General features: G+C 42.9%; 4 protein-coding genes and 1 pseudogene across 12 annotated transcripts; 3 read left to right on the forward strand and 2 right to left on the reverse strand.

Moving 5' to 3' along the window:
* Positions 1 to 23,918: 23,918 nt before the first annotated feature.
* LOC127292401 (large ribosomal subunit protein uL4z) lies at positions 23,919 to 26,927 on the forward strand. Its single transcript, XM_051321786.2, has 2 exons — positions 23,919 to 25,082; positions 26,619 to 26,927. The coding sequence occupies exons 1-2, from the start codon at positions 23,982 to 23,984 to the stop codon at positions 26,730 to 26,732; spliced, it is 1,215 nt and encodes a 404-aa protein (XP_051177746.1). The 5' UTR covers positions 23,919 to 23,981; the 3' UTR covers positions 26,733 to 26,927.
* A 4,524-nt stretch (positions 26,928 to 31,451) lies between these two features.
* Positions 31,452 to 35,039, forward strand: LOC127292402 (uncharacterized). 2 transcript variants are annotated; one of them, XM_051321789.2, is made up of 4 exons: positions 31,452 to 31,621; positions 31,761 to 31,970; positions 32,999 to 33,340; positions 34,173 to 35,039. In XM_051321789.2, the coding sequence occupies exons 3-4, from the start codon at positions 33,014 to 33,016 to the stop codon at positions 34,692 to 34,694; spliced, it is 849 nt and encodes a 282-aa protein (XP_051177749.1). In that variant the 5' UTR covers positions 31,452 to 31,621; positions 31,761 to 31,970; positions 32,999 to 33,013; the 3' UTR covers positions 34,695 to 35,039. The 2 variants fall into 2 exon arrangements, with proteins under 2 accessions (XP_051177749.1, XP_051177747.1); XM_051321787.2 differs by having other exon boundaries at positions 31,454 to 31,621; positions 33,007 to 33,340.
* Positions 35,040 to 40,645: 5,606 nt separating this feature from the next.
* Positions 40,646 to 45,165, forward strand: LOC139838928 (uncharacterized; annotated as a pseudogene).
* Positions 45,166 to 47,723: 2,558 nt separating this feature from the next.
* LOC127292403 (uncharacterized) lies at positions 47,724 to 56,961 on the reverse strand. Of its 8 annotated transcripts, none has more exons than XM_071818591.1 (6): positions 56,136 to 56,961; positions 55,187 to 55,296; positions 53,623 to 53,717; positions 52,841 to 52,927; positions 49,543 to 49,642; positions 47,724 to 48,708 (listed from the first exon to the last, which is right to left on the reverse strand). In XM_071818591.1, the coding sequence occupies exons 1-3, from the start codon at positions 56,453 to 56,455 to the stop codon at positions 53,713 to 53,715; spliced, it is 435 nt and encodes a 144-aa protein (XP_071674692.1). In that variant the 5' UTR covers positions 56,456 to 56,961; the 3' UTR covers positions 47,724 to 48,708; positions 49,543 to 49,642; positions 52,841 to 52,927; positions 53,623 to 53,712. The 8 variants fall into 8 exon arrangements, 7 of the variants coding, with proteins under 7 accessions (XP_071674692.1, XP_071674691.1, XP_071674689.1 ...); XM_071818590.1 differs by having other exon boundaries at positions 47,724 to 48,208; positions 49,543 to 49,672; XM_071818588.1 differs by having other exon boundaries at positions 49,543 to 49,672.
* Positions 56,962 to 57,308: 347 nt separating this feature from the next.
* LOC139838929 (uncharacterized) lies at positions 57,309 to 57,722 on the reverse strand. Its single transcript, XM_071828944.1, has one exon. It carries the CDS (start codon positions 57,720 to 57,722, stop codon positions 57,309 to 57,311), a length of 414 nt encoding a protein of 137 aa, XP_071685045.1.
* Positions 57,723 to 72,089: the final 14,367 nt, after the last annotated feature.

Genomic DNA, 72,089 nt, shown 5'->3' on the forward strand with positions numbered 1-72,089 from the left:
CGGGAGCCAGAAGTCTCCGTTCTGGCACTCCGCCGGGACGGGGAATTGGAGGAGATCATCGCCATCGTCATCGCCAACGCCTCTACATCAACCAGCCATGTTTCCCCCATCCATGTGTGAGTAATTCCCCCGCTGTAGGCCGAAGGGGATGGTAGGGATTGGATGAGATTGGTCATGTAATAGCATAAGATTGTTAGGGCATAGTGCCTAGTGTCCGTAATTGGTACTTTGATGATATTGTTGCAACTTGTTATGCTTAATGCTTGTCACTAGGGCCCGAGTGCCATGATCTCAGATCTGAACATGTTATTGTTTCATCAAGATATTCATTGTTTATGGTCTTACCTATAAGTTGTATACACATGTCGCTGTCCGGAACCAATGGCCCCGAAGTGACAAGAATTGGGACAACCGGAGGGGATGGTAGTGATGTGAGGATCACGTGTGTTCACGGAGTGTTAATGCTTTGCTCCGGTACTATATTAAAAGGAGTACCTTAATATCCAGTAGTTTCCCTTGAGGCCCGGCTGCCACCGGCTGGTAGGACAAAAGATGTTGTGCAAGTTTCTCATTGCGAGCACGCACGACTATATATGGAACACATGCCTATTGATTGCTTTGTACTTGGACACCGTTTTATTATTATCTGCAAATGCCCTGCTATGATTGTTACATGAGTTTCTCTCATCCATGCAACGCCCGTCATCCGTCCCCGTGCCTACAGTATTTTAATCCTGCTGTTTACTAAAATCACTACCGCTGTCTTTGTTACTCACGTTGTTATTTCACTACCGCTACCGCTATAAAACTGTTACTATCGATAAACTCTTGCGAGCAAGTCTGTTTCAGTGCAGCTGAATTGACAACTCCGCCGTTAAGGCTTCCAAGTGTTCTTTGTCTCCCCTTGTGTCGAATCAATAAATTGGGTTTTACTTCCCTCGAAGACTGTTGCGATCCCCTATACTTGTGGGTCATCAAGACTATTTTCTGGCGCCGTTGCCGGGGAGCATAGCTTTATTTGGAAGTTCACTTGGATTAATATTGTTCGCTGCAAATTCTCCATCATGGGTAAACCTCGCGATACTAAGGTCGCCATATTACCATCCACTACAAGAAAAGGTACAATTCTGAATACCTCCGCTACACTTGATTCACCATCTGTGATTGATAAACTTGTTTCACCGCCACATGCTTCACATGCGGGTACTTCTGCTGAATCTGAAAACTCTCATAATATTGATAATATTTCTGCTGTGCTTGATGATAGTGGTTCTTTGGGATCCTTTCTAGATGCTACGATTGCTAGGTCTAGACAAATTGAAAATACTGAAACTCCTAATGCTACTACACCTGTTAATTCACCTGAACTTGATTATTTTAGTGATGATCCTGATGAAGATTATGTGGAGCTTAATGATGATTTTATTGAAAAATGCAATGCTACTACTGATGCAAGAAAAATTAAAAAGTTGCTTGCAGAACATGCTGTTAGATATAAACTGTCTCCTGATCCTAAGTTTGCCACATCTCCTATAAACATTAAGGATAAAGATTATGATTTTTCTCTAGATTTATCTCATATAGCTATTGTTGAGAAAACACCCTTTCGTGGTACTGAAAAAGAAAGTGTTGTTGAACACATGATTGAGTTATCTACTCTAAGTAGCTTGTTTTCCGATGATGTCAAGATGCGTACTTACTTTGTTGCTAAAATCTTTCCATTCTCATTAAAGGATGACGCTAAAACTTGGTATAATAGTTTGCCACCTAATTCTATTAAAAGTCCAAAAGAACTGCTTGATGTTTTCTTCCGTAAATACTTTCCTGCTAGTGCTCAACATATTGCTTTGCAGAGAATTTATAATTTTGATCAGGAAGATGGAGAGAAATTGCCTGAGGATTGGGCGAGATTTTGCTCTCTTATTAGAGCTCGGCCTGATCATGATTTGGAAAAGCATGATTTACTTGATATATTTTATAGTGGACTAACCATTGAGTCTAGGGCATACCTGGATAGTTGTGCTGGTTGTGTTTTCAGGAAAAGAACTCCAGACGACACTGAAGAATTATTGGCTAAAATAGGCCGGAATCATGATGATTGGACTACGCCTGAACCAACTCCGACGCCAATATTAAAGAAGAGGGGTTTAATTAAATTGAATGATGAAGATATGAGGGAAGCCAAGAAGTCTCTCAAGGAGAAAGGTATTAAACCTGAAGATGTGAAGAATCTTCCTCCCATAGAAGATATATGTGAGATAATTCCCCCTTCATCCATGATTGAGGTAAACTCCCTTCAACGCTTTACTAGGGAAGATATTCCGTATTCGAAACCTCCTGCACAATGCTTAGATGAGTTTGATAATTATATTGTTAAGCAAGAAAATTTTAATATGAGAGTAGAGAATCATTTAATGGAAAATTCTCGAGCTATTAGTGAATTGCATGATATTGTAGAGAGAACCTCCAATGATGTTAAGATGCCTGTTAAACATTTTCATATGGTTCAAACTCAAATAGATCAACTCACTAAAGTGCAAAATGACTTGTTAGGGAATAATTCTAAAGAGAAACATGCTTATGAAGTAACAACTAGAGTTGGTGTCTCTACCCAGGATCCTCTATATCCTGAAGGGCATCCCAAAAGAATTGAACAAGATTCTCAACACATTGAACCTAGTGCTCCTTCTAAGAAGAAAAAGAAGAAGAAACATAAAAATGTTGTAGAATCCTCTGAACCTGCTAATGATCCTAATAGAATTTCTATTTCCGATGCTGAAACTGAAAGTGGTAATGAACATGATAATGATAATGATAATGATAATGATAAGAATGATGCTCCTGATAAAGAAGAGGTTGAAGAAGAACCTGAAAAGCATGCTAAAAATAAAAAGTACACTAAAGAAGATTTTATTGCCGAGAAACATGGTAATGAAAGAGAACCTTGGGTGCAAAAGCAAATGCCTTTTCCTGCTAAGAAACTAAAATCAAAGGAAGAAGAACACTATAATAAATTTTGTGATTGGATGAAACCTTTATTCTTGCAAATCCCTTTGACTGATGCTATTAAATTGCCTCCTTATTCAAAGTATATGAAAGATATTGTTACTAACAAAAGGAAAATCCCCAATGAGGAAATTTCCACTATGCTTGCTAATTACTCTTTCAATGGCAAAGTGCCAAAGAAGCTGGGCGACCCAGGTATACCTACTATTCCTTGTTCTATTAAGAATAATTATGTTAAAACTGCTCTATGTGACTTGGGAGCCGGTGTTAGTGTTATGCCTTTTTCTCTTTATAAGAGACTTTATTTAGATAAGTTGATACCTACTGATATATCTTTGCAAATGGCTGATAAATCTACTGCTATTCCTGTTGGTATATGTGAGGATGTTCCTGTTCAAGTTACTACTAACTGCTTGATACTAACTGATTTTGTTGTGTTGGAAATGCCTGAAGATGATAATATGTCTATTATTCTTGGGAGACCTTTTCTTAACACTGCAGGGGCTGTTATTGATTGCAATAAAGGAAAGGTTACTTTTAATGTTGATGATAAGGAGCATACCGTCTATTTCCCCAAGAAGATTGATAAAGTATGTGGAGACTATTTTTAATGTGAGAACTATCAAAGTGGGAACTATTGATTGTCCTATATATGAGCCTAAGGAAGAATATCAAACTCTCGTGATTGGATCCATATCAATACAATTCAAGGTAACATGATTGATTTGAGGTTTATTTCTTCTTATGCTATGTAAAATTTATTTGGTGGCAAGACTTGATCAACCTTGTTAACAAATACTTTTTATATGCATAGAGGAGGTAAACAACATCTCTTTCTTCCTCCACTTGCTCTAGTTGATGTAGCACTTTTAATTTGCAAAGTTCCTTAGTTAATTGGAGATTTCAAAAAATTTCCTGGCCAGTAATAATAAACTAAATACCCAGAAATGTGCATTTTTCGAAGTTTTCAAAAATTCACAAAAATTATACCGTTGGTCCTATTTTTCGACGAGGCACCTGGGAGCACCAGAGGATGACCTGTGGGGCACCAGAGGGTGCCACACCACAGGCCGGCGCGGCCAAGGAGGTGGGCGCGCCACCCTGTGGTGTGGGCCCCTCCTTGCCCCACTACTTCATCTCTTTCTCCCAGCATCTTCTCTCTCCCGAAAAAACTCGCACCAGGTTCCTCTCACTCGAGTTTTTGCTCAAGAGCTCCAGATTTCTCGATCTCTTTGCTCAGCCCAGATTTCTTGCTGAAATTTGGCACATTTGCTCCTTGGTATGTGACTCCTCCGCCTATCCAAGTAGAATTTTGTTTGGTTGAGTATATCTTGAATACTTTGCTGCTGTAGGTAACATGTTTAGTGAGCTTGCATGCTTGTTCTAAGTTGTATAAACTAGTTTTGATGCATGATTAGTACTCTAGCAAGTTCCTATAGTAGTTCCCCTTGATTATATGTCACCAAATCAAATTTTTATATTGTTTGTTGAAAATTTCAGAAAATGGAGTGGAATAGATATCAATTGAACCAACAAGAATTGGAAGTCCAACAAGTTATGAGAGTGAATCGTGAAGAGGGAGTATACCCCTCTTACTACCCGTGCGCGGATTTCATGAGAAGCTCGGGAATATTTGAAGATGTTCAAAGTCTAATTTCTCGTGCAGGGCTGAGTGACTTTGTTGAAGGAGAGCCAAGACAATATGCAAAATTAACTATGTCTTTTGTGCAGGACTTTAAGTTCAATTGGTCGCGATCTAACCCCACGGTCCAGTATAAAATTTACAATAAAGCTGTCAACTTGCCATTCAGTGATTTTTGTGCAGCAATTAGAGTACCGCAATGGGGATCATGCGAGAAGATAAGGGGATCGCCGCAAGAACTCTTAAACCTCTTCAAGATGATTTGCTATGGAAGGAGTTTCTCTTAAGATAGTGGTAAAATCACTAGCATTCAGCTCCCGGCTATCCGCTACTTTGCCTATTTTATTACTAAATGCGTTCTTGCTAAAAAGATTGGTGGTAAACTTTCTATCCCGGATTTAGCTTTTCTAGCTGCGGCACTGCAAAGTAGTAGGACTTATAATTTGGGGGCATTGATAGCTTATAGACTTGCTACTAACCGTGAGAAAGGTGGAATTTGTGGAGGTCTCATCGCCTCTCGTTTACTAGCTTTTCATAATGTAGAACCTCATCATTTTGATATTCCATTCCCCATAGAAAAACTTGACATAGCCTCTATGATTAAACATGAATTTGTTTCTGATTCCTCCAACTTGGGTAACCTATTTTACAAGATGACATTTTATAAGAAAGTCTGGAGAATAACTAAGAAAACTGAGAAACTAGTAAAATTGCCTGCGCCTGTTTTGTCTAACCTTGATTCCAGGGGAGATTGGTCGGTCACAGAAGGTGCACTGGATGCACACATAGAGGGAGGAGGCCAACATGCAAGAGACGACAGGGAGGTCGAGGAGCACCTCGACTCATCATCCGATGCAGCAAGTTCCTCGCATCAACATGTTGGACATGTGGAGCCTCCACGCTTTTCTTCTGCACAGGAACTTTACTATGACTACTCCATGAATTATCCACCGGCGAGAAACAGCGATCCTCGTTGGGGTTGAACTCCACTTAGGCCAAAAGCCTAAGCTTGGGGGGAGGTATACCGGCATCACTCATTCTTTGCACATTATGGTTGCTGGATACTTGTACATATTTGTTTTGTTCATTTGAGTGGTTTTCTAATGAGAGGAAGATGATATTTGGGGAAGTGCTGCCTGAAAACAGATTCTGGACTGTTACTAGAAAAATTCGTGCACACAGCCAGAACGTTATTTTGAGCTGCCAATTTTTGTGCAGGTTCCCCAGGTTGTTATCTAATTTTCATTAGTTGAACACTTTTCGAGCTGAGCAACGTAAGATTTTTGTAAAAATCGATTTCTGTACTGCTGTCAGGTTTTGGCAGATTTCTGCCATCTCGCTTTTCTGTGTTTCTTTTAGTTTGCTATTTTTTTATGTTTTTGCTTTGTTTCCTTTCCAAAACACAAAAAGACCAAAAATATTTCTGTTGTTTCTCTTCACCATTTGTTTGCTTTGGTTTCTTGCAATTGTTTCGCTTTATTTGCTATTGCCAGTTTGCTATAAGAAAACCCAAAAAGATTTTGCTTTGTTTGCTTGTTTCCTTTTGTTCTTGTTTCTAATTCGAAAACACCAAAAATATTTGCTGTTCTTCTTTGGTTTTGTAAAGTTCATCTTGAGTTCAATGGTCTTCGGTGGCTGGAGCGTGGTTTTCATTTCATATTATCCAAGCTACACAAGTGAAAAGGCAATAATGACGATCTACGACAATCTGATTGTGGTGAGAGGCTGGTATGAACTCTATTTGTTTTCATTTTTGTACATATACTCATCCATGTGAGCATGCTTAGTTGGTTCATGTGAGGTATATGTTATTTGAGAAAGTCTAGTAGTTTATGATCTCTCATGTTTAGCTCCAATCTATTAATATGAGTAGCATGTCATGGATGTTTGCTTGCATTGTTTTATTCATAAGTAAGTATGGCATTGTGGTATCCTCCTCTGAATAATTCATTTATATCGACTTGGCACATGCTCACGCATGCATATGACTGAACAAAAAGTCAATTAAGCCTCGATGATTTATATTGCTTCAGAGTTCTTGTATCACTTTTATGCCTCCGTTAATTTATTTTGCCGCAAGCATGATTATGACAATTCTTTGCTCTCTTGATTTGTCGCTCCCTAATCTATTGCTAGCCTTCACTTGTACTGAGCGGGAACGCTGCTCGTGCTTCCAAACACCTGAAAACCAAGTTGTTCCAAAGTGTCCACCATAAATACCTATGCATGGCATTTCAAACCATTCCAAGTAAATTCTCATGCGCTACCTTTAAAACCTTCAAAATGCTTCTCAATTTGTGTTTATGTTTCATAGCTCATGAGGAAGTATGTGGTGTTTAGCTTTCAACCTTGTCATTTACTTTTGACGGACTCTCATATGGACTAGTGGCACATCCGCTTATCCAATAATTTTGCAAAAAGAGCTAGCAATGGGATTCCCAGTCCCGAATTAATTAACTTAAATAGACACTCCTCCATGGTTTGTGATTGTTGGACGGCACCCGAAGGATTCGGTTAGCCATGGCTTGTGTAAGCAAAGGTTGGGGGGAGTGTCATCATCATAATAAAATTAAAATAAAAAAAGGGGCACTCCTTCATGGTATGAGATTGTTGGCAGGCACCCGAGGATTCGGTTAGCCATGGTTTGTGTAAGAAAGGTTGGAAGGAGTGCCAAATAAATATGCAATAATTCATGGGAGCCGCTCTTGGGAGTCCGGTTGGCGAGGTAGTTGGTGTACCCATTACCATTCGTTGACAACAACAAACACCTCTCAAAATAATTTTACTCCTGTCTTTATAAAAATGAAAAGCTCTAGCGCATGTTAATCCCCTCGCTTCCTCTCTGCGAAGGGTCAATCTTTTACTTCTATGTTGTGTCTCCATTATTTCTTTGAGCACTATCTTGAGAGCACAACTGTCATTCTTAGTATAATATGCTTGTCTCAAAATATGATTGATTGTGGTATAACTTTGATGCTTTTATCTTTGACAATCACTACTTCTAGTCTTTCTATGAACTCCAGAGGTGCCCGGGCATTTATGTTTTGCCAATCAAATACAGGCAAGCGAGATACCACTTTATCATGCTCTCTTATGAACATTGCAATCCTGCTTATATACATGATTCATGATGCTTATTATTAATTGTTGGTACCTCTCCATGATTGGCATAGCAGTTAGATGATCTTATTTGCATGTATCTCATTATGAACTGCTTAAGTATTAGCCATAGCATGAGAATATATACATCATATGAGCAAATGCGTTCGTGAAAGTTCTTTTATCGCTCAGTTGTTAACTGAATTGCTTGAGGACAAGCAATAAGCTAAGCTTGGGGGGAGTTGATACGTCCAAAACGTATCTACTTTCCCGAACACTTTTGCTATTGTTTTGCCTCTAATTTGTGTATTTTGGATGCAACTAACACGGACTAACGCTGTTTTCAGCAGAACTGTTCTGGTGTCTCGTTTTTGTGCAGAAATCCAACTTTCGGGAAAATCCTCGGAATTTATGCAGAAGGCCCTATTTTCCCATAGAACTGACGGAGCCAGAAGGACAAACCAGGTGGAGGCCCGAGGGCCCCACACCATAGGGCGGCGCGGCCCAGGGGGGCCCGCGCGGCCATGTGGTGTGGCCCCCTCGGCCGGCCTCCGACGCCCTCCTTCGGACTATTTATCGGCCTCGACCTAAAAACGCACAGGGAGAAGTCGAAGTCGCCAGAAAGCCTCCAGAACGCCGCCACATCGCGAAACTCCGTCTCGGGAGCCAGAAGTCTCCGTTCTGGTACTCCGCCGGTACGGGGAATTGGAGGAGATCATCGCCATCATCATCGCCAACGCCTCTACATCAACCAGCCATGTTTCCCCCATCCATGTGTGAGTAATTCCCCCGCTGTAGGCCGAAGGGGATGGTAGGGATTGGATGAGATTGGTCATGTAATAGCATAAGATTGTTAGGGCATAGTGCCTAGTGTCCGTAATTGGTACTTTGATGATATTGTTGCAACTTGTTATGCTTAATGCTCGTCACTAGGGCCCGAGTGCCATGATCTCAGATCTGAACATGTTATTGTTTCATCAAGATATTGATTGTTTATGGTCTTACCTATAAGTTGTATACACATGTCGCTGTCCGGAACCAATGGCCCCGAAGTGACAAGAATTGGGACAACCGGAGGGGATGGTAGTGATGTGAGGATCACGTGTGTTCACGGAGTGTTAATGCTTTGCTCCGGTACTCTATTAAAAGGAGTACCTTAATATCCAGTAGTTTCCCTTGAGGCCCGGCTGCCACCGGCTGGTAGGACAAAAGATGTTGTGCAAGTTTCTCATTGCGAGCACGCACGACTATATATGGAACACATGCCTATTGATTGCTTTGTACTTGGACACCGTTTTATTATTATCTGCAAATGCCCTGCTATGATTGTTACATGAGTTTCTCTCATCCATGCAACGCCCGTCATCCGTCCCCGTGCCTACAGTATTTTAATCCTGCTGTTTACTAAAATCACTACTGTTGTCTTTGTTACTCGTCATTGTTATTTCACTACTCGCTATCGCTATAAATCGTTACTATCGATAAACTCTTGCGAGCAAGTCTGTTTCCAGGTGCAGCTGAATTGACAACTCCGCTGTTAAGGCTTCCAAGTGTTCTTTGTCTCCCCTTGTGTCGAATCAATAAATTGGGTTTTACTTCCCTCGAAGACTGTTGCGATCCCCTATACTTGTGGGTCATCACCCACTTGCAGGACACGGGGCTTGCCCCCCGAGTCCATTCAGCCACTGCTATCTCTTGATCTCCCGCAGAGCCTTCATCTTCATCTGCCTCAACCAGGACTACCGCACGCTTGAATTTGTCCTGGTACAAGTCTGGGTGGCGCTGTTCATATAATGACAGTTTCTGAACCATATGCGCCAGCGAAAGGTAGTCTGCTTGGGAAGCCATATCCTTGATCGGCGATGAGAGACCCACTACCGCCAACTCGACTACTTCTTTTTCAGTCAAACGAGCCGAATAGCATCGGTTCCTAACGGTCCTGAAGCGCTGGATGTACTCTGACACTGTTTCTCCGCGCTTCTGACGTACTTGTGCTAGATCGGCAATGCCAGCCTCGGAAGCCTCTGAGTGATACTGCATGTGGAACTGCTCTTCCATCTGCTTCCAAGTCCGGATTGAATCTGGTGGCAGCGAGGTGTACCACCCGAAAGCCGATCCTGTGAGGGACTGTGCGAAGAACCTCACACGTAGCTCATCTGATGCTGAGATCGTGCCCAGCTGCGCCAAATATCGGCTCACATGCTCGATTGAACTGGAGCCATCTGACCCACTAAACTTGGAGAATTCAGGGAGCCGATATTTGGGTGGTAGTGGGATCAAATCGTACTCGTTGGGGTACGGCTTGGAATAGCCGATTGCCCTCCTTTTCGGCACCATGCCGAACTGGTCTCTCAAGATTGTACTGATCTGATCCGCGGTGCTGGCTGCAGGAGTCGAGCTCTGAAGATTCGCTGGAGTGGCGTACTTAGCCAGCCACGCTTGCTTCTCAAGCTCTGAGCTAGCTGCAGGAGTTGAGATTTGGAGGTTTGTTGGCGTGGCATACTTAGCTAGCCACGTCTGCTTCTCACGATCTGAGCCAGAAGCTCCTCCTGCTGTTCCGGAAGTCCCTGCTGTTGTAGTCTGGTTCATGAGTGCCCAGGTACTGCAGTCTGGCACGTATGTGCACGTGTACCCGTGAGGGATCTCCTTGGGCGCCTCATACAAGAACTGGTAATCACTAGGGTCACCACCGATCTTGTGGACGATGAATGCCGGTGAACTCGGCACCTCTGGTGCTGCCAACGCGAACGGCAGCGGTGGCCGGGACTGGAGTGGTATCTCTCCTTGGTGAGTCCCTAGAGCAGGTCGTGACGGAGAGTACTGATGCCTCATGATTTCCTGGATCACCCGAAGGGCGACACGCTCCAACGTGTTCACCAGGTTCTCAGAATGGCGGTGTAGCGAATGCGCTACCATGAAATTAATCTCCTGACGCAGAGACCTGGTGCGTTCTTCTGAAGGGGTAGACAGGTCCACTCCATCGAGCGCGCCTTCAGGCGAGAACCATTTCCACCTGATGCCGTGTGAGCGGGTCCTCTGGAAAGAGCCGATGAGGTCGGCTTCGAGGATAGCTTTGACCTCGTCAGACTTCTTCTTGAGCTCCTCGGTCAGATCCTCGTACGTGACTGGAGTACCTTCCGCCATCTCAGATGTAGATGGCGATGCAGTTGATGTCGAAGACTGTCCCACCGGGCGTGCCAGAATGTGTTGGCGTCCGAAACCCACCGGCGAGCAACGGCTGGCAACACGAAGAGCCGGGAACAACTCAGAGCTGTGGCTGGCCCTGGTCCCTCGAGCGACGGCCCGCAAAGCCTCGGCACGCACGTCCGATGCTGGTACAAGGGCGTGCCACCTGATCTATACCTGATCAGGAAGGCGATGGATTTGCTTCGCTTAGTTTCCTGCATGGCATACACGTAAACATTAAATACGAGCCTCGATCGGCTCTCAGGTTGTCCTGTGAATCGGCTCAAGGAGCCGATCCACCCATGGTTCGTATGAGGTCTACGATCACATGGTGGTCCTGCTTGATCGATATATAGCTAAAACGACCTACGACGATTTAGGGTTTTCACCGCATAATCGGAACATCCTACGCGTGATTGAGCCTGGCAGCCACGCACGGTGATAATAAACCAACCCTAGACAAGGCCTAAAAACCAACATGAAGTTGATCCCCGGAACATCTTATCTAGGGCTAGCAAACTACACCCTACGTGCCACTGGATCCTTCAACCCGTTTGCAAGGCCTAACTATGCAGATATTAAACTAATCCTTGAAGAACAAGGAGCAATCATAACGGATCGGATCTACTAAATAATGATCAAGCAAGGTGCCGCCCTTACACCTAAGATAGGTGTAAGGGCGGCTAGACGTCTAAGGGTTGCATGGACGAAAGCATGTATCGTGGTAAAACAATGCTAACCCTAACACATCTATGATAACTACGTTGCTCGCCATCAACAAGGCTTCAGCACGAGCAACGCATGAACAACGAATAAACGTATACTGCCTAGATCGCAAGATGCGATCTAGGCAGCATGATGCTTACCCGGAAGAAACCCTCGAAACAAAGGGGTTGGCGATGCGCCTAGATTGGTTTGTGATGAACGTGATTATTGTTTTTCTTGATAACCCTAGATACATATTTATAGTCCGTAGACTTTCTAACGTGGGAATAATCCCAACCGTGCACGAGCCAAATTCTATCTAACCGACACGTATCCTACTATATTTACAGATACAAGGGCAAACTAGCCCAAACTTCGTGTACAAGGCCGGTTCACGTATTTCTTCCATGTATATTCTTCAAGCCCATCTTAATTACGGCCCACCTCTGATCCGGTCAAATTCTGGTGATAACAGCATCTCTCGGCCCTTAGGGACCTTCCCGGTTCGAAAACAAGCTAAAAAGCTCCTTCTCTTCTTCTGTTAATTTATTTTGTTTTCCTTTTTTCCCTACTCCTTCCTCATGTATGAACCGAACAACTCCGTCGTTCTCGCCTCCTACTCTGGCCACTCCGCCCTGCACCTTTTCATCTCCATCCTCCACACCCCTCCCTCCTTCACCCGTCATGCCCTCCAACTTTGTCCACGTTAGTCGTAGTCTTGGTGCTCCTGCACCTTGAATCTGTGGGTGGAATCGACCATGGATGATGTTGTGCTGATGATGAGTTTGGGAGGCTCTGTAGCTGAAAATTCCCTCCCTCCAATTGTTTAGTTTTTTATATTAGATTGAACTGAAAATTTTGCCCACGGTGGTGGGAATATGAGGCACGTGAGGCTCGCTTTTAGGTTTAATGTAGGAAATTATGTGTTAACGTTAAAATACTCCGTCCGTCCATCAATAAGTGACTCAACTTTATCTATTTACGAATATATCGACATACATTTTAGTTATAGATACTACCATATCCAAAAAAAAGTTGAGTCGCTTGTTTTAGGAGGAGACTTGATATGTTTTCGTCCGAGACCACAAAATAACGGTTTTCCTTGGTGTTGTTTGCTAGTGAGATGCTCTAATTCCTTGTCCCGTTCTAACTTCTACCATACCAGTCAACAGATTTTCAACTACTAGATTTAGATGTGCGCCTTGGCGCACGACCCCGTGGAACTCGTGCCGATGTTTAGTTTGCATAATGATGATGAAAATTAACTTTTAATATGATAATATATTTGTTAGGCTTTACAAAGTAACTTCTATGAACTATAGTATCTTATAGTAATTTGATGCGTCCTTAAAATAAAAACATGCACCAAGTCGATGGGGCACCGAGGAGTTTGTCTTTTCAACAAAAATCCCTTCTGGAGGGAAGGAATAATATCTCCAACATATAAGCAAAAGGCCAAAATTCAGTGGTCAAGTTTACTTTGTTTCAAGCTTAATAAAAAAAATCACATGTCTTTGCAATATCAAATAAAGAACCATACTAAACCTAGTTCTCCTGTTACATGGGAGATTATATTAGAGAATAATACATTTTTATCTTCTAATTAATTTCAACACAATCAATGAATGGAAAATTGACCACATAGTATATCAAGCACTAACACCTATAGATAACCTAAGAAATAAACAATCAAACACTTTAAAGAACAAATATTAGCTTTACCGTTAATTGGTCACGTCGAGAAGAAAACGTAGCTTAATTCTTATCTACTGACTTCAGGATTCCATGGCGGAGGAACATTGGGCATGTATGTCAGCTAGGAGAGGAGACGAGCAGGGTGTGGGACACCAGCAACCATATGCGACGGCAACAGGGGAGCGCAGCGCAGGCAAGCTGCTACAGCGTCTCCTCTCTAAAGTATTGAAGTTATACCTCAGTCTGCAATGTCTCTGCTAGAGAATCAAGTGCGAATGAGGAAATTATCGTAAATTCTGATGTAAAGCCGTTGTATTTTGACATGGTCGTGTGAATTGGCTGCTGTAATTTTTGAATGTCATGAGACAAAAAAAATTTGAATACATCGCATGTTTGCTGAGTACATCGTCTCGCCTCTGAATTTGGCAAGCTATTTTCCTGTATTAAAAGTGAGAGCAATAGAGCATGATTGCTTGAGTATTTTACATATTTGCTTTCAGAAACTGGTACGATGCATGGTACAAAACAGAGTTGACATTTTGATAGACACTGTTTTGGGCTTTATGCATCTTGCAAAGACATTATTCTGGGCTTCAGGCATCTTGCAAAGACCTGGAACAAAACAAAATGCATATATTATTTAATTGTTTGGCAAGAGAGACATGTCAGAGTAAATTATTTACTGCAATTTTAAAGAATTGTAAAAGAATGCCAATTGTTCACTGCCGACTGAGCCGCCCATAATTTGGAATGGAGCATATGGTAAGGCCTTGTGAAATAAATGTCCATGCTGGATCTGGAACAATGGCAACCAAATTGCCATCACAAAGTTCACCACAACATTCGTTGGTTGCTTGTATAGACTGGTAGCAAAGGAACATTATACCTAGATTCAGATAAATGCTCATGTGAGAAAAAAATGGAAAAGGGAATGTACATTCATAGACCACAGATGAGAGACATGCCTAGGTCCTACCGAGGACAACCCCAACAGAAGCAAATGTTCTGAGAGCTCAAGAAGAAAAAATGAAGAAATCTTCTCCTAGCCTAAATTACGCACAAACAATGGCATGTATATGAGTGTATTTCATGATTTGACAGTAGCACCAACATACCTGATGCTCAAATACACAATGCTAAGCTATTTGAGTATCCAGAAGATACAAAAGAAATCATCACTCTGATTGTTAGTATGATTTAATTGTCAGACTTGAGAAATAATGACCGAACACACATTGCTTGATCACCTTTGATCTGAACCACCATCCTTTGATCCTGGTATTGGGAAATTCTCTTCAGAAGCCACTAATGCACAAACCAAAATCAGATACTACTACAGTACATATAATTATAGCTGATCTGAAATAAAACAATTTATAACTAATATAACTGGTAAGATGCTCTTTGGGTCTAAATAAAAATCATGGAGACTTTGAACATCAATGTAGTGATAAAATATATGAACATTAGGTCATACCTTCTACGAATTGCACGATATCAAACATCAGGCTAGCAAGCCTGCGTACATCCATTATTGTGTACGACGTTTCATTAGTCTCCTAGCTTAAATGAAAGTTGGCATTTGTATAAAATTCAAGTTGCTGCTTAACATGGAGCATCCTGATGGGCGAAGTGGCAAAAGCAAGTGGTAAAAACTATTATATTTTGTATATTTTCTTATTAAGGCCAACATATAAGAATTAACACAACTCTATTTTTTTGGTAATACAAAATCTCCAAAATTTCTAAACAACCTAGCAAGCACATGAATCTATGCTATACATAATATTTCTTATACAGGACGACCATAAAGATGCAAGTCTAAGTTTTTTGCCCAATGCACTTTTAAATGTTAGGTAGCTTCTACTCATCCATGCACCAAAATGTAGAAACAAAGAAAAGACATTCAGTTGTAGGTTTCAGAAATCACACTTGCTAACTCAAAATACAAAAAATCAAAGAGAAATAAAGGGAAGAGAAGATTAATAGTACCAGTTGGTCAATGGCAATGACATATACATTATGTCTTGATCATTGTTCTTATAGACTCGTGAAACACACACAATATTATTCCATTGAGATCCCCAAGATGACAGATCTTTCACCAAGGCTTTTTACGTTGCTGCTCTGTTATATTTGTTTTCTTTTACCAGATGCTCAGTTATATTTCTAGCAACATAGTATCTTGAATAAGCACTGGTAGACACAAACAACTGTAAAACTTTCAAAGAGTGCATGGATTAGGTGTGAATAGACAAATCGGAATGACTACCGCAAGAAGGATTAACTTAAATCAATGCGAAGAACACAGGCGAAAAAATAACTTGCAGAACTATGTACGAATTTCCCTAGGAAAGCACATCCTCTAGTACCAATCCTTTTCCGTCTAAATCTCCTGTCGCAACAAAGCATAAAGCCAAATGTTAAAGTCTGCAACTCAGTTAAGTATGTACCCACAAATCTGTATAACCAAAAAATCAATAAACTATGGAACTATCTCAAAACTGAAAGGAAACCAAGGAGAAAAGTCCCGACATCCTATTTTGTTATTGGTTCGAAAGATATCAAAAATTGAAGCATTCGCAAAGTTTACATTGGTAATAACAAACCCAAAGTACTTGCCGAAAGGAATAGAATATGCTGCTACTCCAGAAATAGAGAACAACAGACGTACTTCAAGACGATGCGTTCATCCCCTTTCTTGAGAAAATCTACATTTTCTTGTATAAAACATAAGATGTAGAGGTGCGCCTTGGCGCACGATTCCGTAAAATTTGCACAGAGTTACAATTTGTAAAACAAAGATGAATTAGATAGGAAAAGGCACGGCTATGGTGTAGATGGCCAAGTGTTCTTAGTGCCGGCTTTGTCCTTAAGAGCGCTCAGTCTACACGCCACCACATATGGGTATGCATACACCATGACCTGATGGGATGATAGGCCAGAGCACGTAACAGGAATTTGGCTAGCTAAACTTATGTACTTATATACTTATAATGCCGGAATCTCCCCTCCCACTAATTGGAATCTCCCCAAGCCGCAAATACAGTGTATGCACCATCAGCTAGACGACTTGTTCGGTCGATATTTTTGTAGATCAGAAGTCTAACCTTCAGCGATTGATGCAATAAATAGCAAATAATTTTAATTTTAATAAGCTCAAATATGAATACTTCTATCAGTTGGGTACAATGGCACAGCCTGATTTCTCTCTGGGTCCACCTAGGATTATACACGATCTCTCCCTATGACTCATTGCATATCATTTGCTGCAAGAGAAAACTTAACTTAAAAGAGATGATATTCTGAATCTTACTCCAACTTTTTTTGGTAACTATTCCTTGGAACAAACAATTTTTTTCTTGCCAACAATCACATAGTATGTTTTACACATTTACTTTCATGGTACCAAGTGAAAATCCAGCAACCTCATAGCAAATAAACTGCTTGAAAAGCACGATACACATCAGTGCATTTCTAGCAGAGAAATGAAATTATGTTTTTACAGCAATATGTTTTACTTATTAGGTTAGCAGATCAGTAACATCGTTATAAGGGCATATGCATAACGTCCTTGTTCATGCAATAAATGCATCATCAATGTAAAGAAACGCTGGAAAAAATAACAGAAATTAAAGCAACAACCACTGACCTGCAGCAAGATGAGCATTGTACTCGGAAGTGCAGATATACAAAGGATCAGCAATACTCTTGCAGTAAAAACGAAAAGGCCAATAGCAATATTATTCTGAGGCTTCAAACACTAAAACAAAGACATAGAGGGAATTAGTCAATTTCATTCGGAAGTAGCACTCACTGTTGACAAACCTGAACTAAATTTGAATTGAAGATATTAATAATAGGACGAACAGATTGACAAACACACAATAGTTCTGTAAATTATTAAATTTATGAACAGTGGAATAAGGAGAGGACGGTAGAAATAAATTCTAACCGACAACCAGACTGTATAGAAACAGTACTATCGGTGACAGCTTACAAACACCATATTAGTGTCTTAGTCCAGCAGTAAAACATTGATGATACATGTGTAGGAAAATACCATAGATCAGCAGCTCTAGACTAAATAATAACATGTCAAATGTCAAATTCCTTCCCTGAACAAAATTTTCAGGATTGAAAACCCAAGTGAACCTCCCAAACCTTACTTTTCAGCTACATACAAAATGCATAATAGTACTCTACATCTACAAATGGTAATCAACTTTGATCCCACCTAGGCTTATGCGGAGGAAACTCCTTCAAGAATAGAGACAAAAATACATAGTGAGTACCGCATAAACGAACCTTTAAATATCTGTTGGCAATGTAAACCAACATATTTGAAGGGTGGCAGCGTGAAAGTGAATCATATTACAATGTAGAATGACCTACACAGAATTAAGAAGAGATGACAGTGGTACCTAATCTCTGTAACTGATCCATATGTATTTCATTTTGTCACCAGACTGCATATGAGAATTAATCACACAAAAAACTGTCCTAACCTGATATGAATTCCATAGTAGAAAGACATTCAGTTTCAAAAATATTTGAGGCACTCCAATCATTCCGGGTGAAGGCTATCGTGGATGCGCAGCCAGGGCTCCGTGAGGGGCCACAACACTATCATATCAACATGGATAAGAAAATGGTGATAAGTAGATAATGGGAGTGAACCAGGAATTTACATATTTCATGCTCCTGAGCATGCCATGGTGAGCTAGAACAAACTACATACTAAAGAAACTAAGCAGAAGAGCAAGCTGGCAACCAAATTAACACAAAATTTCGTCAAAGCCTAAAGCTTACGAAGGATGGATCCAGAATGACCAAGAATTAGAGGACACTAACCTTAATGAGAATATGTAAGCTCTGATCCCCTCAAGTAAAACCCCAAATCTCCAGGTACCAAGGCATTCCTAAACATTAGTGATGCTTATGAAATCGAGAAGCTGAGAGACTTACCTACAGGTCATGAATTCTCACTGCCTCCAGATCCTATATACAAAGAGTGGTCACAGATTTGCATGGGAGAGGCATCAAGATGAAACACCGGTCTTCTTCATCCTAATAGTAGATATCCATGAAATTTCCAAAAAGGAATGTATACGCTGCCCTTTTCTCCCATTGACCTTACATTACCATGTCACTGCCATCGACCACAAAGACGAAGAATCCGAGCACAATAACTCATGATAGTCACTCACTTTCTTCACATTATGGACCAAAGGGATTCGTACATTTTAGAAATCATTTCTTCAGATAAAATGTGGAACCAACAAAATTATTGGCCGAATATATATCTTTGAGGTCGTTGTCTTTCATCTAACTCAATGCAGTCATATCATCCTGAACACACAGTAAATACAAAGAAAAATAGTGAATTTAGTAATCCAGTAACCTTACATGGTAGAACAATGTCAGACAACTCCAGAGAAAATGTTAATTACGGAATGCATAACCAGAAGCCTTGTATATGATTAGATATAAGCAAACAATCAATGTGAGCATGTACCTGAAAATTATTTAATCTCTGATTGCACCCATGATTCCCAATTTGGAGTAATGAGAAGAACACACATTTTATCAGTTTTGTATCAAAAGATAACCCCCTTATTTATCTAGACGCGAAGAGAGGCAATTTAAGCATGAACGAGCTGCTTTTCAACTCCGATGAAGATCCATCAACCGGTGAGTGAGAGAAACATTCCACTCAAAAGAAGAACTCAGATCTCATCAATAAAACAGGTGCCTTCCATATAATGAAATACCTGATGCAAAACAACAGAATTATTAAAATGATATATAGCAGATTAGAAGAACATTTTATGTATATTGGTGAATAAAACCATGAACCTTTACTTGAATCGGACCTTTAAGGTTAAATAGAGTATACCCATGCCAAGTACCCATCATAGAGTATACCTTTAAGGTTAAATAGAGTATACCCATCATGATCCTTTAATGGAAATCTCGCATTGCATTTTAAGAGTAAAATATCTAATTACTGGGAAGTGCATATACTATTGGGCAATTATGATTTTAAGAGAAGTAAATATTTGTGGACATCACGAAAAGAACATCTGAGACTATAGACAATATGAGATGCTTTGCATATGTAATAGTGTACCAACTATCTCTAGATAGTGCAAGACGTTTTTCCCGAGGCCATGGATAATAACATGAATATAGACCTCCAGAACCCATTGCATCTTCTTAAGCACAAATCTGTTCTGAAACACATATCTAGACCAGCCAAATCTTTTCAGAAACACACATTCATATTACTTAAGAACCCACAAGCAAGACCAATCAAATTAGCAATCTTTGCACTCGATCAAGGGGCATATTCCACCAACTTTGGTGATCATATGATCGAAAGAACACCAAATCACTTACCCAGAAGTATAATGCAACACTCTAACACGTTCATAAATTCTATTATAACCTGCATATCAAGAAATCCATCTCCAAACATCAAAATCTTGCAAAAAAGGTACAAAGAACATATATGACAGCAACTAAAGCAATACCATATCATGTATTCCATGCATTGGCCCACATATCTGATCCAACAGTAATTTATATGGATTCCTTTATGTTCTAGCATACCTAGAAAAACACCAAATTTGAACCAGGTTGCTCTTGGGCTTGTTCTTGCTCACCAGCCCAGTCCTCAAGTCCCTGTCGATTTCCATAGGAAAAGCAACCAATTAAACACAACAATCTAGGTAATATCTAAGAAAAATTCATCATTAGAACCTAAATAAAAGGCAACACATTATTACCAAGAAAACCACCTCAGTAGTCCTACTTCCTAAGCTGCTGCATCAAGATGGGGATCCCGTGAGAGAGAGAGAAGAGGAGGCAGGGGAAAGTGAGAGGAGGGCAAACCTGCAGGTCCCTTCAAATAAGAGGTGAAGGAGGGTATTTTCCTACGATGGTGGTCATCGTCCTTGGCGACGGTGAAAGGCAGAGCGAGCTCCTCCACCACCGCTGCCGAGGTACTCTAGGCCGTCTCTCCGCCACCGGCTGCGCAATGCCAAGCTCGGCCTCCACGTCCCCCCGCGACCTATCGCCCTCCGCCCTGGCTGCCTCCTGCGTGCCCGTCGCCGGATCCTCCCTGAGCGCCCTGTCCGCGCAACCTCCTCCCGCGCCGCACCTCATCTCCCTCCGCCCCGGCCATCCGCTCGAGCCCGGCCGCGCGCTGGTCCGCCGGGCGACGCCCCTATGCCACCCATGCCATGGAGAAGGAGAGACGCGCGGCAGCGGGGACGAGAAGGGGAGAGCGCCGGCGCGGACGAGGAGAGAAGTGTGGCGGCGGCGATTGGAGGGCGCGAGGGGAGAGGAGAAGGCCAGAGGCGAGACTGGATAGGGTTTGGCTGGTCGTGGCTGCCTTTTCCTCTCTTCTCCTGATATTTCTCTCTTCCTTTTACGGATCCAATCACAACGCGGCACGTGGCCCAATCAGTGAGGCGGAGCGGGACGAGCGCCCTTTCCTCGCGCGACTGGTGACCTGTCGTGGATGGCCTGGGAAGGCTCCATGAGCTTGCGGCAATTATACCTTTAGATGCTACGCACGTACAAGAATTAGCCCTGCCGATTCAGAACATGAGAACGTGCTGTTGGAACAAAATAAAGCCCGAGCAAGCTTGTTATGGTAACCTTACTGCGTGCCGAAAGAACTTGTGCACGCATCGATTATGGTAACCGCAGCGTTGAGTGAATGCTTTGCGTGCGTTGCGTCTCCAAGCTCCCATTGGGCCGGAGAAGAACCTTTCGCATGATGCACATGATGCACACCGCAAGAACCTGTTGATCATGAGTCGTGCTTCTTCAGTCTTTCTGTCTGCTCTCTCCATATTTTCCCCTGCAACATTCAGCAAGAAGCATGGCGACCGTGATCAGGCGAACAACCAACGGGCGGACTCGTCGTTGTCATGTGACCCCAGAAGAGGTTAACCACGGTAGCTGTTACGGTGCTGTGGAAGCATCGGATATATTACGTCCGCCGTGACGTCAATTACGAGCTTGATCGATCGGACTGGGACAGTCCGACTGTCTGCCTTGCATTCTCGTGACTGGATGACTGATCGTGACCGAGCCCGGCCAGGTTAGCCGCGCCGTGGCCCGTGGCCCGTCGGGGCTGTGGTCGCGCGACGCCGTGGCCACCACCGATGCGTGCCAGTGGCCACGGCACGGCATTGCGCCGCGTCGGCGTCTCTGGCTGGCTCGAGAGCGACTTCCGTGTGCCCGACCTGCAGTGTAATGCAGTGCAAGAGCATCTCCAAAAACTCGTAGAGTACTTCGAAAGTTGTTTACGGTTATTTTGCATATGCTGGGGTTGGAATGGGCTGATGCATCTTCGCCCATCCAAGTTTGAATCTCCGTATTTGTAATTTGATGTTTTATACATAATTTCTTTAGTAAAATCACGACTCTTTGTATTTCTCCTTCTTATAAATCTAAATATTTAAAAGTTGTTTGCAATAAACCTTAAAATGTTCCGCCGTACGGAAAATGGCCTAGCAAAATAGATATGTAGGAAGCTATGAAATCTTCATGCAGCCCACTGTTTTATCTTTGTATTCCCAAGCTTTCTTCCCATCATATTCTGCTCGCACAAACCTCTATCCGCCCACCCACACGAACTAGTTGCCCGCTTGCCACCAACTTGCCCACGAGCAAAGGTCGCTCTGCTCCTCCTTGCTCCTGGCAAGGCCACCGTCCCATTCTCCATGTGTGGCCCCGTCGCCCCTAGTACGCTTGAGGTTGGTCAACCGCCTTATCCTGCCGTTGGCCCTGGCCTTCCGCCATAGCAAGAGCAGGAAGCTCCATGGCGAGGCTACACATGCCATGCACGAGCAAAATCACTCTTAAGGGCCCGATTCGCTGGATTTTAGTTGGGTTCACCAGAATTTGGTGGACTTAGATATACGATCGATAGGGATAGAAGGGAACCCACTACCGTTAATTTCCCTCCTTTCGAGCCTTTTTAAGTTACCGCAAAAGTTGGTCACGAATAAGGATGGCAATATGTAGGGTAGGGACAAGGTAAAGCAATATCATACCCGTACCCATATAGTTAATGGGTAGAAAATTCAAAATTCTACCTATACCCGTATAGTTAACGGGTAGAAAATTCAAAATTCTACCCATACCCGTACCCACCGATATAAAAGTCTACCCATACCTATTGAGAATCCAACGGATAGATCATGTAGTACACAAACTATTCACAGGTTCGCATTCAACACATTTGATAAAAATCAACTCGACAACACATAGTTGAGTATATGACAATTATCAAAATTCAAAATTCACGATCACATACTCCCAACTCATAAGTCAACAAGATTAGACGAGTCACACAACGTATTGATAATTGATGACAACTTAACACGGAAATTCAATTCGGCTCCCGGGTGCGTATGCTCCCTATATCAAAAAATTATATTTTAAGTCGTCAAAAAATTTTGACAAAAAATTCTACATGTACATCAACATAATATATGTGCATTCGTCAAGTTTCACGAAAAATCAATATTTTTTGTGGTCTATGTAAAAAAGAGAAAATTTATCTTGTAAAAGCATTATTTTTTAGCACTTAGTTTTGTCTTTTTTACAGACATCACATGACAAGTCCTTTTTTTATGAAACAACTTTGTGAGCGTGCAGCACGTGAAGATGTACGTGCGAATTTTTCATTTCAATTTTTTTGAAATTCAAAATATGTATAATATGAATTTCAAAATAGTGGGAGCATATGCTCCCATGTTCCAAAACATCACTCCCAACTTAACATATGTTCACAAACTTAATAACTTGGCTATTTAGATGCATATATCCACATATAAGTATAAGTGGGCATGGTATGGGTATATCCATGGGTAGTTGGGTATAAGGCTATATCCATGCCCTAACCGTGACATAACTGGTAGTGTATGAGTACTACCAATGTGTGTATAAAAGTGTGCAATACCCTATGGGTACAATATCGTATCCGTATCCATGGGTAAAATTGCAATTTCTAGTCCTAGAAGTGGGTAAGTGGAGTTTGTAGAGTTCGATACGCAAGGAATTGAAAAATGTTTTATTGTTTTATTGGTATTGTGGTATCTACTATCAAATATTTTTTGCTAAAAAACTAAATATTAGCAATTATTTTGTCACCATTGGTGTATCTTCTATAGATGCTCTAGGCGAGAGAAGGCCGTGAAATAAGGTTCCACGCAAAAAAAAAAATCACACCAGTGGCTGGCATGCATCGGGGCCGTGAAATACAGCATCTGCAGTTTTGGACCCAAACTATAGGCAGGCCTAGAAAGACCGTGGAAAGACTATTAGGCCCCAGGACTCCATTTACAGCCGTTCATGTTATAGCAGGCTTCATTTTTGTGTGATTGTGCTGCGCTTCATTCTGCGAATACTGGACAGGCCGTATTGCGTGAGTTCGGATAGGCCCATTCAGTCCAACTACCAGACCTAGCCCAGTTTCCCAAAGGCCCGCCGAGCCCATCTTCGGCACCAAACCCTAACCCCTGAAGCGAAGCACCGATATAAACTCGTACCATCCTCCTCCATCTCCAGCCCTTTCCCCCGCCGCCGCCAACCCCCCTACCCTCCCTCCCTCCGCGCCGCCGCCATGGCCACCTCCGCGCGCCCGCTGGTCTCCGTCAAGGCCCTGGACGGCGACATGGCCACGGACTCCGCCGGCATCCCGATGCCGCACGTCCTCCGCGCGCCGATCCGCCCCGACGTGGTCCGCTTCACCCACAAGCTCCTCTCCTGCAACAAGCGCCAGCCCTACGCCGTCTCCACCAAGGCCGGCCACCAGACCTCGGCCGAGTCCTGGGGCACCGGGCGCGCCGTCTCGCGTATCCCGCGCGTCGGCGGCGGCGGCACCCACCGCGCCGGCCAGGGAGCCTTCGGCAACATGTGCCGCGGCGGCCGCATGTTCGCGCCCACCAAGATCTGGCGCAAGTGGCACAAGCGCGTCAACGTGCGCATGCGCCGCGTCGCCGTCGCCTCGGCGCTCGCCGCCACCGCCGTGCCCTCCCTCGTCCTCGCCCGCGGCCACCGCATCGAGGCCGTCCCCGAGTTCCCGCTCGTCGTCTCCGACTCGGCCGAGGGCGTCGAGAAGACCGCCCAGGCCATCAAGGTCCTCAAGCAGCTCGGCGCCTACGCCGACGCCGAGAAGGCCAAGGACTCCGTCGGCATCCGCCCCGGCGTCGGAAAGATGCGCAACCGCAGGTACATCAACCGCAAGGGGCCCCTCATCGTCTACGGCACCGAGGGCTCCAAGATCGCCAAGGCCTTCCGCAACCTCACTGGTGTTGATGTCGCCAATGTCGAGCGCCTCAACCTGCTCGACCTGGCTCCTGGTGGCCACCTTGGCCGGTTCGTCATCTGGACCGAGTCTGCTTTCAAGAAGCTCGATGAGGTGTACGGTTCCCTGGAGACGCCCTCACTGAAGAAGAAGGGCTTCGTGCTCCCCAGGCCCAAGATGACCAACGCTGACCTGGGCAGGCTTATCAACTCTGATGAGGTCCAGTCTGTGGTCAAGCCCATCAACAAGGAGGTCAAGCGCAGGGAGGCTAGGAAGAACCCGCTCAAGAATGCGGCTGCTGTGCTCAAGCTCAACCCCTACTTCGGGACTGCACGCAGGATGGCAGTTCTTGCTGAGGCGGCACGTGTCAAGGCCAGGAAGGACAAGATTAACTCCAAGAGGACCAAGCTCAGCGCGGTATGCTATTCCTCCCCCTTTTTATTTTCTGCTTAGTATCTTGCTATATTTACAGATTACATATATACATAACATGAGTTCAGCAATGCTCTGTATTGTCCATAGCGATTGCATTTTAACATGGTAGCTGGTATAGACAGTGTCATGTCTACTGTTGTATGGAGCAGTACCTGATTGTTTGTTCATTATTACGTCGACTTGTAGTGTATTTATGTACTTGTAGTGTATATCTGTGAACTTATATTCTCAGCTACAATTTTTATTCTTATGTATATCTGATGTGGTGACTTGTGGCTTAATTAGTTAGTGTGGCAATGCTCTGAATTGCCTGCTTGCATTTTATCATGTTAGCTGGTATATGCAGTGTCATGTCTACTGTTGTATGGAGCAACAACTGCTTATGTGTTTATTACAGGGACTTGTAGTGTATTTATGTACTTGTAGTACACATAGCATTGTAGTGTAGTATGATCTTGGTGGTGTATTTCCGTGAACTTGTGTTGTCAGCTACAGGTTTAATTCTTGTATATATCAAATGTGATGACTTGTGGCTTAGTTTCTTTACGTATGTCCTGTTACTAGTTTGAATAGTTAATTATGTTGGTTTGTGTATGTGTTTCCTATGTTGCTTTCCCGTACATTTTAGTAATAGACCAGCACAGGTAATTTCTATATCAGTTTGATATGTTGTCCTATTTATTTGCCACCTGTTTCTGGCTTATTACACTGCCAATTTGATTTATTTACAATGAAATGTCTATGCATACTTACTGTTATTTGCTAGTTCCATGCCTAAAATGTTTCTTAATCTTTATATATCTTCTTACCATGATTGCATTTCATGTGTCCTGTTACTTCAACACTGAAATATCTGCAACTACGCATTGATTTTGTTGCATGCCTGAATTGTGTCTTAATCTTGATATACCTTCTAACCGTGATTCCTTTTCATGTATCAACTTACTTAAATCTCTGCAAGTATGCAAGTTGATTGTTTTTAGCTAATTGCATACCTAAAATCTGGCGTCATCTTCGTAGTCGTTGTAACTGGGACTGCATCCCATTTTTCCTGATACGTTGTGTCTTAATCTTGATATACCTTCTAACTGTGATTCCTTTTCATGTATCCACTTACTTAAATCTGTGCAAGTATGTAAGTTGATTGTATTTGATAATTGCATGCCTAAAATCTGGCGTCATCTTGATTGTTGTTGTAACCACGACTGCATCTGTATTTTCTTGATACGTTAGCTTCTAAAATTTCTAGAAGTAGTAGTATGTGAGCTGGCTGCTTGAGCTTGTGGCATAATATAGATTAGCAGATATATTGCATGTCTCAGTTAACCTGTCCTGTTCGCATTAGCATGGATTTTGTTGTTTGCAAATGTTGTAGTTGGTCCATTTATTTGGCTGCTTGAAGAAAATTTTATTTTATGTTGTTCATTTTGGCAGATCTCTGATTTCAGTTGATTCAGCCTTGTAGTATGCATATTATTGCCAACATTCTAATCTGAAGATCATCTCTTGTTTTTATAGGAGGAGGCTTCTAAGATCAAGGCTGCTGGAAAGGCGTGGTACCAGACCATGATCTCTGACAGCGACTACACGGAGTTTGACGTCTTCTCCAAGTGGCTCGGCGTTAGCCAGTGATCTTCTGGCTGGAGTAGTAGCAAGTTTATCATCTTACCTTAAGATCCAGAAATCATGATTTATGTTACTATTGTGATATGGTATCTGTTATCTGGAGTTTCAGACATTGTATGCTGTTTTGGTAGTTCTTTATCGGGAGTGTTTTACCTATGGACACATCTGGAGACATAGTATATGGTCATGCTTTTCTGTCAACTTTGCTTTTCATTATGGTTCGTATTGGCTACTTCCTATTTTGATTGATGTCTAGTCTTATGCAAGGAATTTAATCTAGGGATTCCTTCTATTAGGTAATTTACTTCAGTCTCATGGTTATCATCTTTTATAGGAATATATAGGTGATATAAAGCTGTAGGTTCGTATGCTGGCTAAATAAAAATCAGTTGGTATATCTATACACCAGTGCAATGTGAAACTAGTAGTAGAACACTGAAACAGACAAGGATCCCTTATGTCTGCCAGGTTCAAATGTAGATGATAGGATGAGATCCTTAAGATTCCAGTTGAGGTTTCTGAATGCTGTTCAACACTTAGAATTCGTTCCTCTGGATGAAGACCAATGCTGAAACAGTACAGTACCATTTATGTCAGCCAAGTTCAAATGTATGAACTGAGGAGGGAATTTCTTAAAGCTGTTGGTCTCTTTTAATACGTTCCTCTGGATGAATAGGTTCTATACTGTTGTGTTAGCCATCACAATGTCACAACAGCCATCTTTTCGTGAGAAAGAACACATCAATGTATAAGCACATAATATAGAAATTACTAACCATCTTGTACGTATGAGCACATAATATAGAAATTACTAACCATCTTGTTTGTGCTTATATAGCTGCAATATCTTATAGTTGCATGCTGGCCCTCAACAAGCGGAAATGCTACAAGTGCGTGCATGTTAAACAAAACTAGCTGTGTGGTAATGTTTTACTGAATTAGAGATACATCCGGACGGCGTTATTCGGCCTAGCTGCGTTTCCGGCTCCTCGTTTTTCCTCGGGATTTAACCTTTAATCCATCCAAAGAGCCCAGGCCATCCCTATCTCCTCAGGGTGTGCTTGGGGACTTTGGACGAGAGAAAATCTGGGATGGGCTCTGTCTGCGAGAGAACACACGAACCCCACCATTTTCTCGACGTAAATCCCCCTCCTCTCTCGTTGCTCTGTCGCATGATGATATGGTGGAGCATATATGGATGCTTCGAGGCAACACCAACTAGTTTCTATTTGATTTGTTTGAAAATTTAACAATTTATTTGTTTGTTTTGTTGAACTGTAACGTTTATTTGTAAAATTAAGCCAAATGTTGATAAAATTGGTCGAATTTGCCGAACTGTTCTGAATATTTGGCAGCCACGGATTTTTTTCTTTCTAAAAAACGCTAAACACCGGGCGTTTACCGGAAAGACGGTTAAAACTTCGGCGCTCTTCGAACGAAAGTTTCATCCAATCTGATGCTATTTAGCGCTGAATTTAATGGTGGGAAGCGCCAAGGGGTGTAGATGTTCTTAGGCCCTGGACATGATGTCTTCGTGAAGTTATCGATCATTTCCAACCAGAGTGACTGCGTGGGCATTGTAGCTCTGTATTTGAGTTGAGTGGCCGTTCTCCCTCAAAAAAGGAAAAAAAAATGAGTGGCCAACTCCACGGAGGGTCGGAGGGGTCAATAGCCTAGGTACCCCGCAGCCCTTTTTTTATCCGGACGGCGAAAATGGCTCAGCCGCATCTCCAGTTTCTCGTTTTTGTTCGGATTTGAGCTTTCATCCATCCGGCGAGCCCATGTCATCCTCGGCCTTCCGGGAGCGCTCGGGAGTCCGGAGTAAACGAAATCGCGGGAAACATCGAGAAAACTTCCCGCGCGGCTGGTGGCCCTGACTTGTCGGCGAAAAAGGCCGATCGTCGTCCTCATCACATCGTCTTCCGCGCGCTGTAAAAGCCTGCCGCCGGGCGGTCTTTGCCGAACGCGTCGCTTCAACGCGACGAGCAAATGCCGTCGCCTCGAATTCACGCATGGTTCCCTTATTTATCGCGAAACTGCCGCGTCTGGCCACATTCACCACCCTCGTCTCCCTACTCTCCCCAACCCAAACTTCTCTCCCCAATCTCCTCGAGCGAGCAATGGCGGACTACGGCGACGGCGCGGCGAATAGCGGCTTCAACCGGTGGTCTCTGCACCAATGGGAGGGGAGGCTGCTGCACGCGGCGTGCTACCCAGTGCCGCCGGACTTCCGCGCGCCCGGTGGCTGGCGCCTGAGCGCGGGGGGCGTCCCGATCCCACCACCGCCAATAGGACGCGACGCCCTCAACGCGGAGATTGACGCGGTGCTCGTCACCCTCAGCGACGAGCAGCGCTGAGCCGCGCTTCTTCCCCGAAAACTACGACGCGTGGACCGACTTATTTCGGCGAAGATACGAGCGAGAACTCGTCGCCTACGACGACCCTCCCCCTCCTCCCGCGCGCAACAACGCCGCCGGCCGCCGCTGCTGGTGGAGCGCGTCGGGCCGCACCCTCGAGAACGTGCTCGCACACGTCCAGGGCGGCAACTACCCCGTACTGGGGATGCCCCCGCCGGCGGCGCCTTCCGTGTCACGCCAGCACGGAAGCTCGTGGATGCCACGACGGATGGCGCCGTCGTCGTCGTCGTCTGGGTCGGCGTCGAGGTCGGCATTGTGCTCCTGCGGGTCGGCTCCTCCACCAGCGACGCCGAGGGCCGTCAAGAAGGAGCCGACATCGCCAGCGCCGACCAGAGGGCGCAGCAGCGGCTCTGTCGTCATCCGCGAGGGGGGCTCCCGTCGTCGTCTCCATCGCGCGGTCGCAAGAGGAAGACGGCCAAGAAGGAGGCCGCAGGGCCGCAACTGCGTCCCAGCTCGCCGAAGAGGAGGTCGCGCGGGCCGAGGACGCGTCTATGCGCGAGGCCATTGCGAGGTCGCTGACCGACCTCGTCCCCGCCGACAACGCCCTCCCGATGGACGCGGCGCTCTCCTGGTCCAGGCAGGACTGGGAGAGGGAGGAGGCGGAGCAGCAGCGACGTCTGCTGGACCTTGCGGCCGCGCTGCCCACGCCACTCCCACCGCACTCGTGCCGCTGATCAAGCTGGAGGAGAGCAGCGAGGATGAGTGGTATCAGCCGACGCCGCCACACGGCGACCCTGGTCTGGTACGTAGACGCCGGCCAGAGCAGCCAGCAGGCGCCGCCGCCCGAGGACGCCGACCACTCCAGCGACGACGATGGCGACTACACGGGATTTCGGCATGTAGAACGCCGTCCTTTTAATTAGTTTATATTGCCTCTCGCCGAATTCAAATGTATTACGAATTCGGCCTATATTTGTACGAACTCGCCTATATATATTATATATCTCTAAATTTCGTCTATGTTTGAACGTATTTCGTCTAGTTATGTTTGAATTCGCCTATATTTGTTCATTCCCCTGGGCTTGTCGCTGGAAAAATGGGATTCCCGGGCCAAATTTACATCCATCCGGCCCTAAATAGCGCCGGATTTCGGCCTGAGAAGCCCCAACGGCTGAGAGATGCTCTAACAACCAAAAACACCTGGTAAATACTTTGAAACGTAAGCAAAATATTCATTGTGCTACCCTGTAGGCTTGCGTTTTTCTGAGCACCGACTGCTTAACATGTTCAGTTGTGATAGTTACACAGAATTTGCGGATCTGTTTATGCTGTCGCAATTTTCTTTTTTTTTTCCTTTTTCTTTTTGGGCGAGCTTTGCCTGTACTCACTTTCTAGGATGAAAAGGAACTTTATGGACCTGTGATGGGGATATATCACTTATATCGTCTCTACCCGCGCAAGTGCCAATCAGCATGTCGTGCTACCCGTCAAACATTATCTACACGTATGCTAGTTTGTCATTAGCTAACCAATCAAGCCTTATCAAGATGCAATGTGCGCTTCAGTTTAAAACATCATGGTTTTAAAATTGGCCAAATGTGTTGTGAGATTTCAGATTTGGGGGTGGATCTGGCAGTGGAGGATGGGACTTTGGGTAGTGGAGTAGGAAAGAAGAACCCACTAGTTGATCTTAGTAGATCCGAAGGCTAGATAGAATTGTCAAATTTGTAGATTTTGTCCCGTGTTTGCACAACCAGACAGCTTCTTTTACAAGAGGCTAAACCAGCCTGGTATTTTCACAACTCAGACTCACTTGTTGTCTTGTCTTAAATTAACCAAGTGGAAGATGCGCTGACAGATAGGAGGAGACAATATTAGCATAAGCAAAAGCTGTCACACCATTGGCACAGCAGAAAGCAACTATCCTCGCGAACGAGACGCATTGTTCCCGTCGCCTAATTTCCTCACATGAGAACGTGAAAAATACAAGCAAATAATAGTAGTAGCGTGCACACAAATGAAAAAAATCTTATGTGTTAATTGGCACATTTCGTAGGCGACTGCTCCTTCTGATTAGAGCACGAGCTATTTGGGTTAGTCTGTGAATTATATCACTTCTGTATTCTTTGAAACGATACAGTACGGAGTATTTGTCTAGTTTCCCTCGTAAATACAGCCAATTCTAGTGTTAATGAATTCAGAACTTTTGAGGTTTCTCAAATGAAGAAGTTAGGCGTCTCGACTTGCTCACCCAAGACAGTTCCATTGGGGAGCGGCTCAGATTAAAAACATTTTAATTACCAGGTGTCTCCAAGTCATAAAATAAACTAATTCAACAAGGTGGCAATGTACAAAGAAAAAAAAAGAGAGCCAAGAACAACTGAACGAAGGAACAGCCCCTGTATCTGTATGTATCTGAAGCAGAAGAGCACGCCACTTCCAAGGTTCCGGCCCTCCATCCCTCCAAACTCAGGCGTCCGTCCCGATCGCGCCGTAACCGCCTGATTTATCTTCCGCTCCTCTCTGCCTCCCTCGCAGGTTGGTCGCCGATCAGTCTCCAATTTTCTCTCCATTAATTTTTTTCTCCAATTTCCACTTCCTATTCTTGGAGTTCGGTGGTGGTGATTTTTCCAAGCTTGTTTTTCCATTTCCTTTTTTCTTTCCTTTCTTTTACCAGGAGAACTGCTGTCCTGTCTGTCTCCCCCCGGCTTCCGCCTCGCGGCTTAATCCCAATTGGGTTGGCTTGGAGGAGCAACCCAATTGGGGATTAATTAGAGGATCGGGTGGTTAACTCCCAGGTGGCCTGCTCCTCTGCGTCCTGTTCCTGTTCCTGGGATTGGCGACGCGGAATCAATCGACTGCTCTGCCTCTTTCTGCCTCTATACAGGTTGGTGACGAGTGGAAATCCACCCCTCCCTCAGCTCTTGTATTTTGGATTATTATTACTTTCGCGTTCAATCTATGTAGATTGTGTTGTAAAGATCGGGATCCTTTGCACTTGTTTGATCCCAATTCCAGCTGCTGCTCTGTGTATCCAGTTCGGTATTTCAATCTGGTTCCTCCCGAGTGTTCTTGTTTTTGCAGCCATTTCCTTTCGATGGCTCTGGATCGGTATCGCCCAATGTTTGAGTTTCCGTAGGCTCCAACTACTCGTACTTTCCTACCATGGAATGCTCTGTCCTTTTTTCCATGTTATGCTTTGTGGTTTTTTAGCTGGATTTCTCGATCGAGTATTCGGGTAATGACGACTGAAACCAAGTCAAGTTGGTAACTGCTGAATGTTTCTCCCTCATGAAAAAGCGATCACCTTTTTTTGTAATGAGGACTTCGTTTATTGGGTTGGTTGTCTTCCGTTAACATTTTCATTCCTGTACGCAACAGCATGGTCCAACATGGATGGATCTCTTGTGTTCCTTGATTGGGATGGGCTCATGGGTATGCCTTTGGATCTTGATGGGGAGATTGGTTTATCCTGTAGTTGATTTTTTCACTTCTGCTCTGTCTTTATTTGGTTCTTTTTCCTAGGCTGAAACTTCTGAATTTGAGGAGATGTTTTTGGTCTGAACTCGTAAATGGAGACAGATCTGAAATTCCTAATAGGTGTTTTCTTGGGAGGGATCTGAATTGGTGTTGACTATTCGTTTCAAGCCATTTTAGCTGCACATGTCGATAAACATTGAGGATTCTTCTGTACATCTTTGCCGATGGTTTCTCATGCTGAAATTGGATGGCAGTGGTAGTCCTCTTTTGATATATTCAGACAACAGACATTTTACATACGATCAGTTGTAACTCTTCTGCTTTTGGTTGGATCCACTATGGAGAGCAACAGTAGATTATAATGTTATATCTACTGTTGATATATTTTCTTTCCAGTGCTGCTAGAGTATATTTTGATGTTCTGACCACTTCCAGTTGTTCAGGAGTAGGATGATGAAGCCGAAAAACAGCGCATCGGGAATGTTTAGGGAGACCGGTCCGATCTTGGCGCAAAGGGACTACGGTGCCAGGCCAAATAAACCAGACATTGTTCAGACAAGATGCAGATGGATCATTGGAGATGTAACTGAGGTGTTGGATCATAACACATGGAAGCTTGGCAAAATTGCAAAGATTGTAGAGAACAACTACTTCGTCATCAGGCTCGCGGACTGCATCCAGCTGAAAGAGTTCCACATTTCCAGCTTGAGAGTTCCAGTTCCACAGGATCCTCCTACAGCAACTGTTCACTGCAAGCAGTTTCCTGCAGCTGACAAGGTAAACACCAAGCAGTTTCTGTAGCATGTAAACGTTGATTTCGTTTCTCAAGTCAAATGGGTCGCTCAACAGTTGCTTTGTACTAGCATAGATTCAGACTCTGAGCATGATTGTTTGCGATTGACCTGGCCAAATTACTAGTGATACATTGTTTATGTGAACTATTGTTTTCCTGCTAGCTTACTACACATGAATAAATCTTTGCATTGCTTGTTATTCTAAGAACAAGATTTAGGTATATTAGAAGTAGAGCAGGGGTACTAGGTGGTAGACATCAGCTTATAGCTTGGGCTGAAATAGCCATGTCCTAGAATAGAAAAGGCTCGTCAGAGTTCAGTGGTTTCCTTGAAAATGGTTTATATTGCTATACTCTGAGATGAAGCACCTTGTCCAGCATCAGAACTTCAGAAGTATGACATGTCATGCTATGCTTCAAGCTATAATGTTCTGATTTTAGTACTTTGAGCCATGAAAGTCTTCCTACGTACCGCTACTACTTTCGACTTTCAATACAAATGTAGCTACAAATCAGCTGAAACATCTACATCAGGAAGAAAGAGAAGTTCAGTTGAAAGCATTTCAACTTGTGGAGCTTCCTGACATTCCAAGAAAAGTATGCACATGCTGACTAGAATTACAACATATTACCACCGTGAACTGTACAATCCCACAATCTGATCTCCAGTGTGTTATTTCTTTCGGGTGTCGAATTTGCTTGCTACTAACTTGTTTATGAAATAAAGCGTTGCACTGTCTTTTGACTTTTTGCTGCAGTTGTGCAATTATCGAACTTCTCCAAGGACACTTTTAACCATTTGTGCATCATTTCCAGGCAAATCGAAGAGGCAAACAGCTACCTGCTGATGTGCTCAGAAGATCAGGCAAGAAAAGGAAATCATCCGCAGTTCTTGACTCTCCTCCTCAGCCAAGGCAGAGAAGATTCATGTCACAGCATCAGAACGCACCAGGAGCTGAACAGCACAGGTATGCACATGCCAGAGAAGAGACCGCCGAGTGCTCGGTGGCCAGCTGCAGCGCGAACGATGACGTCGCCTATGGCGGCGTTGGCAGTAGTCGGCATCGGTGCTGCTCCGTCGGGCGCGGCGACGCCATGTCCGTCGTGGCCGCCCCGTGCACGTCGTCGTCCTCGGACGATGACGGCGTGCTGAGCGACGGGCCGGCGATGGACGTGCACGAGCTGGAGCTGGAGGCGTACCGGTCGACGGTGCGGGCACTCCACGCGTCGGGGCCGCTGACATGGGAGCAGGAGTCGCTGCTCACCAACCTCCGCCTCTCCCTCAACATCTCCAACGAGGAGCATCTGCTCCAGCTCCGGCACCTCCTCTCTTCATGACTTCTCCTGCGCTGGCGCCGGCGATAGATCACTCGAGGCGACTCTCACAACACGGGATGTCGCGAAATAATTTAATGTGGCGATCCATTCTTTTTTCTTCTTTACTGGAAGAGATTTTGTTCCTCTTGCGTGGTGTAGTCGATGTAGGAGCAGCTGCTTGGTCGGCTACTCGGCTGATAAGTGACTGCCGACGTAGGAACAGAGCACTGCTGCGACTTCGTCTTCCACGTCCAGCCTCGCCTGTCCTGAATTTATTTCTTCTATGTAAATGCTCCCAATGTAGCACATTATTTACACCTCCATCCTATCTCGGTAAATATATGGCAACTTTGAATCTTTTACTGAGTGTTCAGACTGTTGATTCAGTGATCCTGTCACTGTTAAAAAAACTATTCGACCCAACTCCCTCACCAGCTCCCCAATCCCCATACAGCTCGGTATCTCAAACTGGCTTCTCCAGTTTTTGGCTTTTTGCAGCCATTATCTTTGATGGCTTTGATCGCTAATGCCCAAGATTCTGAATTTTGTTAGGCTGGAAGTGCTCATAGTTCCCATGGATTGCTATTCTGTTCCACGTTCTGCTTTGTCTTTTTGCTAGAAATCTCGATCGAGTATTCCGGTAATGAGGACTGAAACCAAGTCAAGTTGGTAATTGCTGAATGTTTCTCCTTCGTGAAAAGTGATCACTTTTTTGTTTTTGTTTGGACTTCGTTTATTGGGTTTTCTTACGGTACACAAGTCATTCTTGTACGCAATAGCATGGTCCAAGATGGATGGATCTCTTTTGTTCCTGATTGTGATGGGCTTTTTGGATCTTGATAGGGAGATTGGTTTATCCTGTATGTATATATTTTTAACTTTTGGGTTGCCTTTGTGTTGGGTGTTCTTTATTTGGTTCATTTGCTGCGTTGAAACTTCTGAATTTGACCAGATGCTTCCGAGCTCGTAAATGGAGACGGATCTGAAAATTACAATAGTAGATGTTTTCTTGCGAGGGATCTGAAGTGGCGTTGACTGTTCGTTTGATGTCATTTTAAGTGTACATGTCGATAACAATGAGAATTCTTCTGTACATCACTGGTGATCATTTCTCATGCCGAAATTGAATGGTAGTGGATTAGTCCATATTAGCTGGGATATATTCAGAAAGAAAGATATTTGCACACGATCACACGCGACTTCTCTCTTTTTGGTTAGATCCAATATGGAGAACAACAGTAGATTGTACTGTTATCAACTGTTGGTATCTTTTGTTTCCCACTGCTACTAGTGCGTATTATGATTTTCATACTATCTCCAATTGTTCAGGAGCACAATCATGAAGCTGAAGAACAGCGCATCCGGGATATATAGGGAGACCGGTGTGACTGCGGTGCAAATGGACTATGGTTTCAAGCCAAATAAACGAGATATAGTTCAAGCAAGATGTCATTAGAGATGTAACTGAGGTGTTGGATCATAACACATGGAAGCTTGGCAAAATTTCAAAGATTGTAGTGTTGGATATTTTGGTGATCTAGGCTGCTCTCCTAGGTCAGATCTTTTTGAGGTGCTACAGTAGGGCGGTGCTACAGTAAATGGCCACCTATCCTTATGTGTTGTCTTGATCGGAGACATCGATTTTGATCCAACGGTGCTGGTTCCCCTAGTGCATAGTGCTAAACATATATAAAGGGGTCAAATGACCCTAGAAGAGTGGAGGAACACGGCTGCTCTCAGTTCTCTCTCTCACTCTCTCTCTCACACAAATTAAGCCACCGATCAGGCTAGCACTAAAGCACTGGGAAGAATCAAGCACAAGTTGCTCCATTTTGGTGTGAGCAATTAAACAAGAGGAGACATGGCATCATCTTCAGATCAAGGTATTTCTGATCTTATTCTTTTGTGGCTCAAACTAGAGCTAGTTGATCCTGCTGGATCCAACAATGGTATCAGAGCATCTAGCTCTTAAGTTTGAGCCCTCTTATGTTAAGATTCATGCTTGATTTATCAAGCCAAAATCAAGATCAGGGGCATATGCACATACCCATGTGTTTATATGTTGTCACCAAGTCAAGACATATGCCCAAGTTGCTTCTGTGAAAGAATTTTATGCTTATGTTTAAAGGCTGTTCTTCCTGGTTATCAATTATGTTTTAAGTTTAAGCCCTGTCTTCTTAAAGTAACAGCCCTAAAAGTTCTAAAGTGAATCTAGGGTTTTTCTCGGTTTTAAGCATATATGAAGGGGATTAAGGCAGATTCTTGCAAATCTTCAAATTCCCCAATTCCTAGAAACCCTAGAGTTAAAATCCCTTATGATTCTCCTCTGAAATCAAGTTGTGGTTTCGGCTTAAGCATGATTCTTTAAAGGGGAATGAATAAATAATGATGAATTTAAGCACTCCTTCCCAATTCCGAAACCCTAGATTACGAAATTCCCCAAATTTGAAGGAACCCTAACCCTAATTCAAGATCAAGATCAAGGCGGACTTTACCTTATGGGCCTCGTCGTCGTCGCTGGCCACGGCGGCATCGGAGCCATCTTCTTATGTTGGAAGGTGTGCTCGGACTCGAACCCGAGCAGCCTTGCTGTCCGCTGAACCGAGTGGCTGCTGCTCTCCCCGCGCGCTCGACGCCGTTGGAGACCAGCTGCTGTGCCGGTTCCTGGCGAAGGAAGCTGTCGCCGTCGCGGGGACGCCCACACGCGCACGCTTGCCTCGCACAGGGGCGCCGCCCAGAGCCGCTCGACGGAGCTGCGCGCTGGCCAAAGCTGCACGCAACTCCGGCGAGAGGGCCTGGTTGACGCCGAAGCCTTTTCCCCGTCGCGCGGTGCTCGCCGTCTTCGCTATTGCAGCGGCGTCGCCACTGCTGTCGGGAGAGGAGAGCAGGAAAGAAAGGTAAATGGGCTAGGGTTTCGTGGGGAGCCGGGCGGCGACGACGCGCTGGTTTTGATCCAGCTGGGTCGTTCTGGCCATCGGATTGCATCCGACGGCTCGGGTGGTCCTGGCGTTGCAAATGGGCTGTGGCCCAAGAGGGGATCGGGGAGCAAATCTGGCCGGGCCAATTTTGGCCCAGTTCAGCAGGATTATTATGCTAATAATAAAAAAAAAAAAATTTATGGCTGAAATAAATATCTTTTCAGGGCTATTTTTTCTGGATGAATTGATTATGCTTATTATGTTTATTTTAGGCCACATTTTTAATTGTCATGCTTAGTTTATTTACATGTTGATATTACTTTTATTATTTAGTTTATTTATGATTAATGAATTATGGTGATATTTATCACTATAATTATTATGTGATAATGCTTCCGCTGCAAAATAAAGTTTATGGATCCTCAAATAAAGTGTGGTTTTATGCCTTGTCATTCTGACCAAAGTTGTTTGACGGGCATTTTAACTGCAAAATTCTTTTATTGGTCTGTTTCACTTCTGGCCAAAGCTGATGTGAACCGGGTCGGTAAAAGAAAATAATGAATGAGGATCATTAATGTGTGGCTTCTATTTATCAATTTGGCCAAAGCTAATTGATGAATATTTGTCCACAAAATTTTGTTGTTCATTTTCATCTCTGGCCAAAGCTGATTTGAATTTGATCAATAAAATTTAATGATGATTATGATGATGCTTACTAAAGCATTTTGAATTTTTTCTTTTGCAGCAACTAATGTCTCTAATATTGCTGGAATGCTAAATGGCATCGAACAGCTAAATGGCAGCAATTATGTCACGTGGAAGGAGAAGCTTGAGATCACTATGGCCTTACTCAATATTGATTATGCTCTCCTTAATGATCCTCCTGAGGTGCCTAAAGAAAATAATGAAAATTATGAAGCCCTCAAGAAGGAATATGACATTATTAAGACTAAGTGGGATGACTCTAATCGCAAGTGCCTTATGATGATAAAGGGCTCCATTACACAGTATGAGGGGAGCCCTTCTGATTGTGAGACAAAGAAAAGGGTACTTTGCAAAAATTGAGCATCAATTTAAAGGGTCTTCTAAAGTTTATGCAACAAGTCTTATCGTAAGGCTAATTGATGAAAAATATGATCCCACTGGAAGTCTTCGAGAGCATATTATGAAAAAGTGCAACATGGCCGCCAAACTAAAGTCAATGGAGATGGAAATCTCTAATGGTTTCCTCGTCCATTTTATTATGTCATCTTTGCCTCCCCAATTTGATCCATTTATGATCAACTATAATGCAATGGATGTTAAATGGGAGATTGATGAAATGATGGCGCGATGTGTGCAAGAAGAAGAAAGGCTTAAGGCTGACAGAATTGATCATGTTAATCAGTTTGGTCATTCACAAAAGAAGAAGTATAGAAAATTTGTGAATGAATATGTGAAGCCCAAGCCTTATAAGTTCAAGGAAAAAGGCCAATCCTCAAAAGGATCACAGCAAAAGAAGCCTGAAAAAGCGCCTAATGCTGAAGGAAATAATTCCAATGCTTGCCACTTTTGTGGAAAAGGTGGGCATAGGCGAAAGGATTGTTTTGGCTTCAAGAGATGGCTCAAAGAAAGAGGTACCGACACTATTACTGTTGTTGAAGAATCCCTTTATGTTAATTATGCCACCAATACTTGGTGGATTGATTCAGGTGCAACAATTCATGTTGTAAATTCGTTGCAGGGATTCAATATGAGGAAGACCCTAAAAAGAGGGGAAAGAACAATTAGAGTTGCTAATGGTGTTGAAGCTTATGCAGAGGCGATTGGAGACTTCACTCTTACACTTCATGGCGGTTTTAAGCTTCAGCTAAATAATGTTCTCTATGTACCCTCGATGAAACGGAATTTAGTTTCCGTCTCATGTTTAGATGATGATAGTTATGAGTGTCACTTTGGGAATAAGCAGTGTATAATTATGTATGACAATAATAATGTTGGTCTTGCCTGTCGACAAGACAAACTTTATGTAATTTCCCTTTGTGATGATATAAATAATGTGGGTTCTACCTCAAATATAAATGTCGGCACCAAACGCAAACGTAATGATAATGAGACTTCTTCGAAATTATGGCACTATCGTTTAGGCCATATTTCGAGGGGGAGGATTGAGCGTCTCATTAAAGATCAAGTTCTTCCTTCTCTTGATTTTTCGGATGCAGATGTTGATCATTGTATCGACTGCATCAAAGGAAAATATGCCAAGAAAATTAAGAAAGGTGCAAACCGAAGCACGGGAGTTTTGGAATTAATTCATACGGATATATGTGGTCCGTTTAATGTGAGATCGGTGGACGGTTATAATTCATTCATAACGTTCACTGATGATTTCTCCCGTTATGGATATATTTATCAAATCAAAGAAAAATCAGAGGCATTAGACAAGTTCAAGATTTTCAAAGCTGAGGTTGAAAATCAATGTAATAAAAGAATTAAAGTTGTAAGATCTGATCGTGGTGGTGAATACTACGGCAGACATGCAACTTATGGTCAAATTCCTGGACCATTTGCAAAATTCTTACAGGAAAATGGCATTGCCGCCAAGACTCAGGCCGGGTGAACCTCAGCAAAACGGGGTGGCTGAAAGGAGAAACCGCACACTTATGGATATGGTGCGGAGTATGTTAAGCCACTCCACTTTACCGGTGAATTTATGGATGGAAGCTCTTAAAACAGCAGCACATATTCTTAACAGGATTCCCAGTAAATCGGTGCCCAAAACACCGTATGAATTATGGACTGGGAAAAAGTCAACCCTGAATTATTTTCATGTATGGGGCTGTCCTGCTGAAGCAAGGATTTTTAATCCGGTTATGGGAAAATTAGACCCCAAGACAGTCGATTTGCCATTTTATTGGTTATCCCGACAAATCTAAAGCATATCGATTTTATTGTCCAAATCGGACAACGAAATTTGTTGAAACAAGACACGCTGTGTTCTTGGAAAGTGATATGATGAGGGGGAGCATGACTCCCAGAGAAATAGTCTTGGAGGAAAAACAGGAATATGTCCCGATGCCTGTAATCCAAGAGCCAGTGTTTCCAGTACATACTGATATTGCACCTCAAGTTTCAGCTCCTGTAGCTGATGGTGCTCACATAACTGGACAACAAAAGGACCAAGGACAGCAATTACGAGTATATTCAAGAAGGCAACGTGCTGCTAATGCAACACCTGCTGATACACCGGCGATCGTTCCAGTATGTCACATCTAATGATGCTCTTATTGAAAATAATCAGCAGTCTCAAACTGTTATTAATGTGCCGAATAATGAGCCTCTTAGAAGGTCACAGCGGGCTAGAAAGCCTGCTATTCCTGATGATTATCTCACCTACATGAGTGAGGATACAAATGAGCCAGTGTTGGATAATGATCCCACCTCATTTAAGGAGGCTATGGAAAGTGAATATTCGTCTAAATGGCTCGATGCTATGAAAGATGAAATGAAGTCCATGAGCACTAATGATGTATGGGACTTAGTAGAAATCCCTGAAGGAGCCAAAACAGTTGGATGCAAATGGGTCTATAAGACCAAACGTGACTCCAAGGGTGATATCGAAAGGTTTAAAGCAAGGCTTGTGGCAAAAGGATTCACTCAAAGAGAAGGGATTGATTATAACGAAACTTTTTCACCCGTCTCTTCGAAGGATTCATTCAGAATAATTATGGCACTCGTAGCTCATTATGATTTAGAGCTACATCAGATGGATGTCAAAACGGCATTTCTAAATGGTGACTTACGCGAAGATGTTTACATGGCACAACCGGAAGGTTTTGTTATGGAAGAAAATAAACATTTAGGATGTCATCTGAAGAAATCCATCTATGGTTTGAAACAAGCATCAAGAGAGTGGTATCTCAAATTTGATCAAGTCATAAAGAAATTTGGTTTTAAGGAAAATAAGAAGGACAATTGTGTTTATGTTAAGTTCAAGGGGAGTAATTATATCTTCCTGATATTATATGTTGATGACATACTCTTGGCCAGCAGTGATAAAAATATGTTGATGGAGACCAAGAGATTCCTGTCTTCAAAGTTCGATATGAAAGATCTCGGTGAAGCAACTTATGTTTTAGGAATTGAAATTCACCGGGATAGATCCGAGAGGATCTTGGGGCTATCTCGTAGAGCATATATTGAAAAGGTACTGAAAAAGTACAATATGTATAAGTGCTCAGCCTACTTTGCTCCTATTGTTAAGGGCGATAAATTTGGGACTTTCCAAAGGCCCAAGAAATAATTATGAATCTGCGCAGATGAAGTCAATTCCTTATGCCTCAATTGTTGGGAGTATTATGTATGCACAAGTGTGCACTCGCCTGATTTAGCTTTTGTGACCGGGATGCTTGGCGGATATCACCCAATCCAGTCCGGATCACTGGAAGGCTGCTAAAAGGTCTTGCGTTATTTGCAAGGTACTAAAGGCCTCATGCTTACTTATGAGAAATCTGATAATCTCGAAATAGTGGGTTATTCAGATGCTGATTTTGCGGGGTGTGTTGATACTAAGAAATCCACATCAGGTTATATCTTCACCCTTGCAAAAGGAGCTATATCATGGAAAAGCTCGAAGCAAACTGTTACTGCATCGTCGACAATGCAGGCAGAATTTGTAGCATGTTATGAGGCAACCGGGCAGGCGGTATGGTTGAAGAATTTTATCCCGGCACTAAGAGTGATTGACAGCATTTCCAGGCCTCTCACTCTATACTGCGATAATCAACCCGCAGTGATCTATGCGAGTAACAACAAGTCAAGTGCAGCTGGCAAATTTATTGACCTTAAGTATCTTGTTGTGAAAGATAGAATCCAGGATCAAACAATAGATATCAAGTACATTAGTACTAAATTTATGTTAGCGGATCCGCTCACGAAAGGCTTACCACCCAGCGTATTTAGAGAGCATGTTGCCGGCATGGGTTTGGTTGAAAGCTTTTAATCCTGGAGAAGTTGGAACTATTATGGCACCATCTCCCCAAAAAAGGGGCTCATTTTGAGATCGGATGGGAACCATAGTCACTTGGTTTAGCAGTACTTAATTGACTGTTGTAACCTATTGTCTTGGTGTACCATTTTATCAAAAGATGAGTCTGTAATGTTTATGATGTTTATGTAAAGAATTATGTAAATTAAGTTAATATATGATGTGAATAAAGTTTATGGAGCTCATAAATTAAAGAGGTTCATTTTGATATGAAGTAATGTGCTATAGTCACTAGATTAAATGGTACCTAACAGACCATTATAATCTTTTCGTCCTAGTGCATTATTTTGTTAAAAAAAATGAGCTTATAATGATCAGCCTTACGATCAAGGGGGAGAATGTTGGATATTTTGGTGATCTAGGCTGCTCTCCTAGGTCAGATCTTTTTGAGGTGCTACAGTAGGGCGGTGCTACAGTAAATGGCCACCTATCCTTATGTGTTGTCTTGATCGGAGACATCGATTTTGATCCAACGGTGCTGGTTCCCCTAGTGCATAGTGCTAAACATATATAAAGGGGTCAAATGACCCTAGAAGAGTGGAGGAACACGGCTGCTCTCAGTTCTCTCTCTCACTCTCTCTCTCACACAAATTAAGCCACCGATCAGGCTAGCACTAAAGCACTGGGAAGAATCAAGCACAAGTTGCTCCATTTTGGTGTGAGCAATTAAACAAGAGGAGACATGGCATCATCTTCAGATCAAGGTATTTCTGATCTTATTCTTTTGTGGCTCAAACTAGAGCTAGTTGATCCTGCTGGATCCAACATGTAGAGGACAAGTACTTTATCATCAGGCTCGCTGACTGCATCCATCTGAAAGAGTTCCACATTTCTAGCTTGAGAGTTCCAGTTCCACAGGATCCTCCTACAGCAGCTCCTCATTGCAAGCAGTTTCCTGCAGCTGACAACGTAAGCATCAACCAGTTCCTCGAGGATGTAAATGCTGATTTTCAGTTCTCTAGTCAAATGGGTCACATAACAGTTGCTTTGCATAGCATAGAGCATGATTGTTTGCGATTGACCTTGTCAAATTACAACTGATACATTCATTAATGTTATAGATTTTCTTGCTATCTTAGTGCACATGAAGTAATCTTTGCATCGCTTGTGATTCTAAGAACAAGAATTAGGTGTATCAGAAGTAGAGCAGGAGTACTAGGTGGTAGACATCAGTTTATAGCTTGGGATGAAATAGTCATGTCCTAGAATAGAAAAGCTCTTCAGAGTTCAGCGGTTTCCTTGAAATGATTTAAATTCCACATGCTTGATCGGCCTTTTTGGGACTGAAGAAATGCCATACTGGTCCGTACTCTATGCTTCATGAGTAATTTCGAAATAGCGATCCGAGATGAACCAGCATCAGAACATCAGAAGTTATCATGGCATTTTATGCTTCAAGCTATAGTTGAAGCATTTACATTCTTTAGGAAGAATGCAAAATTACAGTTGAAGCGTTTCAATTTGTTGAGCCTCCTGTTTTTTTTTTTTTTGTGTGGAAGTGTTCCTACTTATTTTTATTGAGCTTCCTGACATTCTGAGAAAAGTATGCACATGCTGACGATAATTACACAACATTTTAGCACGGTGAACTGTATAATCTCACCATTTGTTCTCCATTGTGTTCTCTTTTTTTTTTTTTGGCTGCATAATTTGCTTGCCACCAATCTCATAATTTGTTCAGTGCAACAGACTTCAGCATTAAACTGTCTTTTTTTCTGATTATTTTCTACCTTCATGCAAATCTTGAACTTCTCCAAGCAAACATTTTCATGATTTCTTCTCATTAATTTCTAGGCAAATCGAAGAGGCAAACAGCTGCCCGCTGATGTGTCAGAAGGCCAGGCAAGAAAAGGAAATCATCCGCAGTTCTTGATTCTCCTCCTCAGCCAAGGCATAGAAGATCCGTGTCACAGCGTCAGAATGCAGCAATCAGAGAAGCGACAGCCGAGTGCTCGGTGGTCAGCTGCAGCGCGAACGACGACGGTGCCGGTACCGGTGCTGTTCAGCCGGGGGCGGTGACGCCATGTCCGTCGTGGCCGTCCCGTGCACATCGTCGTCGAGGAGGAGCACGGACGAGGACGGGGTGCTGAGCGACGGGCCGGCCATGGACGTGCACGAGCTGGAGCTGGAGGCGTACCGGTCGACGGTGCGGACGCTGACGTGGGAGCAGGAGTCGCTGCTGTGCTGACCAACCTTCGTTTCTCCCTCAACATTTCCAACGAGGAGCACCTGCTCCAGCTCCGGCACCTCCTCTCTCCATGACTTCTCCGGCACTCTGGATCACTCCAGGCCCCTGGATCACTCGAGGCGACTCTCACAACACGGGATGTCGCGAAATAATTTAATGTGGCGATCCATTTCTTTTTTGTCTTGTTTACCGGAAGAGATTTTGTTCCTTTTGCGTCGTGTAGGCGACTTAGGAGTAGCTGCTTGGTCGGCTAATCGGCTGATTAGTGACTGCCGACGTAGGAGCAGAGCACTGCTGCGACTTCGTCTTCCACGTCCAGCCTCCTGTCCTGAATTATTTCTTCTATGTAAATGCTTCGAATGTAACACATTATTCAGTTCTCCATCCTGTCTCGGTAAATATATGGTAAATCTGTTACTGAGTGTTCGGACTGTTGATTCAGTGATCCCGTCCCTGTTAAAAAAACTATTCGACCCAACACAAGACGACCATGAATTACACCGATGTGGAATATGTCGCGTTGATCAAGGTATGGGAGAGTGAGTCACTCGATGACGTGGCCGATACCGATCAGACTAGGAAAAGGTATTGGCAAAGGATTGAGGACATATTTTTCCATTTCATCCCCCGACTTGATTCCACGCCGCCACGAACCTATAGATCACTTCAAGGTCGTTGGTACGTGATCAAAGCCTCTTGTATCCATTGGAGTGGACGGATGGAGCAAGTCAGGGATGCCCCTCCAAGTGGTTTCACCATTAATGACTATGTGAGCTCATTGTGCATTAGTTCGTTTATTTTGTTCATTGTTCCATTAATTGTTGCATTTGCTAGTGTTGCATTTCAAGTATTTGTGCACATGTAGGATTAAATTGCAATTAAAACGTACAACCAAATGACATCTTCTTTATGCAATCTATTTTAAACCTAAGGGTTTTATTAATTTAAAGTCCGGCAGCTGATGCCTTTTATCTAAAAAAAAGGTAATCCATTCGTGCTACAACATTGTTGTAGCCAGTGGCGGAGGCAGATTTCAGACAATGGGTGTACATGAACCCAAAAAAATAGTCAAACATTCTAATTTATCATAACTATCTTTGTCAAATATATATGTACGGTAGAGAGGTAAAGCTTTCTCCCTAATATGATGGGTGTACATTTGTACACCCATGTATATAGCTGGCTCCACCCATGGTTGTAGCGCGAATATTCGGAACATGGGTACTGGTGAACCTGATTGGAACAGTTCATCATTTGATTATACTTTCAAGTTTTCTCAAGTTACATGATGTGATGTCCACGTACTAAGTTTCATGCCTTTCGGAAATGTGCAGGATTCCTTCGGATTGTTCATTGTAAACTTGCCATTTTTTCCGAAGAAACATATTTTCGAATTTCGGTACGGTGATTTGACACGCACATAAGTACGTGTATCCTCTACATGCAAAATAAAATATTTGGAATTTTTGGAGGTCCGACGTATTTCTAACATTGTTGTACATTTCTAGAGCATAGTTAGAAGTGGAAGTTGAGAGAGCAAGAAACTGTACCAAGACTAGTTCGGTGAGTGGCGATGGTGATGCCTCCGATGTGCTTGGGGAGGTCGGCGATGCTTGATATTTGCATCCTTCCACGTAGTGTCGGTCATTTTAGATTGATGTGTACGTACTAGTGCGACGTGATTGTGGTTCATTGCGTACATTATCGGTCACTTGACTGTTTAGAACTATTTGCTATTGTCAGAAGATGTTTGGAACTTGCAAAATTTCATGTTTTACCATTTCGTTTAAAGGTCAGCGTAGGTTGCGTTTGGTGGAGAATAAAAATAACAAAAGTTACCATAGACAGTATACACTTTAAAATTGGATGGCACACGATGTGTTGGGCTTGGCGAGAGTAATAAATTTCTCATGTTGGCTTCGCGAGAGTAAATTTTTGTGAGGGATGAGAGGCGATTGTAGGTGGGCCCGAGTTCAAAGGTAGAGCGACTCAGGCCGTCGTTATCAGCTGGAACTCGAAGGAATTCTGCTGTGCTACCCCGCCTCCGTGCATTACCCGGCCGACCACCGGGAGAGCCAATCCGCCTCCCTCTCCTCGTCCGCCGCCGCATTCGCGTTTCCCCGGCGTTCCGCTTCGCTCCGGGCATTTCTGCAGGTGGACTGCCCTCCTCCTCCTCCTTACTCGCCTCTTCGCCCTTCCCGCCCCGAGATCGCTGATTTGGATCATCGCAGGGGAATCGTTCCGAGGATCGTCGCAGGGCCGGGGACGTAAGAGCTCGGATCGGCCTCCACGGGGATGGAGCCTGATGAGGAGAAACCGCCGCCGAGGTGAATCCCCTCTTCCTTTTGCCTCCTTCGCACGCGCGCGCGCTTAGCCCAAATCCGGATCGCCCCGCGTGTTTGGGAATCTCATCCGCGTCGTCGCCGGCGGGATTCAGCGGCGGCGATTCGAGAACCGGCGGGAGGACGGGGAGCTGTGCCTCGAAATTTGCGAAGGCGGGAGCGAAGGGGGGCCGGGAAGGGGCTTCGCGAGTGCGAGTTTGGGACGGGGGAGTGCGTATCGGCCTGCTGAGTTCGCCTGTTGGGGGCCTGCTGGGATTTTTTTTTCCCATTTTCTCATCGGTTACTAGCGTCCGTGCATTGGAGCGATGAGGGCTTGGCTCATAGATTTATAATAATAATTAATCATAGTACTCTAATTAATTTTTTACTTCAGCGCTAGGCAACTTTCCTTTCATGGCCGCAGGGAGTAAAAAAGTGGATATGTTTGTAGATTATTATAGCATCAAGTTTTGTCCTAATAGTACTGGATGGGGATACAAATCAAACAAAACTCACTTACCACTAACAAATATAAATATAGCCTCATCCATTTCTCGTTTTCATCTATTTACAGCCTTATTTTCGTCTGGCACAACATTGCGGTAACTGATAGGAATAAAATGATAACGAAAAGAATACAACAGTTACACAATGGTACATTCTCGCACTTAACAGACATTTCCCTCCATGCTTTTACAACAGATGATGATCAAAATTTTCAAATCACTACTCCCTTCACTGCAATGTTTTCATTCTACCAGCCTCATCTTTTTTTTCTGCGGGCGTAAAGGAATTGTATTAATTAAATTACAATCCCTTCAAAGGGCATCCAAAATAGTTTCTGGCTCAGACCCTACCCATACTGCAGTATGGCTGTTTAAACTACAAACCTTGCCAATTCATGGATAGCATTATTCTGAGAACATGGTAATGCGATCAGAGCTCACTAATAATTTAGCCTCAGCGGTAAGATTTCCTAGTTCAGAAATATCTCGCTTCTTACTTTCCAGCATCGCATCCTGATAATCCCAGTGCTATCCGTTTCAATAAGGATTGGCTCCTGGCACCACTCGCAAGCCATCCTTACCATGCATGCAATAGAGGTAACAAAATGTATAAATATCTACTGAAGGCAAAGAACATCAAGTGTCAAGACCACACGAGATAGGTAAAACTGAACCCTTGTTTGTGTAAGTCATATATGGAGGGTAAAATGACCTGAGTAGCGATCAATGGCAGTAGTAAAGTCAATTTGTCATAATATATTATGGACACTTCTTTAGGCTCATTGCAGTTTGTAGATTAGAATTAGAGTTGCCATCGAAAAGAATGCATTCAGAAGACACAGGTAAAACGGAGAATAACACCCATCTATAAAGATAAAGTGTTCTATAACTAATTACTTCCTGTGGCAAGCCCATACAAAACCAATAGGTACCCTGATTGTTTTTCTGATAAAACCAATAGCACTGTATGCAAGTATATTTACTTATTTAGTACTATTGTAGTTAAGCAGTATAATTACGTTATTATATGCTCCTTGCGTTATCTGTGCCGGTGGCTGATCTAAGAAAACCCGTATCTGAATAAACAAAAAAGACAGTATGAGTCTTGAGAAAAAGAAAATCCTTCTTCGCTGTTTTGAGTAGTACACACGCCTCCATGGTTTATTGAAATCAGTTAAAACTAACAAAATATGGAGCAATAGTAAAGTGTTGGACACTCAATGTTCCATATCCTAAATGCTAGTAGACTGAAACTGTGTGAGCATTGTGCACTAAACCATTAGAAAACAAATGGGTGCAAACTTACCTAGATGCATATATTTTTCCTTTTGCAAATAATTTAGATAGATATCTCATGTAGGTTTTTATTCAACCTGAATAACAAAAACTTACACATGTACAGGCTACTTACAAGTGTGTTCTTACTTGTCCTTTTGCAGATAATTAGGTTAGCTATCTCTTGAAGCTATTTTGCTCAACTTGAATAAAGAAAGTAATATATGAAAAAGCCACTGGCCTGGTATCCCTATAATATCCTAGTCTACATATAAGAAAAATAAGCACGATGGCAATAACTTCTCTTGATTCCGCATATCCCTGAACCAACATGGCCTAATTGCACATCCACACATTCTATATTTTGTAACCACACCACCTCAAATGAAAACAAAATGAAACGACGATATAAGCCATGAGTGGGAGCATGCTACAAAGAGACAGAAAAAAGGGGTTATGCCTGTAGCTCCAATGATGGACCAGCAACAATCATGCCATGAAAGGACACAAAGCTGTAGGCACTTCTAATCATTTTAGTATCAGTTTAGAAATTAAGGCTATACAGTGTTTTGAACGTTCAGTTATATTAACAATTTAGGGAGCTCACGGAGTCATCACTGAAGATGAGGATGTACTTTGTCATACTTCTTGGAAGCTCCTACTGTGCATTCAGGTTGCAAAAACATTGGAACGAGCCTCTTCATAGGGAAGGTCCTGCTGGTGGTCCCCCAGGTCCTGCACTTCCTGCTGGTGGTCCCCCAGGTCCTGCACTTTCACAGCCATATATTATTTGTTACGCACAGCTGATTAATATATGTCACATTTATTATTTTTGGGGGCTCATGCATGTATTCTTATACTCCCTTTTATTTCTGTAATGTCAGATTCAGAAATTACCTACGAGGACAGTTCTGTGACCGAAGGCCTCTTTATAGCTCTGAATGAAGAAAACAAAGTGGCCACTCAATGTTGGCTTCATGCAAAAAGCCCCGAGTGCAGGTCAAGTACTAGAACAGAACCTTGCCCTTGCATGGTTAATTGGCCTAATGAGAACAATGTGGTTTGCATAAGGTTCTCTCCTATAGAACAATGTGTTGCCTCCGCTATGTTTCAAAGAAAAGGTACGCCTACTCTTGATTGTTATGTTGCCCTACACACTGTTCTCTATGCTCTGAGCTAGTTTGAAGGCTGCTTATTTGTACTGCTGCTTTTGAATCAGTTCACCTCATAGTTGCAAAATGCTAGGTTTGTAAACAGACACTCAGCACGGTCCAGGGACTAGGCTAAAAGAATATCATTTGGTGGAGTTCAAAATGCTAGGCTTGTAATCTTTCTAACTCGTAAGGATATACTAGCGAGTTTATCATGCAATATACTAGCTAGTTTATCATGCAGTATACTAGCGATTTACCATTTGGTGGCGCACGTAACTTATTTTTATTCCATATTAACTAGCGAGTTTACCATGCAGAGAAAGGATATACTTGGAAAAGCACTTGGAAGATGTGCCTCTCTCAAAGTGAAGATGTGAAAACGATCTCTGAATTAATTAGGATGAAGAATGAGGCAGGACTGCTATAGTAATCTTTTTATTTTTCTTTTCAGAGTTAGATTCTTTATCGTAATCATTTGTTTCCTGGAACTAGGCCAAAAGAATATCATTTGGTGGAATTCAATTCGCTGAAGCATTGGAATTCCATGGGAGCTATAAAGATTCAGAATTTCACGAGTTGACAAAAATCAGATTTGATCATGATTTCAAAAGAATAAAAGTTCTAGGTATAATATGTTACTACAACAGACTCGTTTTGATTTATCTATGGTGAAGTAATGAAGCAACTGTTTGTTGTTTACCTTCTTAGGTGAAGGTTCTTTCGGGTCTGTGCAAATGTGCACATACCGCTTTGATGACAAAATATATGCAGTCAAAGTAGGCAAGCTTGTGTATGGAAAATCGGAGGAACCAAGGTTTGATTTTATGTCAGTTGTTATTACATTGATGTTACTACTGTTTTTTTGACAACTCATGTATTTAACCCTAAACCAACTCCTAATTTGTCACAGCGAAGTGACCGCACTATCAGTTTTGGGACATGAGAATGTTATAGAAATGAAATGTGCTTGGAGTGAGGAGGATATGTTCAATTCCAATATGAAACGAACATATATTGTGATGGACTGCTGCGACATGTACACACTTCTTATTTGAGTTTTTTAAAACTTTTTCAAAGTTTTTATTGGTTGAATACTGATATCTGTTAAATGAATCAGGTCTGTTGCAAATATGCTGACACTGTTGCAATCTGGAATGAATAACAAAGATGAGTTGTTCGAACACTTTATGGCTGCTGTTGAGTATTTACATGGAAAAGGTGTTATACATAGGGATTTAAAACCCGAAAATGTGCTTTTGCGGGCTGGTGTTGTGAAGTTAGCAGATTTTGGGGATGGTATGGCTCTGCTGTGCATATGTTTATTCAGCTTATTCATATTTCACAAACAGATTCGTTCATAAGACAATTTACTTTGTTATATTCCAGCTGCCATAAAATCTACTGCCAAGTCATCCTTCAATGGAAGAAAAAATTATGGTTCCAAAGGTTATACTGCCCCAGAGCTCACTGATATTTTTCTGAGCCACAACGAGAAGGTACCACACAAAAAAAATTACCTTGGCAAGTTTATGTAAGAAACATCCTGCAATAACTTGTTTTTGTCAACTTCCTATACTAGCCAATTATCTAATGTTTGGTTAACAGTTGTAATTTTCTTGTTTTTGTTAGATTTATAAAGATTACATCTGATACTGAATATTCTCATGTTGCTGTTTCCGTGAATGTGCAAAACTTTTGCTGGTCAGTTCAGAAAGTATGTCCTTGACTTTTGCTGGTCAGTTACATCTGATTCTTATATTCAGGTGGATATTTATGGCTCGGGTGTATTTTACTTCCTACTCCACAATCCAAGGTCAGGAGACACTACTCAGATCTTGACGGACCTTCAAAGGTTGGAACAAAAAGTAAAAGCAGATTGCTTACTAAAGACTGACGAACTGTTCCATGAATGGAGCGGAGACTTTGACCTGTTAAAAGTCATGGTTGACCCCAAACCAGAGAACAGAGTTACAGCCAAAGAATTGTTGGTGAGTTGTATGCATGGGTTTATAGTGCTTTGCAACTTTAACGGCCTCCTGACATTGTTTGACCCCAAAATATTTTGCAGGACATGCTGGCTGCCAGAAAGCTAAAAGGCTAACTGTCCTCATCGCTTACCATCCAGGCACCCTGGGCACATGCACGTGCCCGGGCTCCGGACCGGCACTTACCATCCAGGCATCCTGGGCGTCGGACATGCTGGCTGCCAGAAAGCTAAAAGGCTAACTGTCCTCATCGCTTACCATCCATCCAGGCACCCTGGGCACATGCACGTGCCCGGGCTCCGGACCGGCACTTACCATCCAGGCACCCTGGGCGTCGTGCCCGGGGTCCATGCCGGCGCTTACTAACACTTGATCCGCAAGATGATCAGCAGGGCTGATGTATAACATTTTGTGAAATTTTGGAGCATTTTTGCTCTAATATTTTGTTGTTGCGCGTACAACTTGCTGGCAATTGCTTGAAACTTGAAAAGAAACTAAAGTCTATCAGCAAATGCGGATACAATCTTTTATAAGGGTATGCGTACAGTCATATTATGTTATGTGTGTCACTGATTTTCCTCTAGTTCTCCTTGGACTATATATATTGGCCAAATGGCTATCTAGACTAGCAGCAATCGTTGCCTGTGCTGATTAAGAGACCCGTGCAAGCATAGTGATTTAGAAAAATAAACTTGACATAAGACACAAGGTATGTATCCCTAGAGTAATTTACCAGGGGCAACAATGATAAACATAAGCATCCAGTTAGTGCTGAAATGAAAGAATGCCCATACCTTGCAAAATGCAAACTTCTTTCCTTTTTGGGTCAAGGTCTCCTTGCAGCTCAAAGTAGAGATGCCACAAGGCATCACGTCGGTTCCCTGGTGAAAGCATGGCAACAAAAAACAATAAATGGCAGCATCAGCCAGTTGCACCATTTAAATGACTTTCAATATTTTATTTAGTCTTGACACGCAGCAGAAAAACAGCTTGCAATAGACAGCACGCTAACACATGGTAAGTACTGAAGGAAACTAAGCTTAGACAGTAAACTAACCACTAACTTTTCTAGACAATGAGGTGCAAGACAATAACTGGTTGAATCAGCTCTAAAGGTCCCGCTTTAGTACTCATATATCATGAGAAAGTTCTGGTTTTTGATATCCTAAAACAACTGGTTTTGATCTATTAAAGAACATACAAACTCAAACTAGCTAGAGTATTTAGATAGCATGATCAGCAAGTTCAATCGGTTAATTACAACAGGTCAAGCTAGTTGTGTGTGGCTGCTAGCTAGTTCTTTTCCTGGATCCCAAGATTGTAGTAATGTGGAATGGTTTTTGGAACTACCATGGTTCAGTGTATCTATTACACAAAAGGATGAATGGCATTAAGTTTAGATACGCAAACAAGCAAAGCATAAAAGTAAAGATAAACACTACATCTAAACATCAGACTGCTGTTTTTTTTCAGAGATGCTTGTGTAGGTAACTTGTCCAGTCCAGCACATACTCATTAGCATGTATTACTGAACTTGGCTTGATTCCACGAGAAAAACCAAATGCTGATGGTGCACCTTGATGACGGTGATGGTGACGAAGCAGAAGAAGGTGTTGTTAGACCGGCGAACGTTCTGCTCCCCGAGAACTTGGCCCACGATCTGTAATCAGGCTAAAAAAATAAGACCATGTTAGGGCATGAGCAATGGTGGCATACACAACTAGCTGCTCCATGTAAAAAAGTTGTCAGAAGCAACATGGTGAATTTTATCTCTCCAATGGAAGCTACAACTTTAGCCAGAAAAAGAGAGAAGGGACCCCACAAATATGACACTATGTATCTCTTTCTCTCTCCAAAAATCATGCTTTTAAGGCTGGAGATCCCACTTATTGAAGAGGAGGCTGCCTCCTCACCCGAACCTACTTTGGACCACCCGAACCTAGCTAAAGGTGTGAAGCAGCACCTCTAGGGCAGTGCATTGGGCATGCCCTTAGTTGCTAACAAGTATCCCCTTTGACTTCACTAAAACAAGGTTGAGATGAGAGGATCAATTAACAGTGAACTTCCACACGATTTTCAAATCCAAAAGCGAACTTTTCTAGACAATGAGGTGCAAAAGCAAAGTTCAAGCTCCAATTACAAGAGAATTTTAAATCTGACAAATAGCAGCACCAAATTGCTATGCATAGAGCCTGGACCTCTGAAAGCGCAAAGTTAATCCCATATTCACATCATTTTCCTTTGTAAAATAGTAAGCACACTTTTGCTATCAGTTCCTAACTCTGAAACTTAGTTACTTATACTACTGTTGTAGCAACCTGATCAGACACCGAAGACTGCACCAGGCAAAACCCTGGAGAATCATATTTACTACTGCCTCCGTGTCAAAATATAATACATTATAGGATTTTCCGACAGATCCCGAAAATGCGCTAATGTACCACCAAAATACCCTCCGATCGATCACTTAAAAATTCAAATTGATCGCTACAGTATGTCTTCCCCAAACGGTCCCAGGGCGTCGCCCCCCTCCCGCGCTGCTCCTGCTCGCCCAGGGAGTCGTCGCCCCTAAACCTGGCAATGGTTCTATAACTAGACCAAACCTGGACCATACATGAGTGCAGAACCATAACTAAACTACACCACGAGCCACCCTTGACAACTGAAAACAAACTAAACAGTATACTATCTCCACCCGAACCAAAACCAAACCAATTACTAATCTACGGGTTCAACCCAAGCCAAAACCAAACCGCATACTATCACCTTAACCTCCAGATATCATGAGATTCGGAATTCTGAGTTTGCTAAGAGATATCAAGATCACAGCTAAAGGTAAAGCTGACAGCAGACGCTCAAGATTTGAACAATTGGAATATTTACTGCTGTCAGGCAATTCAGTTAATTCAGTTAGCAATTACTCTAGTTTGACAATAGCTACTCTTGTTTAGTTTCAAAGAATAACAGTAGCAATTGACAGTAACTTGCAAGATTAAAACTGTTACTGTTACGTGTTGATTAATTATATGCAAGCTCAAACTTCCAGCAAAGAACAATCACTGCGTTGATTACCAGACTTGAAACTTGCTAATGCTACTCCAGAAAAACTTGCTACAGAGAGAGGAGAAGAGAGGAAGTACCAGATGCACGGAGCCGTGGCACGGCGGGGCAGGCGACAGTCTTCCCGCTGCTCCGTGTGAAGGCGCCATCTTCCCACTGCTTTGTGTTCATATGTATGTTGTCCCCCTCTCTACAAACCTAAGGTTGATTCATTAAGTAACTAAAGAATGAGTAGAAAGACAAATCTCTTTTGCTGACAAAAATAAACAACAAGTAAAACAATATACACCGTCTCAGAATAGCATGCTTTGATTCAGTACACAGTTGGCACAAACAGAGATACACAACAAATATATAAATATGCATATGGAACAACTTCAGATAGTATATCCAAGTGTAGTAACAACCATTTTATAGTAACAGGATGAAAATGGACTAAAAAATCAAAGCAAGGTCACCTACAAGGCTACAACTGGGAACAGTTTGATTTTAGAACAATGATTAAATGCAGAGAGAAGCATTTCGGCAGTACACCATACTAATGACAGCATATGGCAACATATGCAATCCTTGACTTCTGTGAGTGTGAGGCTGTGCATATTTCATAATAACTATTGATAAGAAGTCTTCTTATTGCAGTAAATTCAAACCTTCCAGTAGAACCATAAGCAAAGACTGTCACATTAAGCCCTTTGAACCACACTGAAAACAGTGGACAGAATATTCTTATAAACGTCATGTACCATGAATGCTATTATCATATTAAAATCTTGAGATGTTATGGTGTGAAATGTGAAGCACAATAACACAGACTTTGTTGCAGCAGTTAGCTGGCCAGAGCATTTCTACACATCTTAAATCCGTAAACATCCATTCCTTCGTAAATCCATGCATAAAACTGATAAAAATGAAAACTTCATGGCATGAAGAAAACAAATACTCCAAGTGTTGGTTATTTAGATACGACTTAATTCAATCCGCAAAAAAATACGACTTATTTCCTCCAGCAAAGTTTGTAGATCTCCATACCTCCCCAGTGGCACGTCTTTGCCGAATATCCCAGAACTCGTCGTTAAGCAATTCTCTAAGCAAACGGAGGACGAGCTGCACGTCCTGGAGCAGATGGACAGGACGACCTCAAGTTCCTTGAGCCGGCGTCGCGGCCTTGCCAAGCTGCAGCTAGCCTCGCCGGCGGACGGCGGTGCGGCGTACGCAGCGGGTGAGAAGGAGCTTTTGGAGACGAGCGAACCCGTGCGGATCTGGCTGTTCCTCCTCACCCTTGAGGCAGACCATGGGCGAATGGAGTCGATGACCGCGGGGGGGCACGGTGGGCATGTCTCTGTGGACATGGTATGTCTGGAAGTAGAGGGGCGAGCTCCATGACCTGCTGCACGGCTCCGGTGACGAGATCACGAGAGCCCCGATGCCGTCGCCCGTGATGGGCGTGACGGGGCGCGAGGTGTCGTCTCCCGGGCGGGGCACGCAGATCGAGCGCCTGCGCTCGCAGATCCAGTACCTACGTCGCCCAGCAGCTCGTCGCCGGCGAAGAAAGTTGGCACCTTTGACCTCCAGATTTCTGGTGCACGCGGGGTGTGAGGGGATCGAGAGGAAACGGGGCGGTGGAGAGAAAAGGCGGCGGTGGGGAGCGACGAGGAAGTGGGGGGCGATGGGGAGCGGTGAGGAAGAGGGCCGCGACGGCCGACGGGGAGCCACAGGGAGAGGCCGACGACGACGAGCAGAGGGAGTTTCTCTTTTTTTTTACTCCGTACATGGCGGCGACGGGGAGAGAAGGAGAGGGATAGTGCGCGACGCGAGCGAGGAAGCGTGCGTATCGGCGCGAGGGGTATTTTCGGAAAGCGGAAAAAATACCGTACTCGTATAACGCACTATCAAGCAGGCCCGCTATGGAGGCTGTCGGTGGAGATGCTCTAACGTGACGAAAGTTGTGCTATAAAAGCTCAATACATGGAGTGATCGCGGCGACAACCAATAATCCTACACCCACGGAGAGGACCTACGGAATTGGCTTTTTTTTTTGAGAATTTACGGCTCTTTATTGATCAATTTATTGATCAACAAATATCAAAACAAACTGACTGCCAGATACAATCCGGGACAGAGTCTCTAAGAATAACAGAACCAAAATGCTCCGTAGAGCGAGCTAAAGTATGAGCCGAAACATTAAACTGACGAACCACATGATTAAAAGACACCGAAGAGAGAGGCGAGTGCTTTGATGTCCTGAATCACGACCCCAACCATGCTACGATCATCCTCAGAGGAGTTGACTCGTTGCACCACCGAAAGGCAATCAGAAGCGATCACCAACTTGTCGAAACCTTCATCTCTGGCAAGGGCAAGAGCGCGGCGTAGCGCCAACGCTTCAGCAATCTCCGGCGTCGTAACCTCCTGGATTAGTTCGCTGCAAGCAACCGGAGATTCTCCTCTGTGGTTCCGGATTACGATGCCAATACCCATCCGTCGTGAAGGAGAGAAGAGAGCTGCATCGACATTAATATGAACCGTACCTTCAGGCGGCGGAGACCAACGGGGCACAGACTTGATGGTCTCACGACTAGTAGAAGGAGCAGGCTTGAAAAGATGCAGCTTAATCATCTCGACATACGCTTTGCATTGCTCAGCTACACTGTGGGGATGTCTCATTGGATCACCATTTCTAGTATACCATTCCGAGCCAGCCACAGGTGCCAAAATGTCACCACCACAACCATCTGTTCAGTAGCCGCCAGGATGTCGAAAACCCAAGACTTTGGATCAGTGAAAAGCTTCCGACGCAGATGAATACCATATGCAGGTTTGATCTCCCTCCATACTTCCCGGGCAAACTGACAGAAAAGGAAGGCGTGGGCTGCAGTCTCCTCCCGGTTGCAATAGACACACAATGGCGACGCCGGAATATGGCGACGTGTGAGTTGCACCCCGGACGGAAGACAGTCATGAGCGAACCTCCAGAAGTTGATCTTCATTTTCCCTGGAGCCTTGATCGCCCAAAGTTTCCTCCACAGCAGGCTTGTATCCTGCACTACTGAGTTGACACCACCGCCCTTCTTGCTCCTTTGAGTATAGAACTTCTCGGTTCTAGCAAGATTGTATCCAGAGCGGACTGTGTAATCCCCGAATTTAGTGTAGGGCCATGAAACAAAGTCCTCCCCTACACGCCTGCTGATTGGAATTTGAAGAACTTGCTCGGCTACACTTCCTTCAAAAACGGAGCGGACAACGTCCACGTCCCATGCACTGCCCTCCTCATTGAGCAAGAAGGAGACAGTAGCGCCGTCAGGGATCGGCGTCAGGAGATGTAGTTCTGCAGGTCTAGTGTTAGGAATCCAATTATCAGCAAGCACTTTAATTTTCTGGTCATTACCGACACTCCAACGAACCCCATTCTTCACCAGTTTCAAGCCAAAACATATGCTCCTCCAAGTATACGAAGAGGATCGAGGTTGAGGGGCCTCCCAAAACTCGCAGTTAGGGAAGTACCTACCCTTCAGCACTCTAGCACATAGGGAGGACGGGTCCGTGAGTAACCTCCAGCATTGGCGTCCAAGCATCGCTTGATTAAAGAGGACGAGGTCTCGAAACCCGAGCCCTCCCAAGTCCTTCGGAGTTGATAGCCATTCCCAGCTGCGCCAATGCATTTTCTTCTTACCATCCTTGTATCCCCACCAATAATCAGCCATAGCTTTCCGAAGTGACTCGCACGTGGATACCGCTATCTGAAAACAGCTCATAATGTAAGTGGGTATAGCCTGAATCACCGCTTTGAGCAAAGTTTCTTTAGCCGCTCGTGACATAGGTCGGTCAGACCACCCGTTCATGTGTTTCCAGGCCCGGCCTATAATCGACTTGAAAGAGTCAGCCGGTGATCGACCGATACCCGTGGACATTCCCAAATAGGTTTCCTGTAGTGCTTCGTTCGCCACTCCCAGGCCACCCATAACTTCCGTCTTCACACGGCCATCACAATGAAGGCCGAAGAAAATCGAAGATTTCTCCAAGTTGATCTTCTGGCCTGAACCTTGACAGTATAGTTCAAGCGTATCCTTCAGAGCCCCTACACTCCTCGAGTCACTCCTAGCGAAGAAGATGTTGTCGTCTGCAAATAAGAGATGGGAAATAGGCGGGCCAGATTGGCCATTGCGAACTCCTTGTAGCACCCCCATAGACTCTTTTTGAAACAGCAGACTTGACAAACCCTCCGTACAGAGCAGGAACAGGTAGGGACTGATTGGATCTCCTTGGCGAATCCCTCTAGAGGGAACAACGGGCGAAGTGAGCTGATGTCTACGGGTGCTTCTATTCTTGTAGACAGTGTTGGGCCTCCAAGAGCAGAGGTTTGTAGAACAGCAACAAGTTTCCCTTAAGTGGATCACCCAAGGTTTATCGAACTCAGGGAGGAAGAGGTCAAAGATATCCCTCTCATGCAACCCTGCAACCACAAAGCAAGAAGTCTCTTGTGTCCCCAACACACCTAATAGGTGCACTAGTTCGGCAAAGAGATAGTGAAATACAGGTGGTATGAATAAGTATGAGCAGTAGTAACGGCGCCAAAAAAGTGCTTTGCTGTCCAGGACTGGCGTGTGGTTGATGGTGGTAATATTGCGGACAGTACAGATGCAGTAAACGAACATGTAGCAGAACAGTAAGTAAGTGGTGTTTGCAGTATTGGAAACAAGGCCTAGGGATTACTTTCACTAGTGGACACTCTCAACATTGCAATCATAAAGGAATATAAATATAAGCACTTCATTATGCTATTCCGAATTACTCTCTGGCAAGATAACGAACTCTAATTCATCATGTAGGCAAACCTTAAAGATGTATTCCCAAGTACTAATGAACACCCCACGCTGTCACTTTGAGCATTCACAGGAGGTACTAACACACCACAATTTCATAGAGACATCCAACTCAAATCATAACTCAGTGAATAAGTATTCTGTGAAATATAGCCTAAGAGACCCACACGGTGCACACACTGTCACCTTTACACACGTGGGACAAGGAGTCTCCGGAGATCACATAAGTAAAATCCACTTGACTAGCATAATGACATCTAGATTACAAGCATCATCATATGAATATCAATCATGTAAGGCAGCTCATGAGATTATTGTATTGAAGTACATAGGAGAGAGATGAACCACATAGCTACCGGTACAGCCCTTAGCCTCGATGGAGAACTACTCCCTCCTCATGGGAGACAGCAGCGGTGATGAAGATGGCGGTGGTGTCGATGGAGAAGCCTTCCGGGGGCACTCCCCCGTCCCGGCGGCGTGCCGGAACAGAGACTCCTATCCCCCAGATCTTGGCTTCGCGATGGCGGCGGCTCTGGAAGGTTTCTCGTACCGTGGCTCTCGGTACTGGGGTTTCGCGACGAAGGCTTTAAGTAGGCGGAGGAGATAGGTCAGGGGGCCACACGAGGGCCCCACACGCTAGGCCGGCGCGGCCAGGGCTTGGGCCGCGCCGCCCTGCTGTGTGGCCACCTCGTGGCCCCACTTCGTATCATCGTCGGTCTTCTGGAAGCTTCGTGTGAAAATAGGCCCCTGGGCGTTGATTTCGTCCAATTCCGAGAATATTTCCTTACTAGGATTTCTGAAACCAAAAACAGCAGAAAACAGCAACTGGCTCTTCGGCATCTCATTAATAGGTTAGTGCCGGAAAATGCATAAATATGACATAAAGTATGCATAAAACATGTAGATATCATCAATAATGTGGCATGGAACATAAGAAATTATCGATACGTCGGAGACGTATCAGCATCCCCAAGCTTAGTTTCTGCTCGTCCCGAGCAGGTAAACGATAACAAAGATAATTTCTGGAGTGACATGCCATCATAATCTTGATCATATTATTGTAAGCATATGTAATGAATGCAGCGATCCAAACAATGTAAATGACATGAGTAAACAAATGAATCATAAAGCAAAGACTTTTCATGAATAGTACTTCAAGACAAGCATCAATAAGTCTTGCATAAGAGTTAACTCATAAAGCAATAATTCAAAGTAGAGGCATTGAAGCAACACAAAGGAAGATTAAGTTTCAACGGTTGCTTTCAACTTATAACATGTATATCTCATGGATAATTGTCAACATAGAGTAATATAACAAGTGCAATATGCAAGTATGTAGGAATCAATGCACAGTTCACACAAGTGTTTGCTTCTTGAGGTGGAGAGAGATAGGTGAACTGACTCAACAATAAAACTAAAAGAATGGCCCTTCGCAGAGGGAAGCATCGATTGCTATATTTGTGCTAGTGCTTTGATTTTGAAAACAAGAAACAATTTTGTCAACGGTAGTAATAAAGCATATGTGTTATGTAAATTATATCCTACAAGTTGCAAGCCTCATGCATAGTATACTAATAGTGCCCGCACCTTGTCCTAATTAGCTCGGATTACCTGGATTATCATCGCAATGCACATGTTTTAACCAAGTGTCACAAAGGGGTACCTCTATGCCGCCTGTACAAAGGTCTAAGGAGAAAGCTCGCATCGGATTTCTCGCTATTGATTATTCTCAACTTAGACATCCATACCGGGACAACATAGACAACAGATAATGGACTCCTCTTTTATGCATAAGCATGTAACAACAATTAATTTTCTCATATGAGATTGAGGATATTTGTCCAAAACTGAAACTTCCACCATGGATCATGGCTTTAGTTAGCGGCCCAATGTTCTTCTCTAACATTATGCATGCTCTAACCATTTTAGTGGTAAATCTCCCTTACTTCAGACAAGACGAACATGCATAGCAACTCACATGATATTCAACAAAGAGTAGTTGATGGCGTCCCCAGGAACATGGTTATCGCACAACAAGCAACTTAATAAGAGATAAAGTGCATAAGTACATATTCAATACCACAATAGTTTTTAGGCTATTTGTCCCATGAGCTATATATTGTAAAGATAAAGAATGGAAATTTAAAGGTAGCACTCAAGCAATTTACTTTGGAATGGCAGAGAAATACCATGTAGTAGGTAGGTATGGTGGACACAAATGGCATAGTGGTTGGCTCAAGGATTTTGGATGCATGAGAAGTATTCCCTCTCGATACAAGGTTTTAGGCTAGCAAGGTTTATTTGAAACAAACACAAGGATGAACCGGTGCAACAAAACTCACATAAAAGACATATTGTAAACATTATAAGACTCTACACCGTCTTCCTTGTTGTTCAAACTCAATACTAAAAATTATCTAAACCTTAGAGAGACCAATTATGCAAACCAAATTTTAGCAAGCTCTATGTATTTCTTCATTAGTATGTGCAAAGTATATGATGAAAGAGCTTAAACATGAGCACAACAATTGCCAAGTATCACATTATCCAAGACATTATAGCAAGTACTACATGTATCATTTTCCAATCCAACCATATAACAATTTAACGAAGCAGATTCAACCTTCGCCATGAATATTATGAGTAAAGCCTAAGGACATACTTGTCCATATGCAACAGCGGAGCGTGTCTCTCTTCCCATACAATGAATGCTAGGATCCATTTTATTCAAACAAAACAAAAACAAAAACAAACAGACGCTCCAAGCAAAGTACATAAGATGTGATGGAATAAAAATATATTTTCACTAGAGGAACCTGATAATGTTGTGGATGAAGAAGGGGATGCCTTGGGCATCCCCAAGCTTAGACGCTTCAGTCTTCTTGATATATGCAGGGGTGAACCACCGGGGCATCCCCAAGCTTAGAGCTTTCACTCTCCTTGATCATGTTGTATCATCCTCCTCTCTTGATCTTTGAAAACTTCCTCCACACCAAACTCAAAACAACTCATTAGAGGGTTAGTGCACAATCAAAATTGACATGTTCAGAGGTGACATAATCATTCTTAATACTTATGGACATTGCACAAAGCTACTGAAAGTTAATGGAATCGAAAAATCCATCAAGCATAGCAAAACAAGCAATGCGAAATAAAAGGCAGAATCTGTCAAAACAGAACAGTTCGTAAAGACGAATTTTATTGAGGCACCAGACTTGCTCAAATGAAAATGCACAAATTGAATGAAAGTTGCGTACATATCTGAGGATCACTCACGTAAATTGGCATAATTTTCTGAGTTACCTACAGAGAATTTTGCCCAGATTCGTGACAGCAAAGAAATCTGTTTCTGCGCAGTAATCCAAATCTAGTATGTACCTTACTATCAACAACTTTACTTGGCACAACAATGCACAAAACTAAGATAAGGAGAGGTTGCTACAGTAGTAACAGCTTCCAAGACTCAATATAAAATAAAAGTACTGTAGTAAAAACATGGGTTGTCTCCCATAAGCGCTTTTCTTTAACGCCTTTCAGCTAGGCGCAGAAAGTGTGTATCAAGTATTATCAAGAGACGAAGCATCAACATCATAATTTGTTCTAATAATAGAATCAAAAGGTAACTTCATTCTCTTTCTAGGGAAGTGTTCCATACCTTTCTTGAGAGGAAATTGATATTTAATATTACCTTCCTTCATATCAATGATAGCACCAACGGTTCGAAGAAAAGGTCTTCCCAATATAATGGGACAAGATGCATTGCATTCAATATCCAAGACAACAAAATCAATGGGGACAAGATTATTGTTAATGGTAATGCGAACATTATCAACTCTCCCCAAAGGTTTCTTTGTAGAGTTATCAGCAAGATTAACATCCAAATAACAATTTTTCAATGGTGGCAAGTCAAGCATATTATAGATTTTCTTAGGCATAACGGAAATACTTGCACCAAGATCACATAAAGCATTACAATCAAAGTCATTGACCTTCATGTTAATGATGGGCTCCCAACCATCCTCTAGCTTCCTAGGAATAGAAGTTTCGCGTTCTAGTTTCTCTTCTCTACCTTTTATGAGAGTATTTGTAATATGTTTCGTGAAAGCCAAATTTATAGCACTAGCATTAGGACTCTTAGCAAGTTTTTGTAAGAACTTTATAACTTCAGAGATGTGGCAATCATAAAAATCTAAACCATTATAATCTAAAGCAATGGGATCATCATCCCCAATGTTGGAAAAAATTCAGCAGTTTTATCACAAGCAGTTTCAGCAGTTTTAGCAGTTTCAGGCAGTTTTTCGCGTTTTGCATTAGAAGTGGAAACATTGCCAACACCAATTCTTTTACCATTATTAGTAGGAGGTGCAGCAACATGTGTAGCATTAGCATTACTAGTGGTGGTAATAGTCCAAACTTTAGCTATATTATCTTCTTTAGCATTTTCTTCTCTTTCCCACCTAGCACGCAATTCGGCCATCAATCTTATATTCTCATTAATTCTAACTTGGATGGAATTTGCTGTAGTAACAATCTTATTATTATGATTTTCATTAGGCATAACTTTTGATTTCAAAAGATCAACATCAGCAGCAAGACTATCGACTTTAGAAGCAAGCATATCAATTTTCCCAAGCTTTTCTTCAACAGATTTGTTAAAAGCAGTTTGTGTACTAATAAATTCTTTAAGCATAGCTTCAAATCCAGGGGGTGTATTCCTATTATTGTTGTAAGAATTCCCATAAGAATTACCATAGCCGTTGCCATTATTATAAGGATATGGCCTATAGTTGTTACTAGAATTGTTCCGGTAAGCATTGTTGTTGAAATTGTTATTTTTAATGAAGTTTACATCAACATGTTCTTCTTGAGCAACCAATGAAGCTAACGGAACATTATTAGGATCAACATTTGTCCTACCATTCACAAGCACAGACATAATAGCATCAATCTTATCACTCAAAGAAGAGGTTTCTTCAACAAAATTTACCTTCTTACCTTGTGGAGCTCTTTCTATGTGCCATTCAGAGTAATTAATCATCATATTATCAAGAAGCTTTGTTGCTTCGCCAAGAGTGATGGACATAAAGGTACCTCCAGCAGCTGAATCCAATAGGTTCCGCGAAGAAAAATTCAGTCCTGCATAAAAGGTTTGGATGATCATCCAAGTAGTCAGTCCATGGGTTGGGCAATTTTTAACCAAAGATTTCATTCTTTCCCATGCTTGTGCAACATGCTCAGTATCCAATTGTTTAAAATTCATTATGCTACTCCTCAAAGATATAATTTTAGCAGGGGGATAATATCTACCAATAAAAGCATCCTTGCATTTAGTCCATGAATCAATACTATTCTTAGGCAGAGATAGCAACAAATCTTTAGCTCTTCCTCTTAATGAGTAAGGGAACAATTTTAATTTTATAATGTCACCATCTACATCCTTATACTTTTGCATTTCACAAAGTTCAACAAAATTATTGAGATGGGCAGCAGCATCATCAGAACTAACACCAGAAAATTGCTCTCGCATAATTAGATTTAGTAAAGCAGGTTTAATTTCAAAGAATTCCGCTGTAGTAGCAGGTGGAGCAATAGGTGTGCATAAGAAATCACTATTATTTGTGGTTGTGAAGTCACACAACTTAGTATTTTCAGGAGTACCCATTTTAGCAATAGTAAATAAAGCAAACTAGATAAAGTAAATGCAAGTAACTAAATTTTTTGTGTTTTTAATATGGCAAACAAGACAGTAAATATAGTAAAGCTAGCAACTAATTTTTTGTATTTTGATATAATGCAGCAAACAAAGTAGTAAATAAAACAAAGCAAGACAAAAACAAAGTAAAGAGATTGGATTGTGGAGACTCCCCTTGCAGCGTGTCTTGATCTCCCCGGCAACGGCGCCAGAAAAGTGCTTGATGTCTACGGGTGCTTCTATTCTTGTAGACAGTGTTGGGCCTCCAAGAGCAGAGGTTTGTAGAACAGCAGCAAGTTTCCCTTAAGTGGATCACCCAAGGTTTATCGAACTCAGGGAGGAAGAGGTCAAAGATATCCCTCTCATGCAACCCTGCAACCACAAAGCAAGAAGTCTCTTGTGTGCCCAACACACCTAATAGGTGCACTAGTTCGGCGAAGAGATAGTGAAATACAGGTGGTATGAATAAGTATGAGCAGTAGTAACGGCGCCAGAAAAGTGCTTTGCTGCCCAGGACTGGCGTGTGGTTGATGGTGGTAATATTGCGGACAGTACAGATGCAGTAAACGAACATGTAGCAGAACAGTAAGTAAGCGGTATTTGCAGTATTGGAAACAAGGCCTAGGGATTATACTTTCACTAGTGGACACTCTCAACATTGCAATCATAAAGGAATATAAATATAAGCACTTCACTATGCTATTCCGAATTACCAAGATAACGAACTCTAATTCATCATGTAGGAAAACCTTAAAGATGTATTCCCAAGTACTAATGAACACCCCACGCTGTCACTTTGAGCATTCACAGGAGGTACTAACACACCACAATTTCATAGAGACATCCAACTCAAATCATAACTCAGTGAATAAGTATTCTGTGAAATATAGCCTAAGAGACCCACACGGTGCACACACTGTCACCTTTACACACGTGGGACAAGGAGTCCCCGGAGATCACATAAGTAAAATCCACTTGACTAGCATAATGACATCTAGATTACAAGCATCATCATATGAATCTCAATCATGTAAGGCAGCTCATGAGATTATTGTATTGAAGTACATAGGAGAGAGATGAACCACATAGCTACCGGTACAGCCCTTAGCCTCGATGGAGAACTACTCCCTCCTCATGGGAGACAGCAGCGGTGATGAAGATGGCGGTGGTGTCGATGGAGAAGCCTTCCGGGGGCACTTCCCCGTCCCGGCGGTGTGCCGGAACAGAGACTCCTGTCCCCCAGATCTTGGCTTCGCGATGGCGGCGGCTCTGGAAGGTTTCTCGTACCGTGGCTCTCGGTACTGGGGGTTTCGCGACGAAGGCTTTAAGTAGGCGGAGGAGATAGGTCAGGGGGCCACACGAGGGCCCCACATGCTAGGCCGGCGCGGCCAGGGCTTGGGCCGCGCCGCCCTGCTGTGTGGCCACCTCGTGGCCCCACTTCGTATCATCGTCGGTCTTCTGGAAGCTTCGTGTGAAAATAGGCCCTGGGCATTGATTTCGTCCAATTCTGAGAATATTTCCTTACTAGGATTTCTGAAACCAAAAACAGCAGAAAACAGCAACTGGCACTTCGGCATCTCGTTAATAGGTTAGTTCCAGAAAATGCATAAATACGACATAAAGTGTGCATAAAACATGTAGATATCATCAATAATGTGGCATGGAACATAAGAAATTATCGATACGTCGGAGATATCGATAATTTCTTATGTTCCATGCCACATTATTGATGATATCTACATGTTTTATGCACACTTTATGTCATATTTATGCATTTTCTGGAACTAACCTATTAACAAGATGCCGAAGTGCCGATTCTTGTTTTCTGCTGTTTTTGGTTTCAGAAATCCTAGTAAGGAAATATTCTCGGAATTGGACGAAATCAACGCCCAGGGTCCTATTTTGCCACGAAGCTTCCAGAAGACCGAAGAGTCAACGAAGTGGGGCCACGAGGTGGCCAGGATGGTAGGTGGCGCGGTCCCACCCTTGGCCGCGCCAGCCTGTCTAATGGGCCCCTCGCGACGCCCCCTGACCTACCCTTCCGCCTACAAATAGCCTTCGTCGCGAAACCCCCAGTACCGAGAGCCACGATACGGAAAACCTTCCAGAGACGCCGCCGCCAATCCCATCTCGGGGGATTCAGGAGATCGCCTCCGGCACCCTGCCGGAGAGGGGAACCATCTCCCGGAGGACTCTACGCCGCCATGGTCGCCTCCGGAGTGATGTGTGAGTAGTCTACCCCTGGACTATGGGTCCATAGCAGTAGCTAGATGGTTGTCTTCTCATTGTGCTTAATTTTCGGGTCTTGTGAGCTGCCGAACATGATCAAGATCATCTATCTGTAATTCTATATGTTGTGTTTGTTGGGATCCGATGAATAGAGAATACCATGTTATGTTGATTATCAATCTATATCTATGTGTTGTTTATGATCTTGCATGCTCTCCGTTATTAGTAGAGGCTCTGGCCAAGTTTTTACTCTTAACTCCAAGAGGGGGTATTTATGCTCGATAGTGGGTTCATGTCTCCGTGAATCTGGGAAAGTGACAGAAATCTCTAAGATTATGGATGTGCTGTTGCCACTAGGGATAAAACATTGATGCTATGTCCGAGGATGTAGTTATTGATTACATTACGCGCAATACTTAATGCAATTATCTGTTGTTAGCAACTTAATACTGGAGGGGGTTCGGATGATAACCTGAAGGTGGACTTTTTAGGCATAGATGCATGCTGAATAGCGGTCTATGTACTTTGTCGTAATGCCCAATTAAATCTCACTATACTCATCATAATATGTATGTGCATGGTCATGCCCTCTTTATTTGTCAATTGCCCAACTGTAATTTGTTCACCCAACATGCTGTTTATCTTATGGGAGAGACACCTCTAGTGAACTGTGGACCCCGGTCCAATTCTCTATACTGAAATACAATCTACTGCAATACTGTTCTACTGTTTTCTGCAAACAATTATCTTCCACACTATACATCTAATCCTTTGTTACAGCAAGCCGGTGAGATTGACAACCTCACTGTTTCGTTGGGGCAAAGTACTTGGTTTGTGTTGTGCAGGTTCCACGTTGGCGCCGGAATCCCTGGTGTTGCGCCGCACTACATCTCGCCGCCATCAACCTTCACGTGCTTCTTGACTCCTACTGGTTCGATAAACCTTGGTTCTTACTGAGGGAAACTTGCCGCTGTGCGCATCACACCTTCCTCTTGGGGTTCCCAACGGACGCGTGTTGAACGAAAAGACATAAAGTCAACTACGCGCATCAAGCAAAATTTCTGGCGCCGTTGCCGAGGAGATCAAGACACGCTGCAAGGGGAGTCTCCACATCCCAATCTCTTTACTTTGTTTTTGTCTTGCTTAGTTTTATTTACTACTTTGTTTGCTGCACTAAATCAAAATACAAAAAAAAATAGTTGCTAGTTTTACTTTATTTGCTATCTTGTTTGTTATATCAAAAACACAAAAAAAATTAGTTACTCACATTTACTTTATCTAGTTTGCTTTATTTACTGTTGCTAAAATGGGTACTCCTGAAAATACTAAGTTGTGTGACTTCACAACCACAAATAATAATGATTTCTTATGCACACCTATTGCTCCACCTGCTACTACAGCAGAATTCTTTGAAATTAAACCTGCTTTACTAAATCTTGTTATGCGAGAGCAATTTTCTGGTGTTAGTTCTGATGATGCTGCTGCCCATCTCAATAATTTTGTTGAACTATGTGAAATGCAAAAGTATAAAGATGTAGATGGTGACATTATAAAATTAAAATTGTTCCCTTTCTCATTAAGAGGAAGAGCTAAAGATTGGTTGCTATCTCTGCCTAAGAATAGTATTGATTCATGGACTAAATGCAAGGATGTTTTTATTGGTAGATATTATCCCCCTGCTAAAATTATATCTTTGAGGAGTAGCATAATGAATTTTAAACAATTGGATACTGAGCATGTTGCACAAGCATGGGAAAGAATGAAATCTCTGGTTAAAAATTGCCCAACCCATGGACTGGCTACTTGGATGATCATCCAAAGCTTTTATGCAGGACTGAATTTTTCTTCGCGGAACCTATTGGATTCAGCTGCTGGAGGTACCTTTATGTCCATCACTCTTGGTGAAGCAACAAAGCTTCTTGATAATATGATGATTAATTACTCTGAATGGCACACGGAAAGAGCTCCACAAGGTAAGAATGTAAATTCTGTCGAAGAAACCTCTTCCTTGAGTGAAAAGATTGATGCTATTATGTCTATGCTTGTGAATGATAGGACTAATGTTGATCCTAATAATGTTCCGCTAGCTTCATTAGTTGCTCAAGAAGAACATGTTGATGTAAACTTCATTAAAAATAATAATTTCAACAACAATGCTTACCGGAACAATTCTAGTAACAACTATAGGCCATATCCTTATAATAATGGCAACGGCTCTGGTAACTCTTATGGGAAATCTTACAACAATAATAGGAACACACCCCTTGGACTTGAAGCTATGCTTAAAGAATTTATTAGTACACAAACTGCTTTTAACAAATCTGTTGAAGAAAAGGTTGGGAAAATTGATATACTTGCTTCTAAAGTCGATAGTCTTGCTGCTGATGTTGATCTTTTGAAATCGAAAGTTATGCCTAATGAAAATCATCATAATAAAATTGTTACTACAGCAAATGCCATCCAAGTTAGAATTAATGAGAATATAAGATTGATGGCCGAATTGCGTGCTAGGTGGGAAAGAGAAGAAAATGAAAAAGAAGATAATATAGCTAAAGTTTGGACTATTACCACCACTAGTAATGCTAATGCTACACATGTTGCTGCACCTCCTACTATTACTAATAAAAAAATTGGTGTTAGCAATGTTTCCACTTCTAATGCAAAGCGCGAGAAACTGCCCGAAACTGCTAAAACTGCTGAAACTGCCTGTGATAAAACTGCTGAAATTTTTTCCAACATTGGGGATGATGATCCCATTGCTTTAGATTATAATGGTTTGAATTTTGATGATTGCCACATCTCTGAAGTTATAAAGTTCTTACAAAAACTTGCTAAGAGTCCTAATGCTAGTGCTATAAATTTGGCTTTCACGAAACATATTACAAATGCTCTCATAAAAGCTAGAGAAGAGAAATTAGAACGCGAAGCTTCTATTCCTAGGAAGCTCGAAGATGGTTGGGAGCCCATCATTAAGATGAAGGTCAATGATTTTGATTGTAATGCTTTATGTGATCTTGGTGCAAGTATTTCTGTTATGCCTAAGAAAATTTATAATATGCTTGACTTGCCACCATTGAAAAATTGTTATTTGGATGTTAATCTTGCTGATCATTCTACAGAGAAACCTTTGGGAAAGTTGATAATGTTCGCATTACCGTTAACAATAACCTTGTCCCCGTTGATTTTGTTGTCTTGGATATTGAATGCAATGCATCTTGTCCCATTATATTGGGAAGACCTTTTCTTCGAACTGTTGGTGCTATCATTGATATGAAGGAAGGTAATATTAAATATCAATTTCCTCTCAAGAAAGGTATGGAACACTTCCCTAGAAAGAGAATGAAGTTACCTTATGATTCTATTATTATAACAAATTATGATGTTGACACTTCGTCTCTTGATAATACTTGATACACACTTTCTGCGCCTAGCTGAAAGGCGTTAAAGAAAAGCGCTTATGGGTGACAACCCATGTTTTTACTACAGTACTTTGTTTTTATTTTGAGTATTGGAAGTTTTTTACTACTGTAGCAACATCTCCTTATCTTAGTTTAGTGTTTTGTTGTGCCAAGTAAAGTCGTTGATAGTAAGGTTCATACTAGATTTGGATTACTGCGCAGAAACAGATTTCTTTGCTGTCACGAATCTGGGCAAAATTCTCTGTAGGTAACTCACAAAATTATGCCAATTTACGTGAGTGATCCTCAGATATGTACGCAACTTTCATTAAATTTGAGCATTTTCATTTGAGCAAGTCTGGTGCCTCAATAAAATTCGTCATTACGAACTGTTCTGTTTTGACAGATTCTGCCTTTTATTTCGCATTGCCTGTTTTGTTATGTTCGATGGATATTTCGATTCCATTGACTTTCAGTAGCTTTGTGCAATGTCCAGAAGTGTTAAGAATGATTATGTCACCTCTGAACATGTATATTTTGATTGTGCACTAACTCTCTAATGAGTTGTTTTGAGTTTGGTGTGGAGGAAGTTTTCAAGGATCAAAAGAGGGAGATGATACAACATGATCAAGGAGAGTGAAAGCTCTAAGCTTGGGGATGCCTGATGGCGTGTATTTCACACGTTCGTTGGGCAACCCCGAGAGGAAGGTATGATGCGCACAGCAGCAAGTTTTCCCTCAGAAAGAAACCAAGGTTTATCGAACCAGGAGGAGCCAAGAAGCACGTTGAAGGTTGATGGCGGCAGGATGTAGTGCGGCGCAACACCAGGGATTCCGGCGCCAAC

This window comes from Lolium perenne, chromosome 4 (genome assembly GCF_019359855.2).
Source record: "Lolium perenne isolate Kyuss_39 chromosome 4, Kyuss_2.0, whole genome shotgun sequence".
NCBI lineage: Eukaryota > Viridiplantae > Streptophyta > Magnoliopsida > Poales > Poaceae > Lolium > Lolium perenne.

Bases quoted from the DNA above. Each gene is read 5' to 3' on its own strand.
- LOC127292401 (XM_051321786.2), top strand. From the start codon at position 23,982: ATGGCCACCTCCGCGCGCCCGCTGGTCTCCGTCAAGGCCCTGGACGGC. The intron at 25,083-26,618 runs GTATGCTATTCC...TTGTTTTTATAG, and splicing joins AGAGGACCAAGCTCAGCGCG to GAGGAGGCTTCTAAGATCAA.
- LOC127292402 (XM_051321789.2), top strand. From the start codon at position 33,014: ATGATGAAGCCGAAAAACAGCGCATCGGGAATGTTTAGGGAGACCGGT. The intron at 33,341-34,172 runs GTAAACACCAAG...CATCATTTCCAG, and splicing joins AGTTTCCTGCAGCTGACAAG to GCAAATCGAAGAGGCAAACA.
- LOC127292403 (XM_071818591.1), bottom strand. From the start codon at position 56,455: ATGTCCACAGAGACATGCCCACCGTGCCCCCCCGCGGTCATCGACTCC. The intron at 55,297-56,135 runs GTATGGAGATCT...TTAGGTTTGTAG, and splicing joins AAAGACGTGCCACTGGGGAG to AGAGGGGGACAACATACATA.
- LOC139838929 (XM_071828944.1), bottom strand. From the start codon at position 57,722: ATGATTAAGCTGCATCTTTTCAAGCCTGCTCCTTCTACTAGTCGTGAG.